The 72,089-nt window shown below is 37.4% G+C and overlaps 3 protein-coding genes across 7 annotated transcripts; 2 read left to right on the top strand and 1 right to left on the bottom strand.

The window, feature by feature from the left end:
- Positions 1-21,713: 21,713 nt before the first annotated feature.
- C2H2orf69 (chromosome 2 C2orf69 homolog) lies at positions 21,714-33,507 on the top strand. Its single transcript, XM_058709984.1, has 2 exons — positions 21,714-22,174; positions 32,575-33,507. The coding sequence occupies exons 1-2, from the start codon at positions 21,836-21,838 to the stop codon at positions 33,400-33,402; spliced, it is 1,167 nt and encodes a 388-aa protein (XP_058565967.1). The 5' UTR covers positions 21,714-21,835; the 3' UTR covers positions 33,403-33,507.
- A 5,073-nt stretch (positions 33,508-38,580) lies between these two features.
- Positions 38,581-59,019, bottom strand: TYW5 (tRNA-yW synthesizing protein 5). Of its 2 annotated transcripts, XM_058709995.1 has the most exons (8): positions 58,844-59,019; positions 53,987-54,141; positions 49,167-49,236; positions 46,269-46,313; positions 45,068-45,205; positions 42,788-42,875; positions 42,289-42,405; positions 38,581-39,971 (listed from the first exon to the last, which is right to left on the bottom strand). In XM_058709995.1, exons 1-8 carry the CDS (start codon positions 58,919-58,921, stop codon positions 39,715-39,717), a joined length of 948 nt encoding a protein of 315 aa, XP_058565978.1. In that variant the 5' UTR covers positions 58,922-59,019; the 3' UTR covers positions 38,581-39,714. The 2 variants fall into 2 exon arrangements, with proteins under 2 accessions (XP_058565978.1, XP_058565988.1); XM_058710005.1 differs by lacking the exon at positions 45,068-45,205.
- Positions 59,020-59,036: 17 nt separating this feature from the next.
- MAIP1 (matrix AAA peptidase interacting protein 1) lies at positions 59,037-68,826 on the top strand. 4 transcript variants are annotated; one of them, XR_009256431.1, is made up of 5 exons: positions 59,037-59,689; positions 64,596-64,667; positions 65,285-65,411; positions 66,709-66,862; positions 68,522-68,826. XR_009256431.1 is itself a non-coding variant. In XM_058710019.1 (5 exons), exons 1-5 carry the CDS (start codon positions 59,249-59,251, stop codon positions 68,598-68,600), a joined length of 867 nt encoding a protein of 288 aa, XP_058566002.1. In that variant the 5' UTR covers positions 59,050-59,248; the 3' UTR covers positions 68,601-68,826. The 4 variants fall into 4 exon arrangements, 1 of the variants encoding a protein (XP_058566002.1); XR_009256430.1 differs by lacking the exon at positions 66,709-66,862 and adding an exon at positions 66,528-66,671 and having other exon boundaries at positions 59,038-59,689; positions 68,522-68,568; XR_009256429.1 differs by lacking the exon at positions 66,709-66,862 and adding an exon at positions 66,570-66,671 and having other exon boundaries at positions 59,040-59,689.
- The last annotated feature ends 3,263 nt before the right edge of the window (positions 68,827-72,089 follow it).

The raw sequence follows: 72,089 nt of genomic DNA, 5'->3' as shown, positions 1-72,089 counted from the left end.
TAATACTATTAAAATAGCATATGGCATTTTCAAATGAACATACTATTTATAACACTGATAGGAAGGGATCACATAAATGGTAAAAATCCTGAAAAAAATTGAATGGGGAAAAAGAAATTATAAAAGCGTAATGAAACATCTATAGCAGAGTAATTCAATTTATTAGTTTGTGCTTGTCCTCTCTCTATTTCCCTGTATTTTTCTCTCCCTCCATTTCAAGCAGACAGCTATGCTTTGGATCCCTTTTATCAGGGAAGTTTTGTAGCTACGGTTCCCTTTGTCAGGTGTGATTTAAAGGAAAAAGTTCCATGTATTCAAACTTCTTCCATCTTTTGTAAAAGCTAAAATTCATCAAAAATATTGTGGTAGGGACCCCATTGGGGAGTGGAGAAAGGGCAGCCAGAAAGAAAGGTATGGACTGTGCCAGTTGAGTTTTGAAATGTTCTAAAGTGCTTCTATGCGTGAAGAGGACCCCAGTACTTAACAACTGTTGTGCTTTTTATAGCAGCCAATTTATTCAAGTTGTAAATGTAAAACTAATTTTTCTTAAGCTTTGAGACACAATTTGGAAATCTAATAAATTCACTTTATTTTATTTTACGGTGAATTTCCAAAATTATGAAGTAGTTCATGCTTACAAAAGAATATATGTATATATAAGTGCAAATACACACACATATAAAATGATACATATAAAATAATATGTATGATTTAAAAAAAAAATAAACATCCATATAGCTACCACCCAGTTTAAGAAAAGGAACATTACCTTGGAAATCCTTCGTCTCTCTGTGATTATCCTTATCACCTTTTCCAGAAGTAACTACCTATCTTATTATTTATAATTCCTTTTCTTTCCAAAATAGCTTTTTCTATAAATGAGTGTGTATAGTCCTAAATCACATTTAGTTTGATATGTCTTTGAACTTATATGATATCATACCTTATGTTTGTCTGTAATTTACTTTTTTACTAACATTATATTTCTGACAATCACCTAAGTTGTTGCCTTTGGTTATAGTTTGCTTATGTTTCAATGTTGTATAATATTCCATAATTTGAATAAACAAGAATTTATATATCCATCCTTCTGTCAGTGGACATTTTGGAGTAGTGGTTATTTTAGTAGTAAACAGAATGAACCAATAACTTAAATCCAGTTTTCTGGAAGGCTCTCTGAAGCTTTTGTACAATTCTGGGATTGCACAATTTTGTATAATTATTAGGAGCCCCACTAATGATTGAGAATGAATTACTCTCCAGGTTTACTATCTGAGGGTCAGAGTTAAATTTAAATTGGCTTTAAAAAACAGTATGGTACTTTCTGCAGACCTGAGTTAGTGGATAAAGATTCACACTGGTCTCAGCTGGAGCTTTAATACTATTTGCTGATCCTTTTACTATTCCCCCTTTCATCCCACCTACCGCCTCAAGCTGCTACTATAAACTTCTACCATTCTCCTCAGGGCCCCGACTCTTACATTCTCAACTGATGGTCTTGTTTCCTTCATGGATTTCCTGTCCATCTGTCTCCTAACATGATCTATGCCCATATGTATCCTTCCCTCCAGGGTCAGAGGAAGAAGTGTTCCTATGTTAGGAGGAGTTAGCTACTCCTCTGAAAGGCTGATTACCCTCCTGCCTCTTGTCTTCTGTAGCTACCTAGACTATCTGTACCGTCAATTTCCCTGATATTCTCACCTATAAAACTGGTGAAATATATATATTTTTAATGTCTATTTATTTTAGAGACAGAGAGAGCACAAGTGGGGGAGGGGCAGAGAGAGGAGACAGAATCTGAAGCAGGCTCCAGGCTCTGAGCTGTCGGCACAGAGCCTGATGCAGGGCTTGAACCCACAAACCATAAGATCATGACTTGAGCCGAAGTTGGACACTTAACCTACTGAGCCACCCAGGCGCCCCAAAACTGGTGAAATCTTTAGCAGTCTTCATACTAATTGTTTGGTCCTAAGTTCCCTTCTAGTCATTCTGCTTTACCTTTTTTTCATTGCCAACTTTCCAAAAATATTTATTCTAAATTATTCCACATCTCTAGTTTAGTCTCCAAGGCACTGTATAATCTGGCTCTGACTCCCATACTTAATGCTAAAATTTCTCTTGCAAAGGTAACAAAGGCCCAGGCCCCAACTTTGGATTCCTTTTGACAGTTTTCAACACTGCTTTTGACACTGTAAACTAAACCTTCCTTAAAGATCTCCCCTCTTCACCTGTCTTAAGGAATTCCTATCTCTCTGACCATTCATTTTCAAGTTCCATCATTGAATTTCTCTTCCTGGAGATAATTCTTACAGATTCTTCAGAGTTTTGATCTTGGCCAACACTGTTTCCACTTATCCAACACTGTTTCCTTGGGCCATCTTATATGCCTCCATATGTCTAAATCCTAATTGGCATATACCTTCTCCTTTGAGATCCAGATCAATATATTCACGTCAAACTCCACAAGAGGCTGAGGTGAGAATAATGAGAGGACAACCACCTACCTTAAACAGTGAAGTCAGGGTAGACTTCTTTAGAGAAGTGTAAGTTGAAACTTGAAAAAATTAAGAGCTTGGCAAAAAAAAAAAAAAAAAAAAAAAAAAAAAAGGCAGAAAAAAGAGTAAACCAGGTAGAGAAAGGCCACAATCAGTAAGGTTCAAAGAGTTGGTTTTTCTAGGAAATTAAAGACCGGTATGGCTGAAACACCAGGGGCAAAAGAGAAAACAGAAATGAGTTTCCTAATGCTGAACCTGCTCACCCAGAACTGTGCAGCACTGGTCCAGACCAGGCCTCTTCCCATCTTTGCCCAGGGAAAAAGCCTGCCTTTAGAGCCTCTTTTTAGGCAGTCTTATCACCAAAGGGACAAAGGAAAAGTTGAGCTGAGCACAGCCAGTATACTCTTCCTAAATTTTCCAATCAGACAAGTTTCTCTACCTCTCCAGGCAGAATGAATAAAGAAGCAAAGATAGGTATTCTCAAAGGAGTCATCATAATAATTGCCCATATAATTTAAGCCAGACACAAAAGGTAAAGGGAAAAGGGGATTGATTGATAATGAAAATGGGTGGGATCAGGGTCCTGGGAATCTCAATTAAATAGACAGATTGTGGCTGGGGGAGTTCTACAGGAAAAGAGTATAAAAGGATAAAAGGATAATGGCCCAAAGCCAGATGTCAACAGCCCAGATTTCAGTGGTACCAAACTTTGGTTCTGATCGATTCAAAAAAATGACTGTGGTAGTATGGCTATGATGTAATGGAGGAATAGTTGTTGGAGGTGAGAAGATCCAAAAACTGAGAAAGCAGGTGGATAATGAATTATCCACACGAATGACACAGTTCTAGGGATGGCAAAGAAGGAGATGAAGAGAAAAACTGAATCAACAGCTGAAGTCTTCAGTGGTTAAGATGGGAGGGAGAACATTAAATATTGGTGATGAGGGGAAGAAGTGGGAATGAGTTTTGAAGAAAGAAAAGAAGGGTGTGAAATGGTTCGAAAGAGGCCATGGATACAAAGCCATCTACTCCACCTCTTGGCCCGAGATGCTTTGGGTGTGCGAGATAAGACAGCTTCCACATGGGCAGGCTGCAATAACAGCAAGGACTTCAGAATTGAGGCAGCTTTCAGTTGTGCAAGGAAGCATTCAAACAAGAAGTTGAGGTTGTAGGACAGTTTGCTGATCACAGAGTAAGACACTCTGGAGGGCATTTTGAAGATCACAGTGAAAGGATTTGGGAGTTAAGGAAGGGACAAGCAGGTCATCATTCATCTTGTACCCTGCGTCCTATTCACATAGAATACAACGTAAATAGTACTCCCTGAGTCCTGCATCATGAGGGCCCTGGGGCTAGTAACTGAAGAAGTATAAGGGTGGGCGTTTGGGGGAAGCTTGGCCCCAATAGAGATAAACAGAGGTAAACAGAGAACTATTTCTTGCAGTCTGTTAAGAAGGGTGGGATTTTGATTCTAACTTTAAGTTATCAATGTCTTTGTTGGTAATGCAGCTTTGGCAAGGGCTCATAATGGCTTTCCCAAAAGGTAATAAATCCTGATACTCTTACTTTCTAAATATTTCTCAAGTTAATCCTCTTTTCCCTCTCCCCACTTGTCACTGCCTTAGCTGAGGATCTTTTTCTTTTCCCTGGGTTTTTGCAGAAACCAGCATCATTATCAGCCCTGCCCCTATGGAGTCCTGTGTTTCCCCACTATGTCAATGCATATGGCATTTTTCTACCCATGCTATGCTTTCTCGTCCCTTTGTATTTGCTCTCTTCTCCTGCATTGTCTTTTCTCTCCTCTATGGTTATTCATATTTTGAGACCCATTTTGAGTACCATTCTTTTAATTTTTTGTAATGTGTATTTATTTTTGAGACAGAGAGAGACAGAGCATGAATGGGGGAGTGTCAGAGAGAGAGGGAGACACAGAATCTGAAGCAGGCTCCAGGCTCTGAGCTGTCAACACCCAGCCTGATGCAGGGCTCGAACTCACAGACTGTGATATCATGACCTGAGCTGAAGTCGGATACTTAACCGACTGAGCCACCCAGGTGCCCCAAGTACCATTTTTTAATGTCTTTCCTGACCACCCCCACTATGATCTCACAGATATTACTATTCCCGATTTGTGACTCTGATACCTTGCAGGACTCATTTCTATTTGTCTCCCCAGTTATGCTGTAAATTCCTTGGGCCAAGAGTTATTTCTTATATCTATTTCTATCCATAGTGCTTCATACATAGTAAGCTGTCACTAAAAGTTTGTTGCATGGATGATATAATTCATCAAATAACCCATCCATCTACTATGTTTTACACCACAGGGTATCTCTCGATATTTTTCCTTTTTCTTCTTTCATTAACATCAAAGGAACGTGGTCCCCCACTTTCCTCTCATGTTCAGTCACAAAGCCCTACTCCCAGCTCTTTTATGCATCCAAAAGATGCTATCAGTTCTTTCATTCCCTCATTTATCTCCTCACTCTTTTTGAACTGGCTTTTTCCCCTCTGCCATCAAGTATATTCAGGTTTTAATTATTCATCCCCAATATCACCACCTTGGCTATGCTACTCCTTGTAGACACTTTATTGTCACATCTTCCCACTAATGTGAGTTGCGAAAGTATCTATTTTTCTGCTTAAACAGCAGCAGCTAAGTGTCAAGATTGCGCGCACGCGGGCGCTCGCACACACACACACACACACACACACACACACACAAAACCCCACAAAAACAAAAAATAAAACCCTTAAGAAAGTAAATATTTTCCTAATATTCCATAATTTAGCAAGACTAAAAAGCGAGGCCAAATTTTAGAAATAACTATTCGTTTTGGCCCATTTAATATTTTAGATAAAGGCTACTTTCTTTTTCAGGCCATGACTTGGTATCTTTGTTGCTCAGAGTCACATAGATAAAGCCCAGAAGGATACACAGTTCTTAATCTTTGAATGATGACACTTTGAGAACCTGATAAAAGGTACATAGATCCCTACCCAAGAAAAATGCACATTGTCATTTTTTGCTTAGTTTCAGAGGTTCACAGATTTTCTGAAGCCCAAGCATGGACCTAGTTTTAAAATTCCAGTTTAAAATAGCAGTTATTAGAGATGGTTTAAAGGTTTCCTTTGTGTTCTTTATGTTCTAATTTTCCCAAAATGAAGATATTTTCTGTTGAGATATGTTTTCTAAAAAAAAAAAAAAAATCCCATACTATCAGTATACTTAAAAAAATCTTGCAAAATAAATTTATTAAGTAATGAACTTGTCCCAGACTGACAGACTTTGAATTAGAAATGGTTGCCATAGGGGTGCCTGGGTGGCTCAGTTGGTTACACTTCTGACTTCATCTCGGGTCATGGTCTCACAGTTTGGGTTCAAGCCCCATGTTGGGCTCTATGCTGACAGCCTGGAGCTTGGAGACTGCTTCGGATTCTGTGTCTCCCTTTCTCTCTGCCCCTCCCTTGCTTGCACTCTGTTTCTCTCTCTCTCTCTCTCAAAAATAAATAAAAACATAAAAAAAAAAAAAGAAAGAAATGGCTGCTATAGGAGGCACTCAGTTTTCCCATCTGTAAAATGGAGTAATTAACATTAATCAATCATTATGTTGTATAGATTAATACTTGCAAAATCCTAATAATTGTGATTTTTCTGTGCTCCCTCTGGGTAGTCTGTTATTTAGGTTGTAGTTTTCTTCTTTAGTCTGAAGCAGATATAATACCACAGCTGTTTCTTCAGCTATTCTGTTTTTTTGTGAAGGAACACCTGCTTAGAATGTACCTAAGGAGTTATTTCTTTGTTTTTTTGATAATTAAAGCACTGCTATGGTGATGGCTGACATCTGGATTCACTTTTAAAGACTTCACTGTGTTTTTCTGGCTCCTGGGAGATTCATGAACTATAATGCATTAGATGGAAATGTGGTGATGTGCTTCATTTTGCAACAGCAATTTTACTCTTGCTTTGTTATTTCCCCACTGCAATGAGTGAGAGCTGCCACTCTGTTACTGCTGCTAAGAGATTAAGGGAACTGAGTTGAGCTCCAGAAATTTAATATGCCATATAATGCCTGATTTATTTTGATTCTGGCTTTGATTCGAATTGATAAACTCACTTGGGACTGCTCTGCAGAATCGACATCCAGGGATTAAATGGGTTTGTTTGTTTGTTTGTTTGTTTAATAAACTGGTTCTGAAATAATTTCTTTGGGGGAGCATGAAAATCTAGGTCTCTTAACTATTTCCAACATAACAGAGAAAGAAAAACTTGGTAGAAGTATTCTAATATTATAATTTCCTCAAAAGCTATTCTTCAATCTCTACTCAATTATAGCTCATTACACTTTTCTAAGATTTGCTTTCTAGAACCATGTACTTTTGTTTAAGGTGGCTATACATTACATCATCACTGCTCTATCTTGACATTCTTCTTGGCCTGTTACTTACAGGTGGAAATACCAGTGAAGACACATAGATTAGTCAGGGCTCCCAGTTGTAAGAAACATAAGCTAATTCTGGCTGACAGAGCAGAAAAGAAGTTTAAGAGGAGAAGGATTTAAAGAATGGCTGGGAGGCTGGAGGGACAGTGTGGAACTGAGCTCCCAAAAACAATGCCCACAACCGCTCCATGGAACTGGCCCAGTGAGGTCACAGCCACTACTAACTACTCCAACAAACACTAAAAGCAACTGCTGCCATTTCTACTGCCCACTAGGGCCACTTCTGCACTAGGAATTTAACCTTGCGAACACTCCCACTCCCAAATGTCTGATGCCTTTGCCAGCAAATTGGTTTCCAAGCAGAATCTTTCCTTCCTCAAGCTACTAACTTCCAGTCAAAGTCTTATGCAGGTGTGCTGGATGTTGAAGCCCAGGTCATATGTCTGTGCTTTAGCTGCGAGAGTCTGGAAATTTCATTTTCAGAGCTTACCTTGGGGAAGCAGCACTTACATTAAGACTAGGAATTCCCTAAGCATAACAAGTAAATATTTAAAACAACCTGGGCACCCAGAGAATATGAAAATGTTTTCTACAGGAAAGAATTAGTATTTTGAGAGTGTATGCTAAGAGCCAAGTGCTTTAAATAGATGACACTATTTAATCTTCAACAAAATAAATGTTTTGACCCTGGTTTTTTTTTTTGTTTTTTTTTTTAATTTTTTTTTTTTTTTAACATTTATTTATTTTTGAGACAGAGAGAGACAGAGCATGAACCGGGGAGGGTCAGAGAGAGAGGGAGACACAGAATCGGAAGCAGGTTCCAGGCTCTGAGCCATCAGCCCAGAGCCCGACGCGGGGCTCGAACTCACGGACCGTGAGATCGTGACCTGAGCCGAAGTCGGACGCTTAGCCAACCAAGCCACCCAGGCGCCCTGACCCTGTTTTAATGATGGGAACATTGATGCTCAGAGAAGTTGTTAGTAGCCCCAGATCATTTTGTGGGTAAAATGGAGAACACAGATTCATGTTTAGGCTTTTTTCCTTCAGAATTTTTGTCTTACAACGTACCTTGAATTTCCATTTCCCAACTTCTAATTCATATATAAGCAGCACTGGACCAAGTAGTGAGGTGGAAGGAAGACTAGAAGCAGCAGCTTTAAGAGCAGGCAACAAGGGCTGCATTGGCTGCAAGAAAATTTAAAGATAATAATCAAGCAGACTAAAAATAGGTCAACTTTATTATCATTAATATCATCATGTGACAGCAATTCCAAAGAATGTCACCAATAAAACATTCCTTCTTGCTGAGGTGAAATGTTCCCTACTCCTAGGTACACCAGTATCTATAAGGAGCCTTCAACTTATTTTTTTTTTAATGTTTTATTTATTTTCTGAGAGAGAGAGAGCATTGAGCAGGGGAGGGGCAGAGAAAGAGGAGGACAGAGGATCCAAAGAGGGTTCCGTGCTGACAGGCTGACAGCAGCAAGCCCGATGTGGGGCTTGAGCTCACGAACCCTGGGATCACGACCTGAGCCAAAGTCAGATGCTCAACTGAGCCACCCGGCACCCCAGATGCCTTCAACTTAATTTTCAAGGTTTTTTAAAAAGAAGGTTGTTTAGCAATTGTCATTGAAGTGCCATGAACAGTTATATGTTCCTGGAATAGACCATAAAGGGGCCATTTAACATGTGATGTACCTGAGTACCTATCTTTTAATATTATTCCTAAGACAAAATGAATTCTAATTTTAATTTTAGAAGTATATTTCTCCCAAGTGTGGCAGTGTGAGCAGAGGCTCCTTTACCTTCTGGTAGCACCAAAGGCTCTGATAAGGCAGAACCTTCTTGGAGAGTCCCTTTGGTAGCAGAAACTGTCTTGGCAAAGTGGTTCTTGGTGATAAGAAAGGAGATGGATCCCAGTAATTTATACAGTGGAAGAGGAAGCAGTTCTTCTTCTTCTTCTTCTTCTTCTTCTTAGTTTTTTTAATGTTTATTTGTTTTTGAGAGAGAGAGAGAAAGCGGGGGAGGGGTAGTGACACAGAATCTGAAGCAGGCTCAGAGCTATTAGCACAGACCCCGACGTGGGGCTCAAACTCACAAACTACCAGATCATGACCTGAGCCAAAGTCAGATGTTTAACCGACTGAGCCACCAAGGTGCCCCGGAAGCAGTACTTCTTTAAGTTGGCATGAGAAAGACACTGTTTAAATGAATCCCCAGGTGTACAGAATATGAGATCTTAAAGAATTCCTTTACCCCATCACCAAGTCTTATAAATTCTATCTCCTAAATATCTCGCAAATAAGTTCTCTCTTCACCTTGGCCTATTCAGATCCTATTTTATCTAGACTACTGTAGCATTCTGCTACCTGCTCTTCCTTCCTGTCATTAGTTTCAGCTAATTCTAATCTTTTATGCACATATCTGTTGGAGTGATCCATCTAAGTATGAGTAAGGTCATGAAATTCCTTGCTTAAAACCTTACAATGACTTTCATGTCCTTCAGGAGATGCCATGCAAATTCCTTTGCAAGACTCAAAAATTTCTTTAAGATGTAGCTGTTCCCTACTTGTATGGTTTCATCCTTAGACATTCTTTAACTCAAACATTTCAGTATAGCTAATCTGAACTACTTGCACTCCAAATGTGATGCTCTCCTAGGCCTCTCTGCTTTTGAATATTCTGTCCATTCAGCAGCCTACCTCCTATTTGTTGACCTCTGATAAGTCTTCTCTTTCCCAGACTCACACTACATTAAGTACTCCATACTCTGTGCTCCATCCTACAGTACTGGAGGTTTACTTTCATATTAGAATGTAAATCACAGAAAAACAATTGTATTCTGGTCTGGCTTCTCCTACTAGACTAGTAGGGTTTTTGTTTGTTTGTTTGTTTTTAAAGTGCTGGCTATGTCTTTTATCTTGGCCATCCCAGCATTCAGTGAAGTTTTTGGTATAGATTTATACTCAATAAAATTTTTTAAAAATGCACGCCAGGCTCTACACAGTATACAAGCTGCAAAGGTGGTGGCTGTCTGGTAGTAAGAGTGAGTCAAATTCATATAACTAAAACATAAGGCATCAAATATGCCACAAGTGAAGTTTAAATAAAAAGCTGTGATGACTTTAAGGAGAGAGTTCCTAGTTCCAATTTTGGGGTGAGGTGGGGGTACAAAATTAAGAAGGGTCAAGGGAGAAGATGGCATTTGAGACGGATTCTGACAAGAGGAATTGTGATATTTGGAGATGCAGCAAGTATAAGGAATATGTTAGGTCACATACTGATATAGTAAAGCAGAAGGTATAATACAAGATCACAGAGTAGTCTCACTGAACACGTAAGAGAATATAGGGAAAAAGCTGGAGAAGTAGTTTCAGCTTCAAATGCTAGCTAAGGAGTCAGTATTTAATTTAGAAGGCAACTATAGTGTAATTAAAGGCAGTAATTAGCAGAAGAAAACTATTAGAGCAATCATAATAGTCTGAGTGAGGAGTTAAAAGGTCATCTTTAACAGGCGGTATAATATAGACAGGCAGACAGACCTGGGTCACTTACTGGCGATATGATCTTGAACATGTTATTTAAATTCACAAACCCCAAATTTCCTCATTTATTTCAAAAGACTGTTGTGATTAAATTTATGTAAAGAGATTAGCACAGTACTTGGCATGTACTAAGTGCTTGAATTAATCAGTGATATTTCAGATGCAACTGATAAAAATTCAACTCAAATCAGCATAAGCAAATAAGGGAAATTATTAAAAGGCTACTGACAAGATCAATGGAACAGAATAGAGAGCTCAGAAATAGAACCACACATAGATAATCAAATGATCTTTGACAAAGGAGCAAAGGCAATACAATGGACCAAAGAGTCTTTTTAACAAATGGTGCTAGAACAAGTGCACATCCATATGCAAAAAAAAAAAAAAAAAAAAAAAAAATCTAGACATAATTTTATACCCTACACAAAAATTAACTCAAAATGTATCGTAGACCTGGGACACCTAGATGACTGAGTCAGTTAAGTGTCTGACTCTTGATTTTTGGCTCAGGTCATGATCTAACAGTTTGTGGCATCAAGTCCCATGTTGGGTTCCACGCTAACAGTGCAGAGCTGCTTGGGATTCTCTCTCTCCCTCTCTCTCTGCCCCTCCCCAACTCTCTCTCAAAATAAATAAATAAACTTAAAAATAATGTAAAATGCAAAACTAAAAAACTCCTAAAGATAACATACAAGAAAATCTAGGTGACCTTGGGCTTGGTGATGACTTTTTAGATACAACACCCAAAACACAATCCATGAAAGAAAAAATTGGTTAGTGGGACTTTATAAATATTAAAAAAATATATAGCTTTGTGAAAAAAACTGAAGAGAATGGAATGACAATCCACAGGCTGGGAGAAAATCTTTCCAAAGCACATATCTGGTAAAGGATTGATATCTGAAATCTATTGAGAACTCTTAAAACTTAGCAATAAGACAACAAACAGTCCAATTTAAAAAGGACAAGAGATTTAAGCAGACATCTCACCAGAAAACATATAGAGATGACAAATAAACTTATGAAGACATACTCAACATTACATGTCAGCAGAAAAGTATAAAATAAAATGAGATACCACTACACATCTGTTAGAATGGCTGAAAGCCAAAACACTGACAACAAATGCTGGTGAGGACATGGAACAAGAACTCGCACTCACTGCTGGTGGGGATGCAGAATGGTGCAGCCACTTTGGAAGACAGTTTGGCAGTTTCTTACCAAACTGAACATACCCTTACCATATGATCCAGCAATCACACTTCTTGGTATTTACCTAAATGACTTGAAAACTTATGTTCACACACACACACATAAAAACGGCACACAAGTGTTTATAGTAGCTTTATTTATTATTGCCAAAATGTGGAAGCAACCAAGATGTCCTTCAATAGGTGAATGGATAAACAAACTGTGGTACGTCCATACAAGTCCATACAATGGAATATTATTCAGCAGTGAAAAGAAATGAGCTACTATACCATGAAAAGACATGAAGGAAACTCAAGAGCATATTGCTAAGTGAAAGAGGTCAATCTGAAAAGCCCACATACTATAGTATTTCAACTATAGGATGTCCTGAAAAGGGCAAAACTTGAGACAGTAAAAAGATCAGAGATTGCCAGGGGTTTGGGGTGGGGAGTGATGAGGGGATGAATATGTTAGAGCACAGGAGACGTTTAGGGCAAGGAATTTGTTCAGTATGATACTGTAATGGTCAGTACATGGCATTATACAGTTGACAAAATCCATAAAATGTAAAACACAAAAAGTGAGCCTTAATGTAAACAAACTATAAACTTTAGTTAATAATTATGTAACAATATTGGCTCATCAATGGTAACAAAGTTACCACACTAATAGAAGATGTTAATACAGGGAAACTAAGGTGGGGAGATAGGGGAGATATGGGAACTCTTTGTACTTTCTATTCAATTTCTCTGTAAACCCGAAACTGTTCTAAAAATAAAGTTATAAACTTAAAATTTTTCTAAGCAGTATATATAAAATTCATGTAATTGAATATAAATGAAAAGGTTGTGCTTTAAAAAAAAAAATGCTACTGAGGTGATTACTAGAAACAAAGACAGCCCAGGGCTTTAGGGGCTAAAACTGAGAATTTTTTTTCCAGGATTTTATTTAAATTCAAGTTAGTTAACATATAATGTAGTACTGGTTTCAGGAGGAGAATTCAGGGATTCATCACTTACATATAACACCCAGTGCTCACCACAAATGCTCTCCTTAATGCCCATTACCCATTTAGCCCATCCCCCCACCTGCCTCCCTAAAACTGAGAATTTGATTTCTGTTTTTTTGTTTGTTTTCTGATAAGTAAGCAGGTTTTCTGAAAACCTGCTTTCTTCATATGTCAGGAATAATGGTATTCCCCACTGCCTCCACCAAGAAAGACCTAGATTGATATCTGAGGCTGGTGACAGTGTAAGGAGTCTGGGATACTAAGTCAACTAGGAAATTATATTGAAGCCTTGAAAAATGATGCCCTATGTTACATGATAGCAAACAACTGGCAAAACTGTTGCCTACAATAAGAAGATGAAAAATGAGTCTAATGAAAGTTTTAAAAACTGAACGTATTTTCAAATTGTAGATTCATGTGTCTTCATTCCTGAATGATATTTTCACCAGGTATAGGATTCTTAGTTGACAGTTCTTTTCTTTCAGCACTTGAAAAACGTTATTTCCTTCTGACCTCCATGTGTCTGATAAGAAATTTCCTGTCATTTCAATTTTTTTTTTTCCTATAGGTAAGGTGTGTTGAAGTAAAATGAACAAACCTCTAGGAATCTCTAAAGGAAAGAAAGTTTTATTCAAGTCCAAGTTAGGACAGCTGAGGGGGTTACACAAACTTCACAAAGAGAGTGCTCCACAGATGAATATTTGGTGTAGGATTATATACATTTTTTTATATAAAAAGTTACAAATTATTAGACAAAGAACATTTCAGAAAGTTGCAGACCTTATCTTAAGTTGCTAATAGGCGTAGGGCTATATGACTTAACTCCTATGGGAATCAGGGAAGTTTCTTCCTTTTCCTTATCTTTTGTTCAGAATGCTCCTTTTTGGTTATTTTAACAAAGCAGATGTACAATATGTTCTTGGGGAAGAAATAGAGCCCATGCTTTGAAATTTTGTCAAGTCACTTTGTCCTTGGCTGGTGTTAAAGTATAGCTTCCCTGGGAGCCCAGTAGCAGAGCCCACAAATGTTAAAAGTTGAAAATTTCCTTTATCAGGTGTCAGCTTTTCCTGGATGCCTTCAAGATTTTTCCTTTGTCTTCAGTTTCCACAAGTTAAACTACAATGTACAGTGGCATATATTTCTTTTGCTTTATCCTGCTTGAGGTTCATTCAGATTCTTGAATCTGTAGGTTATGTCTCGCTAAATTTGGGAAATTTTTAGCCATTATTTCTTTAAGTGCTTTTTCAACCCTACTCTCTTCCTCTTCTCCTCCCAAACTCTAATGACATGAATATTAGACCTTTTGTGATAGTCTCACTACCCTCTACGGCTGTTTATTTTTAATTTTTTTCAGTCTATTTTCTCTTTGTTATTCAGGTTAGGTAATTTCTATTACTCTACCTCAGGTTCACTGATTCTTTCCTCTATTTCCTACACTGCTTTTGAGCCCATCCACAATGGTTCTTATGTAGGTTCTTTTTTTTTTTTTTTTTTTTTAAGTTTTTATGTGTTTGAGAGAGACAGAGACAGCATGAGTGGGGGGAGGGGCAGAGAAAGAATCCCAAGCAGGCTCTGTGCTGTCAGCGCAGAGCCTGATGTGGGGCTCGAACTCATGAAACTGTGAGATCACGACCTGAGCCGAAACCAAGAGTTGGATGCTTAACCAACTGAGCCACTGAGGTGCCTATGTAGGTTCTTTTTTATGTCTTCTATTGCATTGTTGAGACTTTCTCTTTTTCAATTTTGTTTCAAGTGTGTTTGCAATTGTTTGGTGAAACATTTTTATCATTGCTGCTTTAAATTCTTCACCAGAGAATTATAATACCTCTGACACTTCACTGTTGGTATCTATTGTCTTTTTCATTCAGTTTGAGATTTAACTCATTCTTGGTATGACAAGTGGTTTTCAAACAAAACCTGGAATTCTTCATATTATATGATTCTATATCTTATTTAAACCTTTGGTTTTAAACTTTGATACCATTCCAGCAGGGGAGAAGGGCTATTAGTTTGCTACTACCACGTAGTGATAGAAATCCAGATTCCCTGCATGGCTTGCTTTGACAGTGGATGAGAGGGAAGAGCTTCTCATTACTACTGGGTATAGAGAGATATTCCAGTTCTCCACACAGTCTATAATGACACTGTGGTAGGGATGACCTCATTATTGCTGGGCAAAAGTCCTGAATTTCCATATCGTATCCACTGACAATGTGGTGGAAGAAGCCTGTACTGGAGATGGAGATAAAAGTCCAGGCTCTCTACTTGAGCCTCTCTGGCACCACCCTAGCAAGGGTGTCAAGATACCTCGTTCAACATGAGGGTAGAAGTCTAGGCTCTCCATTCAGCCTTTGCCTCTTGGGTGGCGCAGTGTTTCCTGTGACATTTTGCTGGAGTAGAACATTGATTTTCTAAAAGTTGGCTATCTTGCAAGGCTTCCCCTTCCCTCCTGCTGTCCCTACAGACAGCAGCCTTTCCTTGAAACTTTTGCTGTCTGTGCCTAATGGAGTTTCTGAGTTGCTGGGTTCTTTAATTCTATAGTATACAAGGCAAAAAGAAAACCCAGTGTATTTACCATCTTATTATTCTTTGAGTCTCAAGGTCCCTGGCCTGTCTGCTTTCTTTTTTCTACCTTTCAGAGTCATCTTATGTTTGTTTTATAGATAATGGCTTAGCCAAGTCTGCTTCCCTTCTTATTTTACTCCCCTTGTGCTTAAGTTCAAAGATCTCTGAATTCTATACACTAGAGTAGAATCTGGGTGTGGTTGTTTTAAGATATATCCATAAGTTTTGACATTCTTCCCTTCAAGTAGAGCCTAATTCTTCCCTTGAGTGTGGGCTGCACTTAGTGAGTAGTTTTTAACTAGTCTCCCTCCTCCCCAGCTCTATGCAACTACTAATCTACTTCTGTGCTATTTCCAGACACCTCATATAAATGGACTCATACAATATTTGGTCTTTTGTAACTAGTATTTGCCACTTAGCATGATATTTTCAAGGTCAATTGATGTTATAGCATGTATCAGCACTTCACTCTTTTTTATTACTGAATATTTCATTATATGGCTATATCACATGTTATTTATTCATTCATCAGTTAATGGACATTTTATTGTTTCCACTTTTTGGCTGTTTTGAGTAATGCTACTATGAGCATTTACAAACAAGTTGCTACCTGGATATGTTTTCATTTTTCTTGAGTATAGATCTAGGAGTGAAATTTCTGGGCCACAGGGCAAATCTACGTTTAACATTTTGAAAACTGTTAAACTGTTTCCTCAGCAGCTTCCCCATTTCTACCAACAGGCATTTCTACCAATGCCTGACAGTTCCCCAACTTGTCCACATCACGACCAAGACTAGTTATTATCTATATTTTTCTATTATAGCCATCCTGGTGGGTATAAAGTGGGATCTCTTGTGCTTTTGATCTGCATTTCCCTAGTGGTGAGTTGAGTATTTTTCATGTCTTTTTTGTCTATTTACAGATCTTCTCTGAAATATCAGATCCTTTGCCCATTTTAAAAATTGGGTTCTGGGGCGCCTGGGTGGCGCAGTCGGTTAAGCGTCCGACTTCAGCCAGGTCACGATCTCGCAGTCCGTGAGTTCGAGCCCCGCGTCGGGCTCTGGGCTGATGGCTCGGAGCCTGGAGCCTGTTTCCGATTCTGTGTCTCCCTCTCTCTGCACCTCCCCCGTTCATGCTCTGTCTGTCTCTCTCTGTCCCAAAAATAAATAAAAAACGTTGGAAAAAAAAAATTTTTTTTTAAATTGGGTTCTTTTTATTGTTAATTGGTAAGTATTCTTTATATATTTTAGATACAAGTTCCATTTCAAATATTTTCTCACATTCTGTGGGTTGTTTTTTCACTTTTTACTGGTGTTCTTTGAGCCACTGGAAGTTTTTTATTTAGATGAAGTCCAACTTAACTATGTTTTTCTTTTGACTCTTGTGCTTTTGATGTCATGTCTAAAAAGATTTTAGTTAATGCAAGGTCATTATTTACTATTTTTTTTTCCTCAGAGTTTTATAGTCTCAGTGCATCCATTTAGGTCTATGAACCATTTTGAGTTAGTCTTTATGTATGGTATAAGAAAGGGGTAACAGCTTCATTCTTTTGCATATGGCTATTCAGTTGCCCTAGCACCACCTGTTGAAAAGACTTCTTTTGCCATTGAATTTTCTTCGCACCCATGTTGAAAATCAATTCACCATAAATTTAAAGTTTATTTCTGAATTCTCAATTCTATTCCATTGGTCTCTATATCTATCCTTATGCCAGTACAACATTGTTTTGATTATAGTACCTTTGTAGTAAGTTTTGAAATGGGAGAATTAGGAGCCTTCCAACTGTGATCATCTTGTTTCAAGACTATTTTGGCTATTTTGTGTCCCTTGCATTTTCATCTGCATTTTAGGATCAGCATGTACATTTATACAAAGAAGGCAGCTCAGATTTTGATAGGGATTACACTGAATCTGTAAATCAACTTTAAGAGTATTGTCATCTTAGTATTTTCTGATCCACAAACATGAGATGTCTTTCCATTTATTTAAGTCTTTAATTTCCTTCAACAATGTTTTGTAGCTTTCAGTATATAAATTCTTCATCTCTTTCATTAAACTTATGCCTATTTATTCTTTTTGATGATATTGTAAATGAAATTTTCTTAATTTCACTTTTGTATTGTTCAATGCTAGTGTACAGAAATATGATTGATAGTTGTATATTGATCTTGCATCCTACATCTTTGTGGAACTTTTTTATTATTCCTAATAGTTTTCAGTGGATTCCTTAGAATTTTCTGTATACGAGATCATGTCATCTGCATGGTTTTACTTCTTCCTTTCCAATCTGATGGTTTTTATTTCCTTTTCTTGCCTAACTGCCCTGGCTAGAACCTCCAGTACAGTGTTGATTGGAAGTGGCAAGAGTAGACATCTTTATCTTGTGTCTGGTTCTTAGGGAGCCATCAGTCTTTCACCATTAAGAATGATGTTAGCTGTGAGCTTTTCATAGATATCCTTTATTAGGTTGAAAAAAGTCCCTTCTATTTCATAGTTTGTTGAAATTTTTTTTTTTCAGTCATGAAAGGGTGTTGGATTTTTATCAAATGCCTTTTCTGAGTCCATTACGATAATCATGTCACTTTTGTTTTTTCTTCTATTGGTATGGTGTATAATGTTAATTAATTTTCAAATGTGAAACCAACCTTGCATTTCTGGGATAAATCCTACTTTGTGTGTAATTCTTTTTGTGTGTTGCTAAATTTGGCTTGCTAGTATTTTGTTGAAGATTTATTAAGTTTTTAGTTGGTATTTCCTAACTTTTTAATAGTGGATTAAGTATAATGTATGCAAGTACAATTAGTTAAATCATTGCATTTTAGCATTCACTGAATGTTAAAGATAATCCATAAGGTCTTGACACATAGTGATTATATGTTGCTGAAGCAATGGATTTTGCTGAAGTATATATTTAAATCATATGCTACAAGACCAGTGTAAAGAGTGTCACTTAGCTAGTGAGACTAGCCAAAAAGTAAGCTTCCAAATCCCCAGATGCCTTTATTCTCTAATTTAGTTTTGTTAGGCATTTGGGGGCAAAACTATATGCTAGAGTTGCATACCTCATCTGAAGCCCGTTCCTTTCAGTGTCCAATTTTGGTACAGAGGCATATGAAAGCACGCTAAACACCTGTCCAAAATCGAGAAAAACTGAAAAGATTTAAAACATTATTGGAATCTCTCAAAGAATATCAAATGCGATCTGATTCAAGTTCCATAAAAAAAAATTTTAGAAACCTTTTTCCATTTCTTTCACATTCAGTCTCCCATAAGAACCCATATTTGAGGTCTTCTTTTTTCCCCCATTCTCTGCTTTTCTGTATCCATTCATTTTACCTTTTAGTAGAGAAACTGCACATTTGTGACCCGTAGGCCAAATTTGGTCTATGTGTGCATTTAATTTGATAAAACATTTTAAATACAAATTTAATTAGTTTGCAAGATTTATAAATTAGGAAATGACACATAAAAATCTATGTATCTGATTTCTCTTGAAAAATTTGAGTTCGAAAAAAAAAGAAAAATTGGAGTTTGGTAAAATGTTGCCTTCATTTTACTACTGGCTGGCAGTGAATAGTGACTGCCTCCTTCAAATATGATTATTTTCTTCTAGTTTGCTGCGGTCTTTACCATTCCCTATTGTATTACACATGGCCAATTTTACTATTTATGATACAGGCTTAGCCTCTGTAGATATTGGAATTTATGACATTTTAATGCTATCCTTTTTAATATATATTAATTACGCTCTCTCAGATTCCTTCCAATTCTGTAACTTTTTCTATTTATTTTACTGAATAGTATAACAAAAGTTCTGAAAGCCCCACAGGATCCCCTGAGCAATGTCTAGAGTCCAGAGATAAGCTATGGCCTTTTGGGCCCTATAAACATATTAAAATTCCTGTGGAGACCGCTATCTGATGAAAACAAAGGGGAAATCCAAACAACTGGTTACACTAACTTTGTATATGCAAGACCTCTTTCAGGGAAGAAAAGCCCATCTCCAAGAGAGAATCAAGGGGGAAAGTGGTGGGCAGTCTGTGCCTACTGCTGTTAGCTAAGTAGAGATTTACAAAATTGGGTCTTCCTGGAAAAAGGAAGAGGAGATAGGGAAAGAAAAGAGATATTACAGTAACATCAATAGGACCAATGAAAAGGAATTATAATGTCAATGACTTAACATAAATGACATACATACCTCAACTAATGAATTAAGAGCTGTTATTTTCTCTGGAAGTGGTTCCTGTAGGGTTATGTAAATCCTTAACTGTGGGGGAAAAAAACACCTTGTGCTTATTTCAGTCTGTTTCTTTACTTGACCCTTTAAATCTTTATTTGTATTTCTTAAAGACCTCAATTATCTTAGAACAACTGGGACAACTTATAGTATTTAATGTTTACTACAATTAATCTTTCTAAAGCACAAGAACTCCTCACCCTCTTGGTTTTTTTAAGGGAAAGGGCAGAGAGAAAGAGAGAGAGAGAGGGAGAGAGAAAATCTTAAGCAGGTTCCATGCTGCGCAGAGCCCAACTCAGGGCTAAATCTCATGACCGTGAGATCATGACCTCAGCTGAAATCAAGAATCAGATGCTTAACCAACTGAGCCACCCACCAGGCACCGTCTCCATCCTCTTCAGTAGTGACCAATTCAGTTAAAAGGTCAACCTAAAAACAAGACTACATAAATCAAAAACTGCATTTGGAGTACATGTACATGTTTGGGTTACTGGATTACACTTCAGTAATCCTCTACCTAACAAGAGAAAGTAGCAATATGTATGTGATTCACAAAATAGAGTGAAGGCTGGTTTCCTAAACACGATTCTATATTCATAATTATATAATTGGCCTCAGTTTCTTTTTAACCAGTACTCTGTAAAAAAAAAAAAAACAAAAAAACAGACCTACTTAATAATAATAATTAATTCTTGATTGGTTACACTATTATGATGTCAGATAGAACCCAATAATTTGAACCAAAGTAGGTTAGCATAGTACACTTCAATGAAGTCACAATAGTATATAGAAGAAAATTATATTTTATCATTTATTCATTTGTGTTCTTACTTCACGACTATTTGTTAATATTTGAAATGTGGAGAAAAGAAAACAGTATGTATAAACACAATCATATACAGACTCAGAACAGTTAATAATATGAAGTTCTTAGTTTGTCAAAATGAGCAATCTTTTAGAATTTCTAAAAGAAAGAAAGTTTTATTTCATCCCAAGTTAGGACAGCTTCCCAGGATGCACAATCATCATAGAGAGTGCTCCAGGGAAGGAATATTTTGTGTAGGGTCTACATAAAAAGTTACAAATCATTAGATAAAAGACATTTCAGAAAATTACCTAATCTTAAGCTTTTGGTACATGCAGGGCTGTATGACCTTAATCTTATGGGAACCAGGGAGGTTTTTGTTTTGCTTTTTTAAACTCTTTATGATTGAAATGCTCTTTTTTAGGTTGTTTGTAAACAAGGCAGATGTACAATGTGTACTCAAGGCAGAAACAGAGCCCATGCTTTGAGATTTTGCTGACTCTGGTAAATGTATGGCTTCCCTGAGAGCCCGTGAGCAGGACACAAACACTGAAAGTTGAGAATTCCCTTTATTGTATCAACTCCTGACCTACAGTAAAGCCCCAGTAAATGTTGGCTGTAATTTTTACAATCATCACTAATATTGTCTTCTATAGGGCTCTTTACAGTGCCTTGCCTCACAGGCACCTGAAGTTTAGAATACTGGACCCTTCCCCTTCCCCTCCCTGCCTTTAGCATACATTTGGCCAAATCTTCCTCTTACACAACTGGACACAGATGGTTGTTGGACACCTATCATTTTCCTACTGTCCGAACTGGTTTTTGAAAACCCTAAAATAGCAAATCTTGTTGGCTGCAAACCCCAGGGACAACAATTGTGTAACAGCTAATGCCTTGCCCCATTTTTCATGTTCCAACTCATGTGCCCTGTTCCCCAGTACCAGTCAAAAGTGCATTAGATTTCGTATCTAACCACAAATTCTCATCAACCTAGAAATCTTAGTTTATCTACAAAGAAAACGAGCTGGTGAGAAAAGGGAGATTCCCTTCATTTAACATTCAAAGAACTACAAAACAAACAAACAAACAACACCTCACCTGCAAGGTGAGCCTACTGAAACGGGAGTATAGCATACTCAAAATTCTACCCAGTTACTGGACAACGACCTTCGAGCCACTCCTGCTGCTGCGAGTACGCTACAACTGCTGCCCTTCTTTCAGAGTCCTTACTACATTCCCTCTTCCTTTGCTCTCCCAACTCTTTCCCAGACTTCCGTTCGAACTTCCCGGGCAAAGCAGAACCCACCAATCACAAACGTCTTTCCTAGGGCCACGCCCCCATCGCCCCCTCTGGGAGCCGAGTCGGATTTCGTGCACACCCCTCCTTCCCTTACGCACGCTGCGCGCGGACGTCGGCCTCTGACGCCGTCGTCGCCCCCGCGCCGAGTCCCGCCCGGGCCGCTCCCGCCGACCGTTGGGCGGCCTGCCGATGTCCCTCCCTCAGGACCTCCCCCCACCCCTGAACTGCTCTCGCGGCAGCGACCCATGTGGGAGTTCAGGCTCCTGCGGTCGCCACCGCTGCTGCTCCTCCTGCCGCAGCTCAGCCTCGGAATCGCCGCGTCCCGCTCGCAGGCCGAAACCATGAACCTGGGCGGCGGCAGCGGTGCGCCGTTCTCCCCGTCGGCGGAGGGGCGCCGGCCGCAGTGCCTGCAGCTGTCCACGGTGCCGGGAGCTGACCCGCAGCGCAGCAACGAGTTGCTCCTGCTGGCGGCGGAGACAGCCGGGGAGGGACCGGAACGGCGGGCCCTCCCTGGGGACCGGGCGAAGGAGGAGCCGCAGCCAGCGCCCCAGCATCACGTTCTCTATTTCCCGGGGGATGTGCAGGTAACCTGGGGCCTGCCTGGACACCTGTTCCTTCCTCGTGTGCATATGCGAATGCCCCCATTTCCCCCTCCTATTAGTGCGCGGTTCCTTGCCTGTCCTGAACACACCCACACATGCGCTCACGGCGTGGCTCTTCCGTTACTCCACGAAATCCAAAACCGCCCCTGCCACACCCCTGACCCTGTGCTTCTGGAGCCCCAGAGGGAAGGTGTCCTTGGAGGGTTACGACCTCGAAAGAGCCAGCTGTTTAGGCTTCGATGGGGTGGAATTTGAGACAGAAGGAATGAGACACATAATGTATATCCATTCTATAACTTGGTTTTTTGGAAGTGTATGTGTGTGTGTGTGTTAGGAGACAGGAATGACTTGTAAATTAACTTAGCACAGTGTTCTGAAAACGCTGACAGTAATTAAAACGCAAGTAAAAAAAAAAAAAATACAAGGGTATGACACTTTCAGTTACCCTAGAAAGAGAGGGTGGGTGGAAGAAAAGGGACAGTAATTAAGCATGTCAATATTTTGATGATCACCTAAATTCTTTACTTTTGTTTTTGTATGTGATTTTATCTTAATTATTATTTTTATAGCTTCAGGCAAATATCTGTGGCTATTTTGTCCTGGAATGCCGGGTCTTAATCAGGATCTTAACTCAGAACCGCGTCGTCTAATACGCTAGCCATTAGGTATATGTGGCTGTTTAAATTAAATAAAAAATCCAGGTTCTCAGTCACACTAGCTACATTTCAAGTGCTCGGTAGCACCTAAGGTTTGTGTGTTTCCTAATGGACAGCACAAATACAAAGCATTTCCACTGAACGTTTCCATCATCATAGAAAGTTCTGTTCGGTAGTGCTGATGTAGACAGCATGGCTTGTCTAGGCAACATGGCTAGATAGGTTTCTTATACCATGAAACAATATTACTTGTTTTTGAAATTGATGCTTTAAATGATATAGGTACAAACTTTGTGCCTTGTGTCGAGTAATGGTTAAGATATATGTAGTTTTTTCTCTCGTTCTTAAAACAATTGACTAGTCTAATTGACTTCTAATAAAAACTCTGAAAAAACTAGTATTTAGATTTAAGACAAGATACTGAATTTACTCAATTGATGCTCTGTTGCTCAGTTTGGGAAAATAGCATGGCAATGCTGACAGCAGCGACTTCCAGAGATTTGAGGACCAGCTACTGTGTGCATCATAATGATGATGATGATGGTGATGATAGTAATGGATAGTAGATAGTAAAGGATAGTAACTAACCTTTCTTGAGTACCTATTAAATGTTTATAAAGTGTACCAGCCAGAATACAGTATCTTCAGATGAGGTCTAAAAAGTGCTAAATACACTTAAAGTAATACCTCCTTTCGTTTTGACATTATTCACTTCCTAATGTAGCCCGAGATTCCATTAGCTTTTTGGACAGTGATATAGTGTTGATTTATGCAGAATATGAAGTGCTTTAAAAACTCAGGTCCTTTAGAGAAGAATAGGATAATGCATCAAAAGACTTTGAGGCTAGATTGCCTAGGTTTGAACCCTGATTCTGCACTTTTTAGCTATGAAATCTCTGGCCCATTGCAGCTACCTCAACTATAAAATAGGAGTAATAATTTAGAAGGTATCAGTGAGGACTAACTATATGAATACCTAATGACTAACAGTTTCTTCTCATCTTTCTGATGACCTTTTTTATTATTGGGCTACCCTTGGGCTCAGTTTGTGAACTTTTCTACTCTACCTTTATTCCTTTAGTAATCTTTCAGTCTTGTGGTTTTACATACTATCTGTACTCTGATGACCTTCAACACTTTTGTATGTAGCCTAGATTCCTGGAACTTTGGACTTACCTGTCACCTGCACAATATTGCCTTTTGGATATTTAATAGATATCTCAAACATATCTCAAAGCAAACATGAATCTTTGCTTTTAAATCTGTTCTTCTTGCAGTCTTCCTCATCTCAGTTAATAGAATTTCTTTTTTTAGTTGCTCAAGTTAGAAACCTTGAAGTTATTTTTTAGTAACCTCTCTTTCACACTTCATATCTCACTCAATCAACAAAGTTGCTTCTCCTCCTAAATGTATCTGGAAGTGATCAGAATTATCAATTTGAAATGTAAGTCAAATCATGCCATACCACTGCTCAAAACTCTCCAATAGTTTTCCATGTCACTCAGAGTAAAAGCCAGAGAACTCTTGATGGTTTGTATGGCTCTTCACTATCTTTACATTTTCCCATTCTGTTGCTTTCCTGTCTCCTTTTTCTGTTTTACTCTGCCATAGCCACACCAGCATTCTAAATGTCATTCATGGTAGCCATACTTCACCCCAAAAGCTTTGCACATACTGCCTGCAACAGTATTCTTCCAGATACCTGTAGGATTCATTACGTCACCTGTCTCAAGGCTGCTCAAAAGTTGCCTTCACAATGAGGTGTTTTCTGACCAACCTATTTAGTAATCATATATATGCACAGGATTCCTGTCAGTTTTTCTCTTTTATTTTTATCCATTTCATTTACTGTATTAGTTAGTCATTTTGTTTTTTACCTGTCTTCAAACACTACAATGTAAGCTTCATGTCTGTTTTCTTCACTAATATGTTTATGATGCTTACTGACTGGCATGTTGTAAATATTCAGTAGATAATTTTTTGAATGAAATAAATGAATGAATATATGTAAGTTGCTTTGAGCAATGCATGATGAAGTGCTTGATAAATCTTGGCTATTATATGAAATGCTTTTGGGCTAGATTTCCTCATCTGTATCTTTGTACTTGATTCTTCTGAGCCTAATGTTTATGAAATTTACGCTGTTAAATACAGCTCAGCTTTTTTTATTGATCCTTTTATAGAACCATTATTTTGCTTTGTATCATACATAGATTAAATAAGCATTCTTTCTGTATCTTTATTCTTAATTTGGATAAGTACTGAACAGAATAGGGCCAACAGAACTTTGTAGGGTACCATTAAGAGCTTACCTTATGTTAACACAGATTTGGTATCATTTGGATCTGATGGTCCATGTAATTTAAAATTTTAATTATCATTACTTTGTTGATGTTCCTTTTGCAATCACTTTGTCCTTTTTTATTCTATACTTTTTATTTTCTCATATGAATTAACAGATGAGCTGAGAACATAGTAATTCATATTTCTTTAGGTGCTCTGATTTTGGAGGGGGAATCTATTTTTTTTTAAGTAGACACTTTCCAATTTTCTTGAGTTCTCTTGCTTTGTGAAGCCTCAGGGTGTAAAATTATACTTATCTGTCTCTTTTAAGTATAAGCTTACAATTTGATGAATTTTGACAAATGTTACAATTATGTAACCAACATCACAATCATGTTATACAACATTCCATCACCCTAAAAAGTATCCTTGTGTCCTACTTCTGTCAGTCTCTTTTCTCAGCCCCAGGCAACTAGTGATCTGCTTTCTTTCACTATAGTTTTGCCTTTTCTAGATTTTCAATAATTTGGAAGCATAGTATGTAGTCTTGTATCTGGCTTCTTTCAGTTAATATATAATGCTTTTGAAATTCATTATTATTGTTGCCTGTATCATTAGTATGTTCCTTTTTATTACCAAGTCGTTTTCTGTGTATAGATATACAGTTTGTTTACTCATTCAGCACTTGGTGAACATTTGGTCATTTCCAACTGTTAAAGAAATTTTGTTTTCCTAAAGGCTAGGATACATAGTATGCCCTACGTATGTCCTGGTGAGTAGAAGACTCACTCCTTTACTATTTACACTACTACCACACTCACAGTACTTCTGAAACCTGATATGTGGGGTTTTTCCCCATACCAGGTGATCCTCTCTGACACTAGCTGGATATCCTACAGTTCAATTCTGACAGTATCTACCTGGAGTTATTGTCACATTTCATAAGTTAAGGACTGAGTCCCACAAGACTGCTCCCTCCACTTCAGATGCCCATCCAAGTCCCAGGTTGTCACCTGTACTGCTGACCGACTGGCTATAAATTGGGCTTCCCATGACCCCCTCCGTGGGTTCAGTTAATCTGCAGGAGCAGCTCACAGAATTTATGGAAACGGCTTACTTACTGTTTACCCACTTATTATGAAAGGATGCGATAAAGGATACAGATGAATATCTAGATGGAAGAGATGCATAAGATAAGGTATGTGGAAAGGGGTATGGAGCTTCCATTCCCTCTCTCAGTGCACCATTACCCTAGGACCTCCATGTGTTCACCAGCCTAGAAGCTACCCAAACCCATATTTGGGGATTTAAAAAAAATTTTTTTTAACGTTTATTTCTGAGAGACAGATAGACAAAGCGTGAGCAGGGGAGGGGCAGAGAGAGGAGAACAGAATCTGAAACAGGCTCCAGGCTCTGAGCTGTCAGCACAGAGCCCAGTGTGGGGTTTGAACTCATGGACCGCAAGATCCTGAGCTGAGCCGAAGTCGGATGCTTAACCAACTGAGCTACCCAGGAGCCCCATATTTGGGAATTTTTTTTTTTTTTTTTTTTATGGAGGCTTCATTGCATGGTCATAATCAATCATTAACTCCAGGGGCGCCTGGGTGGTGCAGTCGGTTAAGCGTCCGACTTCACCCAGGTCACGATCTCGCGGTCCGTGAGTTCGAGCCCCGCGTCAGGCTCTGGGCTGATGGCTCGGAGCCTGGAGCCTGTTTCCGATTCTGTGTCTCCCTCTCTCTCTGCCCCTCCCCCGTTCATGCTCTGTCTCTCTCTGTCCCAAAAATAAATTAAAAAAAAAAAAAAAGTTGAAAAAAAAAATCATTAACTCCATTTTCCAGTCTCTCTATTGAGAATGGAGAGTGGGACTGAAAGTTTCAAACTTCTAATCATGCCTTGGTCTTTCTGGTTGACCACTTCCTATCCAGGAGTCCACCAAGAGTCATCTCATTAGAGCAAAGATGTTCCTGTCACCCAGGAAATTCCAAGGGTTTTAGGAGCTCTGTGCAAGGAGCCAGGGACAGGTGTGTGTGTGTGTGTGTGTGGGTGTGTGTGTGGGTGTGTGTGTGTGTGTGTATTCTGTTATTTTGCACTTGATCATATACTCTGGGGTTTCCTGTGCTTCTTGTTGGGCAGCCTTCTTAGGCTATTATGGTCCTTCTAGCTTGCTTACTTGGGATGTCCACTTTATGCTCAATAAAGATGTCCCCTTCCCCCATTTTTGATGGAAGTACAGCTCGTATCCCATATAGTTATCCTTGCTCTGGTGTAAGAATAGTTCGCCTAGCTTAAAACTTTATCTTGAATGTCTCCAAACTATTGGAGACACATGCATGTCAAGCTTTCCTAAAAATCTTTTGTACTTTTACTTCAATAGCAGTATGGGGTGGGCCTGTAAGTTTTTGCAGGTCAATCTACCTGTGAAATAACCACCTCTTAATTGCTCCAAGACATTCTTTTGCCACTTGTCTCACTGGTGTTGAAGAGAAGCATGCCCCACTAGAAGCATTCCCCCTTAAAAGGTAAATAAGTGCATTGCCTTCCCAACTGGGATGAAAATTCTCAAAAGAAAATGCTCTCTCCCTGCAGTCTTTAGCCTTTTCTGTAGATTGGCCTTGTTTTAATAGCCTGAGTTGCAGAACCAGCTTTGGCTACCTTTAGCAAGTCCTATTGGGATGTCTCTTTTTAGAATATGGGAGTACTTATCCATTGTTTTGAGAGCTGCAAAGGTTTTGACACAACAGTAACCATCCTGTTTTTATGTTTTATGTTTTAGTTTTATGCTTAAAAGCATTTTCCCCCTCTGATCATGTAACCTGGGACTAATCAAAGAAAATACCAAGTTTTTAGATTTACCACCTCCTATGTGGTAAATTGTGAGAATTGTAAAATCTTGAGTTCATTTTGGCTCATTAACTAAATAACTATATAATATAATAACTGTAGTTTCTAGGATCTCCATTTCCTTAGCTATATAAAGGATTTAGATAAGCCCTTTCAGATCTAAGCTCCTATTTTAATTATATGTCACAAATCAATATGCAGAGTACAGTAGTAGAATCCATAAAAAATTAAATGATAGCCTTCTGGGAATTAAAAGTTTTTACATGTATGACAAAATTGTCAACATTAATGAGATTACAAACTGTTAAGAAGGACTTGAGCATCTGGGAAAATTATCAAAGGACATGAAACTGAGAACAGAAGAAGAGAAAGAAAATTGCCAATAAACATAGAAAAAAATTCAACCTGATTAGGAATCAAAACATGCAAGTTAAAAGTAAGCTATTTTGGGGTGCTTGGGTAGCTCAGTTGGTTAAGCATCTGACTTTGGCTCAAGTCATGATCTCACAGTTTGTGAGTTCGAGCCCATGTCAGGCTCTGTGCTGACAGCGCAGAGCCTGGAGCCCACTTCAGATTCTGTCTCCCTCTCTCTCTGCCCCTTTCCTGCTCATGCTCTCTCTCTCTCAAAAATAAACAAACGTTTAAAAAAAAAAAAAATATATATATATATATATAATAAAAGATAAAGGTAAGATATTTTATCATAGAAATTTTTTAAAAATTGATGCTAATAGCCACTGTGGGTAAGGATGTGGGTAAATTCTTATATACTTCCAGTGGAATGTAAATTGATATTAATCTTTTTATGGAAAGTCTAATAATTATGATGCAAATCTATATCTATGATATGGAACCATGCCTGTAATATATTTTTAAGTGAAAACTATATGCATAAGCTTGTTGAGGGAGAAATAAAGAATGCTCTTTTTTTTAAATGTTTATTTTGAGAGAGAGAGAGAGTGTGCATGTGTGCAAGCGTGCGAGGGAGGGAGGGGCAGAGAGAGAGGGAGAGAGAATCCCAAGCAGGCTCCGTGCTGTCAGTGTAGAGCCTGACTTGCCACTCAGTCTCAACAATTGCAATCATGACTTGAGCCGAAATCAAGAGTTGGACGCTTAACTAACTACCTAGGTGCCCCAAGAATGCTCTCTTCTATATGTATTTGTATATGTGTATGTATACTAAAGAAAACTGGAATGCTAGACTCCAAAGGTTTAATAATGATTACTTCTAAATGATAATTTTATGGAGGATTTTTCTATCTTCCTTATGCCTTTGCATATAGATAATTTTTATAGTGAGTATTTTATTAGTTTTAGTTTTTTAATAGAAAACATATGCATATTGTTAAAAATTCAGTTTCTTTAAGGTTATACATTGGTAAGTAAATCTCCTTTTCATCCCAGTCTCTCCAATCTCCCATTTCTCTTCACCAAGGCTACCATTGTTACTGATTTTTATGTCCTTCCAGAGACATTTTATGCTGATGCAAACTTTTTTAAAAAAGCACAAATGGTAGCATAGCGTACAGTGGATTTTTAGCTCTTATTTTACAACCTGTGTTAGTACTCACACGTCTATTCTTTTGAAACAAATAACCTTATACATACTTAATTATTCATGCATATATGCAAGTATGCCACTGAGATAAATTCCTAAAAGTGGAGTTACTAGGTCAAAAGAGAAGTTCATTTAAAATTGTTCCACATAGGGGTGCCTGGGTGGCTCAGTCAGTTAAGCATCCAACTTTGGCTCGGGTCATGAGCTCATGGCTCGTGAATTCGAGCCCCTCATGGGGTTCTGTGCTGCCAGCTCAGAGCCTGGAGCCTGCTTTGGATTCTGTCTCCCTCTCTGCCCCTCCCCCACGCATGCTCTGTCTCCCAAAAATGAATAAACGTTAAAAAAATGTTTTTAATTCTAAAATTGTTCAACATATATAGTTTATGGCTGTTAGAAAACAAAGGCAAATCACAACTCTGTTTCTCTTTTTCTCACATCGTGTATCCAGTCAGTCAGCAAATGCTATTGACTCTACTTTCGAAATACATTCAGAGTCTGACCACTTTTTACTGCCTTCATTTCTACTACCACTTTTATTCAAACTACCTTCTTTTCTCAGGATTATCCTTCAGTAGCCCCCTACTGGTCTCCCTGCTTCAACTCCCGACCCTTCAACATAGGAGCCAGAGTAATCATTTCAAGACATAAATTATTTCAGCCCTCTGTTCCAAACCCTACCAAGCAAAAGCCAGAGCCCTCATACCTCCCCTCCTCCCCAACAATCTCTCTGACTTTGACTTTTCTATTTGTTTCTGATACGGAGCTACGCTAGCCTCATTACTGTATCTTGGCTCTACCAAACATGCTTCCACTTCAGGGCCTTTTGTGGTTGCAGTTCCTTATGCCTGAATTGTCATGATTCACTCCCTTGGTTCCGTCTGTTGCTTCTCAAGTAGCCGCCTTATTGGAGACCACCCTGTGTTTTAAATAAGAATCTTCCACCCTCTCCAAAGCCTTGTATTCTTTTTGCCCTGCTTTTTAAAAATTTTATTCCATTGCACTTAACTACCATCTAATGTTTTGTGCCGACTACTAGCCGCTTATGGCTATTGACCACTTGAAATGTTAGTCTAATCAAGGAATGAAATTTTTAATTATATTTAACTTTAAATTGAAATCTAAAAACTGATACTCAGTTCAGTTCCTAGAAAACTTTTAAGTATATTTGAACAACTTGGATAAATGAGTCTACTTTTTTGACTGTAAATTTTACGAAATCTAAATTCAGATCTAGTATTTCCAATGAAAATTCAGCATCCAAATTGAGATGTGCTATAAGTGTAAAATACACACTGGATTTCATAGACTTTGTAAGAAAAAGAAATGTAGTAATCTCTCAGTAGTTTTTAATAATGGTTACATGTTGAAATTATAATATTTTACACATCTTGGGCTCAAAATACGTTATTAAAGATAGTTTCACCTGTTAACTTTTTACTTTTTAAAATGTAGCTACTAGAAATGTGTGGCTCATGTTATATTTCTGTTGGACAGTGTTGCTCTGTTTACTTACACAGTAGTTTATTGTGTATCTCTGTACTAGAATGTGAGCTCCATGTGGGCAGGGGTTTAGTCTGTTTTGATCCATAGCCAATCAGTAGGTATCCAATAAATTTCATAAAATAAATGAATAAATCTGAATTTCCTCTTTTTTAAAAAAAGCTACTATGAATACAAATTAAAAGGAAAACAAAATTTATGTGCATATCCTAGAACCTGAGCAAAAAGTTACTACTATATATAGAATGCTTATAAATAAATAAGATCCAAATAAAAAAGGGCCACAGTTATGAACAAACACAAGTAGAAATCCAGGTCATTAATAAATATATAAACAAAGTTTCAACTTCATTCAAATTTTCAACAAATCCAAATTAGAATAAGCTATCCTTTGCCTAAGAAATTGCACAAAGATAGAAGAAAAATTATACATAATCTCTCTGGAAGATAGTATTGTAGTCTGTATAACTAATCTTAAATTATGGATTTTTTTTACCCTGTTTTTCCATATCCAGGAATTTATTTTTAAAGAGATAATCACAGATATATAAAAAGATGTTTCTATTAACATCCATTGCAGCTTTGTACAGATGAAACCTTGAACAATGCAGGGGTTAGGGGCACTGACCCCCCATAGTTGAAAATCTACATATAACTTTTGATTCCCCCCAAATTTAACTACTAATAGCCTACTGATTAGAATCAGAAGCCTTACTGATAATGTAAATAGTCAATTAATGAATATTTTGTATATGTATTATATGCTGTATTCTTACAATAAAGTGACATTTTTCTTAAGGAAATGTTATTAAGGTGGCATCTGGCTACTCAGTAGGTGGAACATGCAACTCTTGATCTTGGGGTTGTGGTTCGAGCCCCACATTGGGTGTAGACATTACTTAAAAATAAAATCTTTTTTTAAAAAAGAAAATGTTATTTAAAAAATCATAAGAGAAAATACATTTACAGTATACTGTATGTATAGGAAAAAACTTGCTTATAAGTGGACCTTCACAGATTGAATGCATGTTGTTGAAGGGTCAACTGTATGTAATACAAAAATAAAATCAAATTTAGCATTCAGTTCATTCCAGTAGTCCACAGAGGGGTGGGGTTCAGGGTAACAGCTTTAAAGGGAAAATATTTTTAAAGTTCTGTCTTGGTCAAAAAGTCTGCTTAATAAACCAGTTTTTATTTTCAGTTAATATGTTAGGAGTAGGAGATTGTATGTATACTAAATAACATTTAAAATTATTTATAATCCTTTTAAGGTAAGTTTTATTTTTAAATTTCTACTATGCTATTTAGCTGTATCTCATAACCCTGTCTTTTGATGGTTTTGGGGTTTAAACTGATTAAATGATTTGTTTAAAATTCTATCAGAAAGTAATGACATAATTATAGTTTTCATTTCTGGTATGTTAACCATGGGTCGGTCATATAACATCCCAATTTTCTCCACAATAAAAATGGGAAACTATTTTGTGGAAATAATTTTATGTAAATGTGTATTTAATGCTTGTTTCATCTTTCTTACCTTTCAGAATTACCATGAAATTATGACTCGTCATCCTGAGAATTATCAGTGGGAAAACTGGAGTCTAGAAAATGTGGCCAACATTTTAGCCCACCGGTTCCCCAATAGTTACATTTGGGTGATAAAGTGTTCTCGAATGCATTTGCACAAATTCAGCTGCTATGATAATTTTGTGAAAAGTAATATGTTTGGTGCTCCAGAACACAATACTGACTTTGGAGCTTTTAAGCACCTTTATATGTTATTAGTTAATGCTTTTAACTTAAGTCAGAACAGTTTGTTATCAAAGAAGAATGTGAAAGATTTGAATCAGGACTCCAAAGCATCTAATTGTAGATCCAGTTCTTCTCACACTACTAATGGTTGCCAGGGAGAAAAAGAGAGGACCTGTGAAAAGTTTGATGAGTCCGCCATGAGTTTTTATCCACCATCACTAAATGGTGCTTCTTTTACTTTGATCGGATTCAGTAAAGGTTGTGTTGTTTTGAATCAATTGCTTTTTGAATTAAAAGAAGCCAAGAAAGACAAGAACATAGATGCTTTTATCAAAAGCATAAGAACAATGTACTGGCTGGATGGTGGTCATTCCGGAGGAAGCAATACTTGGGTTACTTATCCAGAAGTCTTGAAAGAATTTGCACAAACAGGAATTATTGTTCATACCCATGTAACACCTTACCAAGTATGTGATCCAATGAGATCTTGGATTGGAAAGGAGCACAAGAAATTTGTTCAAATACTTGGAGATTTTGGTATGCAGGTGACTAGCCAAATTCATTTTGCAAAGGAAGCTCCTTCCATAGAGAATCACTTCAGGGTTCATGAAGTATTTTGAGACTACAAGAACATTAATGTCCTTGTTCAGTGGAAGAGCAGAAGCACTTTGAGTGTTATAAATTCAGGTAGTGAGATCTAATTCATAGATGCACTGTCAGTTTTTCGGGGGGGGGGGGACAGGGGGAGGAAGCACACATTCCTAAAGAGTGTAATGTGCAATAGTATTCCTTGCTCGTGAATGTGAACAGTTTTTAATTTGGATTGGGTTAGAATTAGTTCATTTGAAAAGTAAAAGGTGATTTGTGATAACCTTACAAGGAGATACAAGACCCTTAGGAATGAAAGTTATGATATAGTCCTTCTAAAAGGTAATGAAAATTGTTATTGTTGGAAATAGTTTATTTTCTGAGTACTAATGTTTGGAACTAATTTTGGTGACACTAACGGTAATTAGCTATTTTGGCACTCAAAACTCCATTTTTCTTCAAATAAAGCAAAGGCACACTGATGTTTTCCATAATTCTGGAATAACTATATCCTGCCTCTTCTGTTTTATAAACTCATAGTCATCCTTTAATGTGCCACCAAGTGTTTTTTTTCTTGAAAGTCAAAATGTATTTGTTTCCACATTTCCAAAAACATGTAGTAATGTACAGTTGGTTTTTAAAAACATTACACTTAAGCACTGTGGCTTTTAGATAAGACATTTTGGACTTGACTCTTGGCCAAAAACCAGCTCTTTGGCAAAATTGTTTTAATTAGAACATAATTAGGTATACTGCATAAAAATAGACTACAAATTTAAAATCTTTTCATCATATCAGTCTTTTGAAAGAGATCAACTTAGGTGAAATAAATATATAACACTCGATTTGTTACTGCTCTATTGAAAAGGAGGCAGATTCTATACATCTAAGTCAGTGTTTCTCCAGAAGCTTGATTTTGTCTGCCAAAAGAAAGCAGCTCTCTTTGGCCAAAATGCAAAATTATATTGCTATAAGAAAAGTTACAAGGGAAAGTTTGAAGACACAAATGATTTAGTTTTGGCTCAAAAACTGAATTTGCTTAACACTGCTACATAATTTGGGTGAGCTTTCCTTCTGCCTGTTTTTCTTGACCTAGATAAATACATTTTGAGAAACCAAGATCTAATGAGTGTCAACTAACACTGACAGCTGTATGATCACAATAAAAGGTGAGCAGTCACTTTTTTATTGCTTATTAATAATTAGCTTTTGCAGGTCATTAAATAATTAAGCAGGCATTGCCGCTTTCAAATTGATAAAAAAAAGATACTGAAGCTTAATATCTTAATAACCCAGAGGACCTAAATTTATAAAATACAGAATTAAAATGTTAATCTCTTGGTTTCTTCCCAGACTTATATTTTAATGACTCTATAATACATTCCAAATATTCAAACTTATAAGAATTCTTGCTCACCAAATGCTTAGAAATGACATCCCTTAATTGTATAAAGTACAGAATAGTATCTCAACTTTTTTTAAGGACAAGTTAGTTTATGTTGGTTCAATTTCTTTACCAGCTTTTAAGACCAAAAATTCCCAGTAAGGAAACCAGCAACCTGATTCTAGCATTTTATTACCTAATCTTAAAGTATCACGATTGATCGGATGGCTTCTTTCAATGTTTAATAATCCTTGGTTAAATTCATGTGTATCTAATGTTAAGTAGCTAAGTTACTGAATGCACTACTGAGGGGGAAGGAAAAGCACTTATTTCACAGGATTAGGTAAAATGGAAAAAAGACTTTTGTAGAAGGATTTATTTTAAAAATCTGAGATATTTAAAAATCTGGGTTCTTTAGATATCTAGTCATATGACTGCTTAATTATAATTGTTATGTGTTCAATGGATGTTAAGAATAACTCACTGGACACCTGGAACTGCCATTGCAACAGGATGAGAGTGTTGAAAGTAGAAATATTTTCTTGAATGAAAATATATTCCAGCTGATCCATATTCAAATATTTATGACTTCCAATTTGTTCTTTCTCTACATTTGTTTAAAACTATTGTAAATGTTAGTGTATCCTTTTGGATTGTGCCTTTGTGTTTGTGTCATGAGAATCAACTGAGAAGTCATATAGATAATGTGAAAGTTGTTACCGCCACAGCATGAATGTACAATTGTATTAAATTTAATCCAGAGAAGTCTGTTTGGATGTGCTTTATGTTAATAGATTTGTTAAAATTTCAGATTGTTACTTGGAAGGAAGCTATTTCTATCCACTTTGCTAGTTTAGGTTTGTATATGTCTTCATTAACCTTCCATGTCTTTTCATATGAGCAACTTTGAGTCTTTCCTGTAAAAATACATTTCTTCTCTCCTTTAAGTTGCCCCACAAAAATTTGCTTTATTTCCATTTTTGCTGAATTTCTTGTGGAAGAAAAACTCAAGTAGGTTTTTCCTTTCATGTGCTAATAATTTCAGGTATATGTATTTCTTGTGCTCTCCTTAAGAGTCTTAGTTAAAATATGGTGTGATCTGCTTTTCATTTCACCCATGTAATGACATATATAAGCACCCACCCAGGCAAGAAAGATCTAGGCTCGGACAAACCAGTCTCAAGCATTTGAGTATGGAAATGTGTAATAGACTAAGGCTTCAAAGTGAAAATATGAAACAAAAGGTAGTATTTTTAAAAGAGCTATTCTGTTATACTTCATTTAAGGGCCTCAGAGGATACAATCGACACATAGGTAGACCTCATCTGTAAGTTGAGGTTGGTCTAGTAGCTCTTAGTGGTAGAGACAGGCAGTTGCTTAGGGTGGTCATTTTAGGATCCCATTTAATGGAGCTTTAAAAATAGAATACAACTTAGGCGTACTTAAAACACCAAACACTCAGCATGTGTGCTTGCAACAAGACTGAGGTAACAGCAGGGATGTGTGAGTGACTGCCGGTCGACTGGCTCCTCACCACGTCTGGTCTCAGCCCTGGAGGAAGGAGTCCCAGCAGCACAGCTCTGACCCCACGCATACCTGCACTCCAGCTTCCTGCATTTTGCTTTCCTTCAACTTCTCAGGTTCAGCTTAGATGTCTGTTGGCAACTTCAGATAGGTGAGAGAAAAGCCTCCTTACCAAGATTCTTTCCAAATGTTCCCATAGCCGCTCTTCAAAAGGGTGGAAAGATACAAAATAAGCCTTGTTGAATTTATTTCCCTTTTTAAAACTGTAAGTGACAAGTTTTAAATCAATTACTGAATAAGTAGAATTCCAATGTAATTATGTGCCAAGGCAAATACTGTTAGTGTTCATGAAAAACTAATACAGTCTAACACATGTATTTAAAAAAGTTGTTTTGAAAGAATGATAGAGGGGCCAGAAAAAAAAAAGTCAAAATATACAACTGCAGATTCCAGTCTGCCCACCTAAATTGTCTAACTTCTTCCCAAAGACAATCACTATCACTGGTTTCTTGTATATTCTAGCAGAGATAATTCTGTACATATACAAATATAAATGTTTACTTACAGCAAACCTTTGTTTTACACAAACGGCAGTATACTATATCCATAGTTTCCAACCTTTTTCTCATTGAATTACTCATTTAATTACCTTGAAAACTTTCTTGCCAGTACTACAATACCTCTGTCTCATTGTTTGACTGCATAGTATTCCATTTTCTCTTACACTCTGTTGTTTACTTGTTAGTCTTACTTTGTATCCCTTGTCTATGTGGTACAGTGAGTGGTACAGTGACAAGTTTTGCTGACAGAGAAGAAAAATTCCTTTGTGTATCAGGTCAAGCCCCCAAACTGTAGTCCAAGAATAACAAGAGATGTGCTGCACCTAAGGGAGAAAGCGTGGAGAATTACTGACCTGGTCACCACAGGTGTAATTCCAGTTTCTGTCACAAGCCTGGACAATCACTTAGGCGATGTGGATTGATAAAATGATTTCTAAGATCCCTTTCAGCAATAAAGTTCTAAGATTTGGAATTCCTGAGACGTTGCAGCTAACACATACTGTTTAATATGTTATATGTTAAAAATATCTCATTTGGTCTCAATCAGGTCAGCAAAAAAGATAAATGCAAAATTAAGACTCTAACATTAAAAAATATGACCAAGGAAATCATTTTAAAGTTTCCCTAAGGGTTCACTTCTAGTTTTGTAGGCATTATAATTTAATACTGCCACAAGAGCCACCCCAAATCTCAAAGCTAGCACCAGCCATCACTGTCCCTGCCCTGGAATTATCTCTGTAATTTTGTAGCAACCCTATAAAGTACAAGTTTAAAGATGAGGAAAATAAGCTTCAGAAAGATTAAATTATTTAACTTGCCTAAGGTCATGCAGTGTGCTTCCCAAATAAACTGAATTAAAATGAATATTCATTGGGAAGATTATAATCTATTTTACTTCCAAGTTTTCTACATGATTCTGGATATATACTTTGCACTGATTCTCTTTGTGTTGTTTTTTTTCAAAGAGGCAAAACCCAGGAGGTTTATTAAAGAGCTGAGCATAAATACTGTTCAAACTAACAGAGGTTTTTTTTTTTTCTTCCCAAAGGAAAAGGAATCATTAAAGAATTTCTTTGCTTAATCTAAGAACTAAAGATAATTAAAAAAAAAAAACAACTAGTAATTAAATCAGGCTAATGTGACAATTGCTTTTCTAACAGACCGTCTTTTTACTTTTGTTGACCTGAGTAACTTCAATATCTCTTCCCAAAGGCACCTAGGGAGTTCAGAATGATTTTTTATATACTTTTCTGTTATTTATCATAATGTTTTTTATACCTGAAATTAATCAAACTCCAAACACAGGATATGAACAGATGAATTACTTTAACAGAAAATTTTGTCCATAATTAAAACACACCAACTTGATGCACTCAGATTGCTTTAGATGAACACATTTGTGTTCTGTAAATATATCTGGTCTTTCTTCAATGAAATTGCAATATAATTACAAAGAATGGCACAGATCCACATACAATGGCTCATTGTCTTCAATGATGACAACATTATTGGGATCTCTCCTGTATTCTTAAAAAAAGAATTTTTCTCTTTAAAAAGAGGTGGAAAAGCATTTAGTGGGGAAAACTAATTGGGCTGAGATTTAGCTGTAAGTATAAATTAAAACAGATTTGAACATTTTCTGACGTTGAATAACTGAAAAAAGGGGCAGATCTGACTTACATTGAGTGCCAAAAAACCCCAGGATCAGATTAAACTTTTTGGACAAATCACAAAACCAATAATCCAAATTACTATCATTTAATCCAGTTGTTCTCAATCCTGATTATACATCAAAACAACCTATGAGGTCTACCAGATACAGATACTATACCAAACCCTAAACATACCGAATAAAGTCTACAAAGTTGGTGCCTAGACAACTGTATGTTTTAAAAAGCTCAAAGGAAAAATGTAGTAGACATCATTGGTTGCTCATCTTCTTTTCCTAACCTGAATCCTAATTTTAAAAATTATCCATGCTGTCCGCATGTATACCTCATGTACCTCAGAGGAAGAGGATTCTACTAATAAGCTCCAGGAGACCCAGTTGTTCTAAGGGTTATTCCATACCGTTTCCCAGTGACTGGCTCAGCAGTAGACAGGTCTAAGCCACTTTAGATCAATGAGACCCTGGGAAAGCTTTTGCATATTAAGAGAAGGCCCTTGGAATCCAGCCTGACTTCTCCTCTGCATGTAAATGAAGAAGCACATGGCTCCAACTGCTATTGGCAATCATCCCGTGACCACGAGGGTAGCCAGCCTTAGGATGATGCCAATGCTGCATTTGAAAATGGGGGAAACAAACCTAGGTTCTTGGTGACACTACTGAATCACTGGATCAGAAATACTGAAGCCCGTTTATCAGTTGACTTCATGTATAATGATTCAGTATATTTTATTAAGTCATTTTATTTTTTTTAAGTTTGAGAGGGAGACAGCACACAAACAGGGGAGAAGAACAGAGAGAGCACAAGCGGGGGAGAAGAACAGAGAGGGACAGAGCATTCCAAGCAGGCTCACCACTGTCAGCATGGAGCCCGATATGGGGCTCAATCCCACAAACAGATCATGACCTGAGCCACTTAACCGATTGAGCCAACCAATCTATTTTATTAAGTCATTTTAAGTTGGATTTTTAATTATTTGTATCTGAAAGCTAGAGTGGTCCCACCTAGTACAACATTCTTTCAACCTACTGTATTAAGTAGAAACCATATAAATACAAATTCATATTTAATCTATAAGTCTGAGATTGATTTATCTTTCCTATTTTAACAAAGAATCAATCTTTAAAAAATATTTTATATGTTATACTTTTCTAATATTTGAGTTGAACTGTATTGCAAAGTTTATATTCATTGCATTCACTTCATTATTTACTCAAAGTTTTTACTATAGGCTTTATCTTGAATGTGTAAGACCATTCTCCGTGCATAGAAGTCCCTGTATTCCTCTGGTAATTCAGACAGTGTTTTTAAAGCTCTGTCCAGAATTTGTGCAGCTCTTGATGCTGCCGTAGGGTCTTTGTTTCCATAGGTATCCGTTTTATCATAGCATTCAGATGGAAGGTGCTTCCAAAAAACATTCACTCCCACTCCAAACTCTTCAGAGATTACGTTATGGAACCATAAAGCTAGAGAAAGTTAAAAAAAAAAAAAAAAAAAAAACCAAGTTAAAAATAAAACCTAGAGTAAAAAAAAAAAAAAAAAAAACACCAAAATGTCAGTGAAATATCACAAATTGCATATAGCCAATGTAAGAAATTCTTGTAACTAGATGCCTTCGTTAGCACACTCCCAGCTTTTAACAGAATCATTTTAACTTTTATGAACTGCCAACCAATTTAAAGTGTCAATAACACAACCCTACGTTTAAAACCTTTGGAAGTAGCAATTTTCCCTTTTAACTTGAAAGACATAATAAAGTTGTATTTGTTTTGTAGTTCTGTAATTTGGGGCTATGTTTTGTGTTACTTGTTTACACTTCCTGAGTCCTACAACCACATCAAAAGTGTTTATTTTTTGTACACAGAACATTTCAATTATTTGAGGAGTATCTTTGACCTTTTCTGCCTCAGCACAGTACTTTTGTTCTCAAAGACTTCCTATTCAAGCTGCATATTTGGTTTTCTAACTTGCTTAAATTTGCATTCATTGTAGCCTCCTTAGTTTCATATTTCTAATTAAATTAATTATAATTTTCTTATATTTCTTTCAGCTCCTTTACAATATATAAAACTAAAGCACATATCTGGTGGTGGAGATGATGAGGAAACTTTGTCAAATGATATAGCTAATTAATTTTTCACTTCCTCTAGAACATTTCTTTGTTTTCCATTGAGTCTAAACATTTTCAAACTTACAGGTGCTATAGGAATATGAAAGCAACATCACAATATAATAAAGATGAAATACTAGTCACATCAAAAAATGTTTAATCTTGTGAATGGGAGAAAGTAAGATTTACAAGATGCTAAATTTTACAAACAAACTCATTCTAAGAGTGCTCTAGGAAAAACAAAGCTTAAAATATTTTGATTTGCAAAACTAGTTTCAAACATGGATTTAATCTTAATTATTCTTTCTTTAAGAATCTTTTTGCCTTATTCAGTATAACAGGAAAAAAAAGCTAACCATTCTGTTAAATTTGAATGCAAAGATGGGGGTTTTGCTTTTATTTCAAAATATATGCAAATGTTCAGTATTTCTGGCTTTTTTTTTTTTTAACTTGTATATAGAATAAGGGAAAACTGCATAGCTCCTAACCATTGTCTAAAGATATAAAACCCCAAGATTTAAATAATGGCAATAGATTTAAAGACTAGTATGCTGGTTGTTTACAGAGAACATAAGAATAAATAAGTCAATGTATCAAATCAGTATTATGTTAAGGACATGGTAACAGGCCCCTTGGAGAATACAAAAATTACCAAAACATGGTTACTTATCCTCAAGCAGTGTATAATGTAGCCCCAAATGAAATCATCATATTAAAAAAAAATTTTTTTAATGTTTATTTTTGAGAGCGAGAGCGAGAGAGAGAGAGAGAGAGAGGACAGAATATGAGTGGGGGGTGGGCAGAGAGAGAGAGACAGAATCTGAAGCAGGCTCCAGGCTCTGAACTGTCAGCACAGAGCTGGATGTGGGGCTCAAACTCAGGAACTGTGAGATCATGGCCTGAGCTGAAGTTGGACGCTTAACCGACTGAGCCACCCAGACACCCCTCATCATATTTTTACTAATACTTTTTTACTTAATTCTGTCCCTGAAAAAGAGGTATTAATGATTAAAAATATATTAAATATGGGAAATAGGACTATATAAACAGAATTTGTTAATGGACTCCTTTAATCTTAATTATGATTTTTTTATCTTCAGGTATTCACTTCTGAATAATTACAGATATTAATTACATCACTAACTACAACAACTAATGCCTATTTATTGTACAAAGAAATTAAGCGGCACTAATTCAGACCTTAGAATATAATGCACAAAAAAGACATCATAGGTGTTAAGATTATAATAATTTGATACTTAATAAAATTTCTAATCTCCTTTGGCTTTGAAATATATTTACCATTTCTTTGTAAATGCTTAAGTGACATAATTCTAAAATATATAAATATTTTAGAAATGAAGTGATTAAAAAGAACAAACTAATCTTTTCCCAGATATAAATCTATTGCTTGATGTCATTAAATAATTAAGAGTATTATATTAATTAATAATATATTTATAGGTTGCCTTTGAAAAACAAGATTCTTAATTTTATAAGAATTTGCTTAAGCATACTTTAAACACACATACACAGTTGTATATAAAAATCAACTTGTATAGGACAGAACATATAATAAATATACTTTTGTACTAAAAAAAATATCATATAATGGATGAGTGACAGAGTACAGAGTTTATAAACAGCAAATTAATGAGGTCTAGAAATCTTACCAGGAATGAATAATACATCTCCAGCTTTAAGGGAACATTCATACCTTCTAGCCTTGCAAAACAGTGGATATTTAGCTAAGTCTGGATTATCTATATTCAGTACTTCTGATTTAGTACCTGAAAAGTTGCAAAAAAGGATAATAAAGATTAAGCAAAGTTAGCATTTCTTAAAAGGTAATCGCAAGTATAAACTTGAAAGTGTATTCTTTTCTGTACAATTATTTATTTTATCCACACTGTGAGAACAATTACTATTCTGAAACCTAAGCCAGTTTTCAGTGACCCACCCTTTATGACCATGGACATCCATGTAATATAATTAAGAAAATTTGAAAATTTCATTATTCACACAGCCTATTACCTATATACACATGCACAGTGAACACAAATACATCATAATTAGGAAGAAGCCCTAAGATATTTTTCTATGAAAATAGAATTCTTAAAAAGAGAAACTGAATAGACCAGACCTTAGAAATATAAACTTAAAAAAAAGTACCTGATAAATATAGATACTGGGCATCTCGAGGACTGAATAGTACAACACGTTTTTTTCCTGTCACTTGTATCAAGAAGTTATCCATTACCTGAAGGCCAATAAGAACTTATGGATAAGCAATATCTAAAATTCAAATAAATAGAACCAGTGGTATTCCAAACAGTTAAATGTAAACCCTATCCTTTAGTAAGACTTGCCTCACATTATCTAAAACTTTTAAAGTAATATTCTAATCTAACAAAGAAAACATTTGTATTCTAAATACAACTGTGCCTTTATTAGAGGTATTCCAGCAGCATTGCCTTAAAATGGTAAGGACTGGCAAGCCATTAGGAAATCTGAGGACTATTTGCCCTTGCCCCAGTATTCTGACAGAGAAGGTAGTTACATCTATTTGAGGCTCCCCTTGGTTAGTACTTATTTTACTTATCTGTCAAGGGATGCTATGCAATGAACATTGGACAACAGATTGAAAGCACTTAGAAAAATTAGGTGCTGGAAAAACACAAAGTATTGCTGTAATCAACCACTACTAAACTCTTATATAGCCAACCATAATTTAGTTACAGACATCCTGATTTCCAAATTATTTCTACCGGACTATAACTTGGCAAATGTTCTTTATGTACTTACTAATGGAGTAATCTTGATTTCTGCATATGCAAGGATATACTTTGTTGGTACACATTGTGGAAAATGTTAAAAGGTGGAGATACATAATTCTTAGCCAAGGAATTAAAATATATACTAAGCAAGATATATTCATAATTATTTACATTTTGCTTCTACCTAAGCATTTCTCCTTTCACTAACCCTTTTCTTATGTAAACCTTAACTATATAACAAGCACTCCTTTGACTTACTTTTAATTTAGAAAAGATTTATCAAATTTCATTATAAATCCAGATAAAAGTGATACTAGTTAAAATTTAAAATAGTCACATAATACAATTAAAAATATATTTCAGGGGCGCCTGGGTGGCTCAGTCGGTAAAAGCGGCCGACTTCGGCTCAGGTCATGATCTCTCGGTCCGTGAGTTCAAGCCCCGTGTTGGGCTCTGTGCTGACAGCTCAGAGCCTGGAGCCTGTTTCAGATTCTGTGTCTCCCTCTCTCTGACCCTCCCCCGTTCATGCTCTGTCTCTCTCTGTCTCAAAAATAAATAAACGTTAAAAAAAAATTAAAAAAAAAAATATATATATATATTTCAGTTACTATATCATTTTCTTACCATATCATTTATGTAAAACATTTAAAAACTAAGCTAAGAATTTGTCTACCTCATTTAATTAGAGTTATTATGTTACAATCCCCCCAAGAGATCCTCAGCTGAATTATAAAACATTTATAAAACAATATAGCTTGATTTAGAACTTAAAAAAAATTATTTTATCCTTATTTATTTTTAAAGTTTATTTATTCTGAGAGAGAGAGAGAAAGTGGACACATGAGTGAGAGCAGAGGGAGGGACAGAGAGAGAGGAGAGAGAATTCCAAGTAGGCTCCGCAGTGCCAGCGCAGAGCCCGACATGGGGCCAGAACCCACGAACCATGAGATCATGACCTGAGCCAAAACCAAGAGTCAGACGCTTAACCAACTGAGCCACCCAGGCACCCCCAAAATTATTTTATGTTTAGAAACTTATTAGGTATTGCTTTAGCTTCCTAAATTTCTCCACACAACAACAAACCATACACAATCCTACACTTTTAATGTGTAGGATTAATGTGTTTAAAATATTTATATGCATATATTTAAGCAAGTAAAATTATAATACCATGATATGATCAGGGACAATATTCTATGTATCTTGCTGCTCAACCAATACAGTTGACATTTCACATTCTCAAGGGATATATAATCTAAGATCTTCAGATATCCCCAAATTCTTACAACTGGAGATGGCTCTCCACAAACTTCTGCCTTTCTCTTGAAAAACAGTTCCACCTAGTCACATGTGTCATCTTCACATCCTCATATCATAACCTTATGACTTTTGCCATTTGTGCAACTTTCCCCCCTCATCTGGTGGCCATTTTTCACACACACAAAAAAAAACTGCACAAAACTTACATACACACAATATAACAAGACCACAGAGAAATGCAAATATGAGAAACTAGGCACCAACTTGCAGAGCACCTGTTTTCAAAGCTCATGTTTCAGCAAATTATATCTCCAAGATCTTTAGGGTAGTCTACAGAATGTTAAAACTGTAAATGTTATATCTATAAATGCGAAAGATTGACTATAGCTTCAGATTTCTCATTTACGTAGCATACATCATAGTGGGTCCAAAGTTGTAATCCTGGTGAGCTAATTCGAAAAACACTGGAAAAGAACTGCTCTTCTTTGAAATATTTTGGAAACTTAATATCTCCTTCCAGTAAAGGAAACTGCTTTCTGATATCTGCAACATCCTGCATTGAGACAAACATGGTAAAAATTTTAATGATAAATGCAATATTGGTGTAATGCTTGTTTTACTTCAGTCTGCCATCAGAGCCCAAGATATCAAGAAGGAATGGGGCAAAAGTCTGTTCATTGCTTTAAAATACTAGTAGGTGACCACAGCCAACACATGCTCTTTCAAATGAAGTAATAACAGACTATGTAACAAGACTGCAGATTCAACAATATCAGTACTGTTAAGCTTTATATGCTTAATTAATAGAGAGGTTCTTCCTATTTATAAACAACAATCATACAATTGCCATCTACTCCAATATTAAGTATTTAAAATCTATGAGTCAACAATTTGAACATTATCAACTATGTAAAACCTGTGGGTTTTACTAAGGGAGGAAACTAAAAGAAAGTAAAGAATTAAATGGGAAATAAAAGGAAAAACCAGAATCTTATTTGATCGTTTTATTTTTTAACTTTTTTAATGTTTATTTTTGAGAGAGAGTGAGCGAGAGCGAGCATAAGCAGGGGAAGGACAGAGAGAGAGGAAGACACAGGATCTGAAGCAGGCTCCAGGCTTCTGAGCTGTCAGCACAGAGCCCGATGTGGGGCTCCAACCCATGAACTATGAGATCATGACTTGAGCTTAAGTTGGATGCTTAACCGATTGAGCCACCCAAGCACCCCTTACTTGATCATTTTAGGCAGCCATATTAATTTGACTCTGAATACATGTCAAAACTTATATAATGAATTATTCAGAATGTTTATAATTATTTTAGATTATATTTTATTAGTTGAATGGCCATCTGTAAAATATATTGTTGAAAGGATTTCTTAATTATATAGAGATTAGAGTAGATGACTTTAAACACTAAGATACTATGGTCCTGCTTAAGAACTAAGTAACCAACTTTTAATAATTTTATCTTATTCAAGGGCACAAATCATTGAGAAAATAATGGAAAAAGATGAAACAAGTCATGTGTCAGGCACTAAGTATAAAACTACAGTGCCAATTAAAATATATATATCCATTTAGGTTTTAAGCATTTGTTTTACATTCAGAATTCTTACCTTTCTAGGGTCTTCCCCAAGTGACCGTAAGTAGTACTTCTCATCCTTAAATATTGCAAAGAAAAATAACATAAATATTCACTTAAAAATATTAGAAAGTAAAGACAGAAGGAAATGAGTCTTAAAATCTAACCCAGTTAAGTTGTTTTCGAAACAGTTCTGTTTTCGTACCCTTTCTACTAATGCTCTCTGGTGGCCATATGAAGAAATAGCTTTATAGGCCGCTTATTAGGACTAGATCCACAAAATGTTATATGAAATAAATTTGAAAGGCAACACATACCTACTATGTCTAAAACACAATGCTTAATTTATTTTTTAATGTTTATTTATTTTTGAGAGAGAGAGAGCAGGAGCAGGAAAGGGGCAGAGAGAGAGGGAGACACAGAATCCAAAGCAGGCTCCAGGCTCTGAGTGCTCAGCGCAGAGACCCACACAGGGCTCAAACTCACAGACCACAAGATCATGACCTGAGCCGAAACTGGAAGCTTAACTGACTGAGCCACCCAGGCGTCCCTACAATGCTTAGTTTAGATTTTATGCTCTAAATTACTTAGACTCTTAACAGTTTACAAGACTGAAAAGAATTCTCATTTGTATAACACACATGATCTCAAGGTATTGTGGAAACTAACAACAAACTTTTTCATGTAATGCAAATGTAGAATAGGAGATAAATATAACAATTTATATTTTCAGTAATAAATATTTTAAAAATCTGGAACACTGCATTTTATCAAGGTAAGCCTTATAACTGATCATATAAATTCTCAAGCCAAATCCTTTAGAGTCAGCTCATGTATGAATTAGAAATATGTCACATCAGAGTAGTAAATTTATGTTGATACTTTAAAAAACTGTCAACTACCCTTCACTGAGTAGCTAGAGTAGAGAAGTGTTTGAATTATAAAACACTACTGTTGCTTGCATTTCCTCTAAAAATTAAAGAACTGAGATACTGGGTCAAGTACAGGGGCAATCCAACTCAGGAATTCTGCCTCTTTTATACCTACACCTTACCATCATAACACAAAATTCAAAATCTACATCATTTATCTTAACAACATATTACAAATCTAGGACCAAAAATTTAACTCAGCTCTCAGATCCAGTGTTTTCAATTTTTTTTTTAACATTAATTTTTGAAAGATAGAGAGAGACAGGGTATGAATGGGGGAGGAGCAGAGAGAGAGGGAGACACAGAATCCAAAGCAGGCTCCAGGCTTCAAGCTGTCAGTACGGAGCCCGCCGCGGGGCCCAAACTCGCGGACCGTGAGATCATAACCTGAGCCAAAGTCGGCCACCCAACTGACTGAGCCACCCAGGCGCCCCTCAGATCCAGTGTTTTTATGTTTTTAACTAGCCTCATATAATTTCTATAAATTTCTTACTGGGTAAATAGGTTTCAAAGTATGGTTTTCGGAATTCTAAGTTTTCTGTCCGTTCTAATATTTCAGGATTGAAAAAAAATAAATTCAGCCTTTCAAGGTCACGCTCTTGTTGGGGTAGCCCCAACCACTGACTGAGCAAGATGGAAAAGGACTAGACACTGTCACCCACCCACACAGGACTCCTCTAACAGGCAGTCTTTGCTGAGGAGTTCCACCTTGAGCTGGCAGAGATGCTGTCTTCCCTCACCTAACCCTCCCCTTTCTTTTCAGAGGTATTACTCCCCAATAAACCTTTTTGCACTCCTAAGCCCATTTGTGCACCTGCTTCCTGGAGGACTGAGTTGATAGTCTATATTCATCTTACACCTAAAAATTATGGATTTATGTCTAAAAATTATGGAAAGTTGTAAATAAGATGAATATATACTGTTAGTTCAGGTAAAGCTAATGGATTCAGTTTTAGTAGACAATCTAATCATATCATAGAATCACAGCCCTGCAGAGTGTGGAGGGATCCTGGTGATAATCTAGTGTAATCACTACCTGCTGAAACAACTGTGAACAGGCAGCACCCATCACAACAAAACTGGCCACCAGCCCAGCTGGCTCAAATGCAGACAACAGCTTTATTCAAAACTTAACAAGCAGTTTATTTTTAAAATGTGCTTTTGAGATAACAGTGAATTTGTTAAAAATGTATTTCTATATAAGCCGTAATGTCTTATCTCAAGATATTTAAATTGAATTATTTAAAACTGGATTATAATGTAAATAAGTAGAATTCTTCTGCATTTAATCCTGAACAAATGTTACAGCAAATACAACAGCAATCACATTGATAATAACTAACAATAATAAAATACAGAAACAGTCTAACAGTCAATAAGATACGAAAATAAAGTTCTCTTTTAGCATTTGAACTTTGCATATCAGACCAAAGCATTTTCTTAAAGCATTTTTTTTTTTTTTTTTTTTAGTTCGTTTATTTTGAGAGAGAGAGCATGAGTGGGTGAGGGGCAGAGACGGGGAGAGAGATTCCAAGCAGGCTCCACACTGTCAGCATGGAGCCTGATGTGGGGCTTGAACTCACAAACCGTGAGATCATAACCTGAGCTGAAGTCAGACACTCAACTGACTGAGCCACATAGGTGCCCACACACCAAAGCATTTTCTAAGAAAGTATTATTAATAGCTAACATTTAGTGAGTAGTTTCGACATGTCAGGCATTGATTTTATTTAGTTAACTGTATCAAAAACTTTATCAAATAGGTACTATTATTGTTCCTGTTTTATAGATGAGTATATCAAGGCACAGAAAAATAACATGGCCAAGGTTTGAGATCTAATAAATAGCAAAACTAGATCTATGGCATATATAACCAAACCTTAAAAACAGCTATCAGAGAAGGCTACAACTCTGGTATATCTAATGTTCTTGTACAAGAAAATCCACCTAGTATACAGATATTAATGCTTTCTAAAGAAAATAATGTTCAAAGCAGTTACCTCTGAAATAAAGAATTCTTCATGCTTTTCTTCAGCTGCCCTTTGAACCAACTTATCAAAAGGTAAGGTTCTGAAATAAACACAAAAGAAGCCTTAGACTTAATAAATCAAAAGGTAAAGTTCTGAAATAAACCAAAAAGTAGCCTTAGACTTAATAATAAATCAACCAGTAATATTCTATAGGTATATATATAGGTTTGTTGGAGTTGTATGATCTTCTGTTTTACAGTATCCATAATTTTTATTATATCTATTATGTGCAATTTTTCAAAATTCATTTAACAGTTTGCTTATTTGACCTAGATTGTCTAAAATTTTGATTTCAAACATTAAAGATTTTTAAATCTATGGTGCAAATGAATCATTCTAATGTCAGTATCCTCCTATTCCAAGTTACTGTTAGAAAAATGTTTCTGTGGTATCTGGTTATCTCTCCATATACACAAACTTTCAAACTTGCTACTTATTTTCAAGTGTCATGGCAAAACAAGTCTTGTGACTGACAAATGGAACAAACTACTAGTGCTACTTTGGAAGAGATAGTAAGCGAATGGTCCAGTGAAGATCAAGTCCTTCCCTCTCTCACTGATCTTCCTGCCTTTAGGCACTACCACAGAAAACAGAGGCCCTTAACACTGCTCTCAGTCTCCTTCACTACTATGTCATTTAAAAAAAAAACATTTTTTTTAGTGTTTATTTATTTTTGAAAGGGAGAGAGAGACAGAGCATGAATGGTGGAGGGGCAGAGAGAGAGAGAGAGACAGAGAGAGAGAGGGAGACAGAGAGACAGGGAGAGAGAGAGAATCTGAAGCAGGCTCCAGGCTCTGAGCTATCAGTACAGAGCCCAACACGGGGCTTGAACCCGTGATCCATGAGATCACGACCTAAGCCAAAGTCAGATGCTCAACTGACTGAGCCACCCAGGCGCCCCACCACCACTCTGTCATTTTAAAGATCCTGAGGTGGGGCACCTGGATGGCTCAGTCAGTTGAGCATCTGACTTCAGCTTAGGTCATGATTTCACAGCTTGTGAGTTCGAGCCCCATGTTGGGCTCTGTGCTGACAGCTCAGAGCCTGCAGCCTGATTCAGATTCTGTGCCTCCCTCTCTCTCTGCCTCAGCCCATTTGCATTCTGTGTCTGTCTCTCTCAAAAATAAACAAACATTAAAAAAATTTTTTTAAGATCCTGAGGAATACCTCAAGAAGAATTCAGTGAAGTGACCAAATTTTATTCTTCTTCAATATTTCTGTTTAAATGGCTATCTCCTTCCACCCTTATAAACAGAGATGAACATCACAGAAGCAGTTTGTTTCCTTTTGTCTTACTCTTGAGCCTGGAAGGCTACCATTTCTCTGGGTCCCATCCTATCTAGTCAACATTCTAGAATCAAAAGTACTGACCCCCACATGAAGATGACAACAGTAACATCAAGACAATGAAGTCTTCAAAAGCATCTGGGTCAAAAGCCTCTCCTCCACCCCTCCACTGCACTCCAACCTCCAAAAGTCCAATTAAGAGTTGTAATCTTTTCATTCTTCCTACCTAATATCTTCCCACTTAAATGTGTACTGAGGAGGTGGGGAGAAAGGGTTAGCAAAAACCCTTTCTCCTTCTCTATAAGAAGATGACCTTGGGCCTACCTTCTCCTAGCAATGTTTTCATAAAAACTTACTGATTTAAGATAAATGTGGAATGTTAGCTGTGAAATCAGGTAACATTGTTTATTGTAAAAATGACCCTTGATTGATAAACTATGTCTGAACTAAAAGGCTGATGAGTGGACTGTAAATATTTGTTAAGAAGCAAAAGATTTGGCTTCCCTGTGTGCAGTGTAACTCTTGTAACTGAGTTTGTCCCTTGGTGGAACCTAGAAGCTAAATTCACGGGGCCATTTCATGTCACTGGTTTCTGTGGATTCTGTGGCTTGACTAAACTAAGGTGTTTCTGTACCCACCTATATAGTCTTGTTCCCTTACAACTAAGCTGTCACTTGGTGAGCCAAAAAATGGCTACTGTTTTGGAATAAAGACTCCCACTGATCCTATATTGCTAGAATGTGGTTTCCCGCCTTGTATCCTTTTGTAAAGCTAAGTGAATCTGATGCCAGATTACGAACTAGTGAGTCCTGTGGCTATGAATGTCAGTCTGAACTTGAGGACATTGCTGATAATTATGTACAAGAGTGAGCACTGCCAAGAGAGAAGAAAGGAGTCTGCCATTTGCTCAGACCAATTTCCTACTACAGTTTCTGGCTAATTATATCAACAAATTTACTTGGAATCCCCCTATGCAATGTTTTCCTCTCTGACCTCATCACATACCCTTATTCCTACTAAAGCATCTTTGAAGAGTTTGGAGAAAATGTAGAAGCTTCTCTGGTCCAGAGCTACCCCTGTAATTGGCACAGTAGCCCAGGCTTAGCTTTTTACTAGGAAAACTCAGAAGGGTTTTAAGACCTGCACGAGAACAGGGCAATGAAGAAAAGCAGAACTTGGGTGCTATTAGCAATCTTTTCCCTCATGTAGTGGTGCCTGTCAGAGCTTCTATGTAAGCAAAGCTGAGAGAGGGGGGAATGAGGTATGAATTAGGAAGTTCCTTGGTCTAGAGGTTTTATCTATCCTATGCATGTTTCAAAAAAAAGGACACCTGCTATTTAAATTCCATTTGTCTGGACTGGTAGACCGACCAGTAAGGGAGACAGTATCAAAGAGGGGTTAGTCTCATGGGCTCTGTGGAGTCAGGCAAATTTGGGTATAGATTTGGTTCATTATTTCAAGGTATATGATCTTGGGTAAGTTACTTAATGTTTTTAAGCCTGTTTTCTCAACTGTATAATCATAAACAACAACAACAAACAACAAAAACTACCTCACAGATAGTTTCCAAATTAAATGACTAACATAATCTAGGATGCTTGGCACAGCACCTGATATATAGTAAGTGCTCAGGAAAGGACAGATGGTAGGGTGAACAACAATGATAATGTACCCATTAGCACCATGAAAGTAGTTACCAACATTTTAAAAAAGAAAAAGAAATCTTCACTGTCCTGGTCCCCATTTGCAAAGGCTGCTTTGCAAAATCAAGATCAGGATTAATAAAAGTATAAGTAAGAGCAGGATGATGACAGGAATTAGATGACGTGATAGACAGAAGCAGTTAAATAAAGCTTATGTAAGAGTCAGACTTATTTATTTTTTTAAACGCCCAGAAAAATACCAACAATATTCTTTCACCACACAAGACTCTCCTCATACTACCCTGATTCTAGAGGAACAATGAGAGGCACCAAGAAGGAAGAAGTAAAAGCTAACCTTGGGAATGTATTGCTTTTCAAATATTTAGTAAGCAGAAACGCAACCTTAAACTGAAGTGGTAACAATGACACATGTGTGTAGGATTTCTTACTTTCTAGACTCCTTTTGACCTAGATGCCTCCCTTCTTTCCTACTCCCTGGTTGGTAACTGCCAAAAATGACTGCATCTATTTTTTTCTTGCACTAAGAAAATAATCTTGCAACTCTTTAGTAGCTCTAGTGAAAGGCTTGGAGAAAGCTGGGATAAGAACTATTACATAATGTATGTGCTTCAAAACAAGTTTTGAAAAGTTTATGGAACATGACAAAACATCAAAGCAATTCAAGATGAAGTTTCAATGCCCATTTGTTATGGTTTTGGACTCTCTGGAAAATAAACATCATTAATTGCTGGCTTAAAAATGTTCATCATTCCAGCACTTTCTTCCACTTTTCTGGTTTAATAAAAAATGAAAAGTTCTTGCACTTATTAAAACTTATGGCAATTAAATTCAATTCATGGCCTACTAAACACCAAAACTATAATGGTGAATATTCAAAGGCTCAAAAACTAAGAAATACTTTGGCAAGCTGCTATATGAGCTTGGATATTTCTAATGAGAAAGGAATGGCTCTGGACATTAGAAGCTCTGTTTAACTCATCTCTAAACTCTGGAAGGAACAGTGAGAACCACCTTTCTTTAAAAATCAGTCTTTTGTGAACTACATGGTTTTTCAACTGAATTTGCTGGAAACTGCATGTGCACAGAATATAAAAATTTGTTTTTTTTAAACATTTTTAATGAAACTTATAGGAATAAATAGCATATTAAATATGTAAGATAATAGCATTTAAAACATTGAAGTTTGGGCATTCAGCAGCTTTTAACTATCTTATTTACTTTTAAGACATCTCAAGCATAAAATGATAAACACAAGGAAAATTAAAAGTATCTAAGGTTATTGTGTCAAAAAAGAAAATTATGATTTTTTAAGTTATCCAAGTTGATGAAAACCTATAGCAAACATAGCAACTACCTGACCTATATTTCTGGAGGGAGCAGAAAAAAGAAAACATGGGCTTATGCTTTTCTAACAATGAAGAATTAGAAAATCTTTTAAAAATAAGGGCATTAAAAATCAAGCTAGGTTATGAAGGGAAACTTTAGAATTCATTACTCTAGATAACAATTACTAATGAGGTAGGATCAATTAATTAATGAAGCACTGAATGACTACAGCAGACCCAATTTGGGGGTTAATCTAACTCAAGTTATAGAAATCTGGTTCCTTCCAGAGTTCCAGAAGGTAGCAGGCATATACCCTATTTTAAAAATGGTCTTTGAAAATGTCTTTATATAATTATGCAAATTTAGAATTTAAAAATTAGTAAGCTATTCCATGACTGTATCAAACTAGCCAAAAGATGAAATGCAGTATGGTCTTTATATAATAATACAAAACTATTTTATAAAGGTTTAAAAGCTATTTGTAATCCCAGAGTAAGCCTCAGAAGAAAATACCTATATACAAAGTTCTTACTAATGAAGTCCATCTGGGCAACTGCAGCAACATGAATCTTTACTTCTTTTTTCCCTCCAACTTGGCTCAGGTAATCCACTGTCCATTTGCTTGTACATGCCCCCAAATCGATTCCTTCCAACACTAGAGGTTTTCTCTGTAAGTGGCAAAAACATACAACAAAAAATCAGGGAAAATGAATAATATATGAGGAGTTATATTTGGCAATACAGGGACAAAAACAGTAAGAAATGATTCTTGATCCTAAGATGCTCAGACTCAGACCTTTTGACAATTCATGCTGTAACTGAAACAGGAAGAGCAACAATGTAATATACTTAGAACAAAATTTAACATTAGGAAAACAAACCAAACAAAACAGCAGTGCCATCACTAGCTAGGAACAACAAATCTGAACATTACTTACAGCATTTTCACAAGTGCTATTTATAACAAAAATATAAATAATTAAAATGTGTACTTTACAGTCAATATTGTTTGTAACTTTTTATTTTGATACTATTCCAACTTGTGAAAAAGTTGCAAGAACATTACAAAGAACTCCCATATACTCTTTACTCTGATTCACCAACTGTTAATATAACATTTTGCCCCATTTATTTCACCATTTGCTCTCATGTTCACTATGTGTATAGAGAGGAACATATTATTAAAAATAAATTAACTTCAAGGTAAGTTGCTGACATCACACTTCTTTATCTCCAAAAACTTGAGTATAGTTTCTGAGAACAAAGATGTTTTCTTACATAGCCACAGAATAATTATCGAAATTAGATTTAACACTGATAAAAATACTACTACTTTACAATCCATATCCAATTTGCTAATTGTCCAATTATCTCTTATAGCTTTCTTTTTTTTTTTTTTTTTTTTTTTTTGTCTATTTCTGAAATCCCACATTGCATTTAGTTGCCATGTCTCTTTTAATCTGGAACAGTTCCTCAGCCTTTTTCTTCCATTACCTTGACATTTTTGAAAAGTACAGGCCAATTATTTTGTAGGATGCCCTTCTATTTCAGTTTATCTCATGTTTCTCCGTGATTAGATTCAGGTCATACATTTTTGGAAGAAATGTACCACAGAAGCAATGCTGTGTCCTCCTCAGTGCAACACATCAGGTAGCACATATTTTGCTCTATTATTTGTGATGTTAATTTTGAGCAACTGGTAATTCCTGCCTGAATCAAGTATTACTATGATGAATGCAAAAATCATGATTTTAAAAAAATTTCATCATCTTCTACATTAGGTAGCATTCTAATGTCAAAATGAGCTCTAACATCCCCATTTATTTATTTTACTCACTTGGTTTAATCTACTGATTTAATTTGATGCTCGAAATATCTCATATTTGGCCAGTAGGATCCAATCAAGCTGGCTCTTGTGAATTTTTACCTGAACACTTCCTTTCTTTATAGCAAAAAACCACAATCCAGAATCCTTTTATACTTTTTCTGTCCCAGCCCTACAATCATTTCATATTTAGAAACCATGATCTTGGTATTAGGTGTGTTCATTGCTATTGGGCTGTCATTACTTCTAGGCCTTCTCAGTGGACAGAGCTAAGAAATGTGTGAAAGTCTGTGTATATTCATTTCTCCTTTTCCCAAAGACACACACATAATCACACATAGCCCACATATGTATATACCTATACCTATTTCTCTCTCTCTCCAAGCATACATATACACTATATACACATATGCACTTAATAGATGTATGTATGAACGAACCAAAATACCACCAACACTGAAACCCCAATACCGATCTTACACCACAAGGTTCATTTTAAATTTCATTGTTTATATATTTGTAACTCTCTTCTGTTAACAGTGAGAAACCTTGTTGCTATCATCTTCAATGTTTAATCAATTGCATAATCCCAGAATTCACAATAAATACTTTCACGATTGCTAAGTCATATCACTGTAAAAAGCAAGTCTATTAACTAGAGTTCAGTATTTGTTTACAGTTCTTTTTGTCTTTAGACTGAAGACATACCAAGTACTGTGCTCAAAAGTGATTTGGGTTACTTATCTCCCTCCCCCTTACTTAAGTTCACTTGTTATTTTTTTAAATTCTACATTAGAGTTTTGGTTTTTTTAATCACTACTCATCATTAATTTTATTATCAGTATTACTTTAGAATGTAAAACATTAATGTGATCCCCAGAGTCAAAACTATGCGAAGAGGTCATCCCATCCATATTCTTCCACTTCCTGCTCACTCATCCCTTATAGATAACCAGTCTCATTTTTGGCTTATCGTTCCTGGTTTTGTTTGTTTGTTTGGCAGAGAACAGAAACACATATACTTCCTTATTTCCCCTTCTTTTTTACAAAAAAAAAAAAAAGTGGCATATTTTGTGGGGTTTTTTCTGGTAATTTGATTTTTTTTTTTAATTTAAAAATATATCCTGGAAATCACTGCTATCAGTTCAGATTATCTCCCTCATTCTTTTTTACTGCTTTGTACACCATAATGTAAATGAACAATTTAACCAATCACTCTCCTGTGCATAGTATTTTTAGATTATTTGCAATAATCCCCAAAGTAAACTCCTCAAAGAGGGATTGCTGGGTTATAAAGTAAACACACATAGTTTTGTTAGATATGCCAAATTCCTCTCCACAAGGGTTGTACCACTTGGCATAAAGTGTGAGAGTTCCAGTTTCTTCACAGCCTCACCAAGAGTATTATTAAAGCCATAGATAAGAAATGGTATATCAGTGTAGCTTTAAGTTCTCTTATAAGTAAAGTTGAACATCTTTTCATGTGTAGAGGCTATTTTTTATCTTTTTTTTTTTTTTTTTGGTCAACTGCTCACATTTTATCAGATTTTTGGCCTTTCACACCCCACCCCTTTAATTTTTAGAAGTTCTTCATATACATGGCCTTTTCTGCCCTTTTATGAAACATGTTGCAAATACTTTCTTCCCCAGCTTGTATTTTATGTATTCAAATTTTAATCTGTTACCACACCTGAATTTTCAGTCACAGTTAGACTGTCCACTGACCTAGATTATGGAGGAATTTATCCATGTTTTCTTCTAACACCCATGTAGTTTAATTTTTCTACATTTATGTCTCTGATCCATTTAGAGATTTGGTTATTCTTGTGTATGATGTCAGATATAAATCTAATTTTATCATTTTTTAAAATGACTATCTAGTTGCCCCCGCATCATTTATTTAAAAGTTCCTTTGCCCCAGTGATTTTTTTTAAATATTTTTTTAAACGTTTTATTTATTTTTGAGACAAGGAGAGACAGAGCATGAACAGGGCAGGGTCAGAGAGAGGGAGACACAGAATCTGAAACAGGCTCCAGGCTCTGAGCTGTCAGCACAGAGCCCAACACGGGGCTCGAACTCACGGAAGGCGAGATCATGACCTGAGCCGAAGTCGGCCACTTAACCGACTGAGCCACCCAGGCGCCCCTGCCCCAGTGATTTTTAACACATCATGGTCATCACATACTAAATGCCCATATGAATGGAAATTTATTTCTAGATGTACACCTCCAGACTTTCTATTCTGTTTCTCTGGTCTATCTATTCATGCATCATTCATCACACTGTTAATTATTAAAACATGTTAAAAATCTGAGGACTATGCCCCCTCATCGATTTTCTTTAGTGTTTCCAAGTAGAAAGGTCTTGTTTCACAGTTTTATTAGTTTCTACTTTATTACATCGTGGCCAGAGTGTTGTTTGCAATACTCCACTTTAGGAAACTTAAGTATGTCCACTTTGTGACATATTATATGTATCTTGTCTGTAAAGATTACGTTACAAAATACTCTTTGCCATGCATCTTAGGAAAGCATTTTCACATGCATTGTTTCTCCACAATCGTGCCCTGCAAGCATCTTATACGATCACACCCTGAGGTGGGAGTAGGGAGGGCAACAACAACCCATCCAGCACTAGACCCACAAATAAATGAAGGCTTAGATCTTCGCTCTAGATTGCTAACTCCTAAAAACAAACAAACAAACAATCAAAAAACTTCGTTCCTGACTTTTTTCATACTGAGAACTGTAGCCCTGTGACCACCCTTCTAAATATCAAGTAAAATTGCTGAGGGAGAGTTCTACCATAAGCATACTTAACTGTAAGCTTGTGGATTATATTTTTCTTTTAAGTACCTGCTGGACTTTTTAGTCTGTTCTGAAGCCTGGATTCCCTTACAAAGCACCGCGAGTCAAAATACTTCCCTTTAATATTGTCCTCTTGAGTATTCTCTTAAGGAACTGAGGTTCGAATTACACATATAAGAGGTTCCAACGTCTGAACTGGAATTCAGGTTAGTTAGAACCGAAGACCAGGGGAAGTCAGTTTCCCGAGGGATTCCCATTGCTTTCCCTTTTGGCTCGATGCAGTGAAAAATTGCTCTTCTGAACCCAGTCAGTGGAGTAGACTAACACGCGCCTTTCACGCAACCAGTGGGGCGACGAAACCTCCAAACTTTAAGAAACCCAACGCAACTCCCTTCGTTGCCATGGTAACGGAGGAAGACAAAATAATAAGAGTCCGTCCAGAGCCACGCTTCGCAGCGAGCAGCGCTTATTAGGCAAGCTATTTCTCGCACTCCTGGCTCCGCTATCACCCTGCTCCCCGAAAACGTGGCGCTGTTCTCCCTGGAAAACTTGACAGATGATCCATTCGACATCCCCCATGTGCTCTCTCCCCTGGCCACAGAGCCAACAAGCCATCTTCAGCCGCCTGCCGCCTCCTCCCCATACCCTGGGTCTCCAGAAACCAGTTCGGAGCCGCCCGAGTGGCAGGGACAGGTATTCCCTGGCTCCCTGCGGTTCGGCCTGCCCGAGGGCCTCACCTGCGGGTAGAGCTGCTGCGTGAACTGTTCCTGCGAAACGCCCTCCAGCCGGGCTACCGGGATGCTCTGCCAGGCCATGGTCGCTCACGCCCGTCCCGCTCAAGTCCCAGGAACCCCGGCCCGACACGTCCGTCAGCGCGCCATCCGCCCGGAAACGCGACCCGGAGAGAAAAGGTCCGCGGGGCCGCTCGACTCGCTAGAGCGGCTGGTCGGAGATCCGGGCCCGGGGCCACAGGGCCTCCGTGTGAGCTGCGTGCCGGAGAGCCGGAGTGAGGCCGACTCACCAGAGGTGGCAGCAACAGGCCAGATTCACTCTCTAGTCTCCTCCGGATGCGGCCAAGCTGGTTTCCCACCGACTTTCATTCGACACGGCACAGACAGGGACTGGGGTGAAAAGCCATAAAGATGGCGCTGGCTGTTCGTCTTTTGCCCCGCTTGCTGCTCGCTCCGCCGCTGCCCGGCGGGGCCGGCCGACCCCGGACTCCCCGTGGAGCTGAGGTGAGACCGCCGTTGGCTGAACTCTGCCGCTTCTGCCGCCGCCGCCTCGGGTCCGGACCGGTCCCGCTTCCTCGAGTCACTTGGGCCTCGGCGCTGCCCGCTCGGGGCCCGCAGCGTCCCCTGCTCAGCCCTCCGGGACTACCCGCAGCCCTCTCCGCTTTCCCTGCCTACCCCCGGCGCAGCTACAGCGCCGAGGAGCAGCCCCAGCCGCGCCAGAAAACCAAGATGATCATTCTGGGATTCTCCAACCCCATCAACTGGGTTCGGACTCGAATTTACGCCTTCCTGATCTGGGCCTATTTCGACCAAGAGTTCAGCATCGCAGAATTCTCTGAGGGAGCGAAGCAGGTTTGTTCATTTGCTTGGGGGTGACCTGTTCGCCTCTCCTGCATTCAGCGGTTCCATGCAAAAAGTGTTTAGCGATGAGGTTTCCTCACTGGGTCCCAAGGTATCCAAAGTGGGTAGTGACCCAGACACAGCCCTCCGCTACTTCTTGACTAAAATTCAGCTGCTTCTTACGTTTGCACGGTCGCCGAGGAGGAAGAGGGGTTCGATTGAGACACCAGTTCCACCAGCTGAAGTCCTCCAATTCCTTTTTCTGCTCTACAGGTTTTGAATCCGATAGAAATGAATTCGATTCAAAGCCCATTTCTGCCACCTAAAAGCTACATGGTTTTATCTTTCTGAACATCACTTTCTGCAAAATTAAGAAGACCATGCCTGGCACATAGCAGGCCCTCCACAGATATTAGTTGAATAAATGAATGAGTAGATGCGATCGTTTTGAAGAGTAAATAAGGTAGCATTTTCAAATGCAATAATGTAATTTTAGGTAGAAAAACAAAACTTCCTGCTAGCCATTTGGCAGAGCTCCCCAGCCCATCTCCCTAACCCCGAATTCTCCCCCATCATACTCTTTAAAGACTAACTTAGAGATAAGGAGTTTTACCCTTTCAAAGAATTTGCTGAGCAACCTGGTCGCTAATAAGTGCATAACATCCTACACACTGAGAAATAGCCTTTGGTGATTCATAACCCTGACCCCTTCCCTTTTCTTTCTCTTTCTTTCTGAGTGGCTGATAATACCTTGCCTTACCCTTGTCCCATAACAGTCACTTTGGGTCCTGAGATTATTTATGGATTTCTTTGTGTACATGCATTTTTCTGGGATGAAAGTCCATCTATAAATGTCTTTCGAATCCCTCGGAGAGTTTGTCATTCCCGAACATTTCAGAACTGTTGATAAATAGAAGTCATAGTTTATTTCCCAGTTCATACTGCCATATACCTTAAACTTATGCTATAACTGTAATTATTTCGCAGTACTGATTGTATAAATAAATGTTTCCAACTTCATATAATCAGTGTCAATATTAACTCCTGCCTCCTGCTTCCCTGAGTCAACTCTTGACTGATTTATGTGTTTATAAAAAAGTTAAAAAGCAAAAGCTTTTAATTAATAGCGTTATAAGTGGTAAACCTCTGCTCATATCAGTTCTCAAAATCTTTTGTCATGTAGAGGTAAATTGGTGTGATTCTACTATCCTCCACAATGCCCACTGAGGACACATGAACTTGTGTGCCTCATAACATATTAAATGACTGGACCAGCTCATTTATGTGTCAGTGAGGAATGGAAACCCTCTCCCCTTCTTGGGCAGGAATCAGGTTTTACACCCCATTTCCTCTGAACACAGAGGAGCATGGGACACTTTTTAGCCACTCTCTGATCCAGACCACTCTCTGGTCTCCAGCTATTAGCTATTTTTGCCCTCATCCTTGCTATTAAGTAGTATCTCCATCCTTTCATCAGCCAGTCTGTATACACGTTTTGCCTCATCTAAGTCGGTTTTTGTGCATTTAACCATTGTGATTTCCAAAAGGAATGTTGGGTCATCCATGGCAAATATTTATCAATTCCTTTAAACCAATGCTTATAACATACCTTTTGTATCAAGCAAATCAGTTATTTCACACCTAAGATTTAAGAGGACATGGCCAAAAAACCTCCACCCTACTAGATCTCTTTATGCAATAATGCAACTGTGTCTTCTTTGCATGGGTTTAAAAGTCTAGGGCTTAGGAATAATCTGGTGCAAAAGCCTTAGCTAGTTCATCTACTCTCATGGGCTCCACTTGCCCTTTCTCCTTAATCTAACCTCTCAGCAATAAAATGTTATCTTGGGTTGTGAATATCAAGTTATCATTAGAGCACGTTCATTCAGATTTTTTTTTTTTTATATCAGAGAACATGAAAACAAAAAGGCATCTTCAGGACCATTCTAGTCTAATTCTCCTTTACAGATGATAAAACAGTTGGCTCAAGGATGCATTGTAAGCAATGTCTTGTGACCCTATCTATAAGCAGTCTTGGTCTCCAGTCACTAGAAATTGAGAAGGTTAATTATGGTCTGAATAAGCTTTTATTCATCACATGAGCCAGAGACATATGTGGTCCAGTGCTATAGCTTTATTAGCTCCACAGACCCTGCTTTCCATTAATATGTACATATAATATGGAATCTTCCCTCTTACTGCCATCAAACAGCAGTAATCATATACTGTATGTTTTCTTATATATCTTAAGTTTTGTCCTTTTCTATGAAAAAGAAGGCTATCTCTTAGAAGCCTCTCTAGGTTAGATACTCCTTGTCATCAATGCCTCATCAGGGCAGCTTACGACAGTTCTGACACTAACTCCCTGGAGTTAATACAGATCCTACAGGTTAAGGGCTCAGTCCCACATGACTGACTCCACTTCGGATGCTAATTACAAGTCTAGGCCTCCATTTAACTGGCCAGTTATAAATAGAGGGTTCCCACATTCTCCTTCCTCAAGTTCCATGATTTGCCAAAACAGCTCATAGAACTAAGGAGTGCACTTTACTTGCTATTTTCAGTTTTTTAGAAAGAATACAATTCAGGAGCAGCCAGATGGAAGAGATGCATAGGGCAAGGCATGTGGGAAGGGTATGGAGCTCCCGTGCTTTCTGGGTGCACCACTTTCCCAGCATCTCCACATGTTCACCAACCTGGAAGCTCTTCTAATTCCTTCGTTAGGGTTTTTAATGGAGGTTCCATTATTTAGCCACGAATGATTAAATCATTGGCAATTGGTGATTAATTCAATCCCCAGCCCCTCTTCCCTTCCTGAGTCTAGGGGTGGAGCTGAAAGTTTCAACCCTCCGATCACGTGATTGGTTCTTCTGACAAGAGTCACCTCATTAGCCTGAACTCCGGTATGGTTGAAAGGGGCTTGTTTTAGGAACTCTGTGCCGGGAGGTGGAACAGAACAAGTGTATATTTTCTTCTTACATCACAATGTCACACTATTGATATGTGCATATGATCCATCTTCCCTATTACTGCCATCAAACCACATTAATCATATAGTGTTTATTTTCCTGTATCTTCCTGTATCTTCTTGCATGTTGTATAGGCTATTTCCTAGCCTCTTTAGGTTAGACACTCCTGTATCATCTAAGCCTTCTCAGAGCAGCTTCCTGATCGATATTATCTGATCAGATAATTTGCTCAGGTGTGATCTTCTTAGGCCACACAAACATCACACCTTGGCCATACAAACTAGAATGTAGTGGTTGGTTTCACCATGATTGTTATGGTCTTTTTTCTTCTTACCTAAATACCACCCGTCTTCCTCACATGAAGGCTTATTAATACAGATAGTGTCTTTGAACCCTGAGGGCCTCTCACATGTTTGCAAGGGGTCCTGGAATCCATTTGGATATATGCATTTTCTGAAAATTCAACAACTCTTATTATGTCTCTTTGCCAGGGCTGCCATAACAAAATACCACAGTCTGGGGCACAGAACTTTATTTCCTCACAGTTCTAGAGGATAGAAGTCCAAGATCCAGGTATTGATAGGTTTGGTTTCTTCTGAAGTCTCTCTCCTTTGCTTGCAGATGGCTGTCTTCTGTGTCCTCACTCTTGTTCCCCCCCCCCCCCCCCACCTCTGTGTGCATGTGCCCCTGGTGCTTTGTGTGTCAGTATTTCCTCTTATAAGGACACTAGTCAGGTTGGGCTAAGGCCCCCCCCTCATCTTACTTAATCACTTCTTTAAAGACCCTGTCTCCAAATTCAGTCCTGAGGTACTGGGAGTTAGGGTTTCAACATATGAATTCGGGGGAAACAGTTCATCCCATAACATTCCATCCCAAACAATTATTGTCTGTCTGACATGCCTTTGCATCTGCTTTGTCTTGCCAGTTCTTTGCATTTCATCTGAGATGTTCCTTCCTTTAAGAGGCCCTCTCTGGTCCTCCCAGATTGACTTAAGTGGTGCTTCTGCTCAAGTCATCCTGTTCTTGCCCCTGTCATAATTCTTGAACTTGTCCGTTTACTTGCCTCCCTTCTCAAGTAGACTGAAAGCTACTTGAAAACAGGTAGGTCTTATACACAGTTTCATTTCTCACGGCTAAAAATATGGAGGATTGTAGTCGGTTCCTCCCTACTTTAAAATGGGATATCGGGGCACCTGGGTAGTTCATTTGGTTAAACATCCAACTCTTGGTTTTGGCTCAGGTCATGATCTCGCAGTTCATGAGTTCAAGCCCTGCATTGGTCTCTGCACTGATAGAGTGGAGCCTCCTTGGGATTCTCTGTGTCTCTCTCTGCCCCTTCTCTGCTCATAATATCTCTCTCTCTCTCTCTCTCTCTCTCTCTCAAAAATAAATAAAATATTTTTTTAAATGGGATCTCATACATCTCACTGTATTAGACTGTGTAAACTCATTATATTTTCTCCCACTTTCCCAAACCTGCCTTCCCTATCTTAATGAGGTTCAGATTGCAGCCCAGATCTCCAGACTCCCATTACAATCTCGAATGTACTACTTACAAAATTCTTTGGGTTCTTGGGGAAGGGGGAGGGGTCATATAATAGTCATTACAGTGATAACAGTGATTACTTCATTATTATTTTAAAAGGAATTCTGTAGGAGGATTCTTATGTGAAGAGTTATGCTTGTACATATACCATCTTTTCCCAGGTCCTAAGAGTGGTTACCTAATTGGCAATCAGCTCACTACTGTATATGTGGGAAGGCCATATGAGAAGAGACAAGCCAAGCAACTTTGAAGCATATCATAGTATTTGACATTGCTTATCCTTTATCATAAAATAGTCTTTGTGATATCAAGCTAATTAAGTATGAGCATTGTATGTTGTATGGTATTTTGCATGATGTTTTGAAATAATGATTACCACTCCTCACCTTTTTTTTTTTTAAAGGCTTTTGCTCATGTGTCCAAGTTGCTGTCACAATGTAAATTTGATCTATTGGAAGAACTTGTGGCCAAAGAGGTAAAGTATACTTTTAATTTTCCTTTAAAAATAAGTGTATTACTCTCTTGCAATAGAATGATATGCATTACCCTTATTTATGCTTAAAAGTAGTATGTGTGCCATCAGCCAAAGTAGAGTCCTTGTATCTTTACTTTTGGGTACTTTGGGTCATATAAAAGCATAGAATGCTTGCTACTTAAGGTATAGCTAAGTAAATACGATGTCTTACACTTGTTTTTGTACTGAATGTTCTGTAGGAATTACCTGTTGAACAATTAGATGCCTTTCAGGATTGCTTTTGAATATGAGTAAATGTAGTAAATTTAAAAATAGGTTTAGGGGTGCTGGGGTGGCTCAGTTAAGCATCCGACATCAGCTCAGGTCATGATCTTGCGGTTCGTGGGTTTGAGCCTCACGTTGGGCTCTGTGCTGACAGCTCAGAGCCTGGAGCCTGCTTTGGATTCTGTGTCTCCCTCTCTCTTTGCTCCTTTCCTCCTCATGCTCTCTCTCTAAAATAAATAAACATTAAAAAAAGTAGGTTTAGAAAAATTCATTCCATAAAGAATTCATCTGCTTACTGAAAGGCTTTTGAAAATTCAGTAGGTGAACTATGGTTTGCTTTTTTCCATACTTAGGTGCTACATATATTGAAGGAAAAGGTTACTTCATTACCTGATAACCATAAAAATGCCCTTGCTGCTGACATAGATGAAATTGTATACACATCAACAGGAGACATCTCCATTTACTATGATGAGAAAGGTACTGCTGGAACATAGTCAACTTTAAATGATAAATAATTGCCCAGATAGGCTAAACTAGTGGATAATCATGAAATAGTGGGGTTTTGTCGGTACAGTGGATATGTTTAGAAATTCAAGAAAAATAATACGTTCATTCTTTAAGGACCTACCTACGAAAGAGTTAAGATATGGTAATAGTTATTTAAGCCCTTCTATCTAAGCACCTTCCTCTACTATTATTTCATTCACAAGAGAAGATATTGTCACTTAAGTTGATGACGATTGTCTAAGGCTGCTATCATGTCTCAAATAGAGAATATATGTTTCAGATTTCCTAATTTGAAGGAAACAGTTGAACATTTTAAATGTCTAGCTGTAGATTAAATAAGAGTGAGGAGTAAAAAGTAAAAAATATCAGTTAAAGACTGTTTTGAAAGTAAGATTAACTGTTTAACTCCCAAATTGGATTTATTTGGAGATAATGAAAAAGACTGAAAGGAACTTTACTGGTTATCTCATTTTTCTCCTTGTCCAATGCAAACATTTTTCCCTATAATATTCCCCAAAATTTATTGACTCATTTGTTCCTTTTACAAATATTTGCAAATGTATTATGTGCCAGGCACACAGGAAATCTAGCCTTTGCTTACATACTTTCCAAGGCAGTTCTGATATAGGACTCTTTAATAGTTAAACATTTTTCATACGCATGTTAACTTGAAACATTTCTATAGGTACTTTTAGTGATAAATATTTTCTTCTGCCTAACATTTCAAATTAAATCTCAGCACCATGGTCACTACTTGATTTTAACCCAGGACCTTGTTAGAATCACTAGGCACATAGCAGAGTGAATGAAGGTAAATAGTACATGTTCAATAAATCATAACTATTATTTCTGAGATACAGAGAAGGTAAATATATCATAAACCCTAGGAGAATTTTCTAAAAATAAGAAGAAATCAATGTAAGTATCTTACTTTGTTATTCTAGTTAGACTAGAATACGTACAAAATAGGATAGATACAAACTCGTGTAGCTACTGCCACTTTCTAATTTCATTTTGAATATATGGATGATAGATTATTGTGATTTGTATTTGTATGTGTGTGTGTGTGTTTTTTCTCTAAGGAAGGAAGTTTGTTAACATCCTGATGTGCTTTTGGTATCTAACCAGTGCCAACATCCCCAGTGAAACTTTAAGTGGAGCCAGTGTATTCCAGGTTAAATTGGGGGATCAGAACGTGGAAACTAAACAACTTCTTAGTGCAAGCTATGAGTAAGTCTAATCCCATCTCATTGTTTCCTTTCTCTAGAAAATGGAAGGTAGTATGAAGGAAGTATGAAGGTATGAAAGCTAAAGGGAGCTTTAGGAAGAAAAGCATTGAAATTTGACAAGTTATTTAAGAAGAGAGAAAGTCATAAAGGCATACTGGATATGAAACAGAAGTGTTGAGAAATTAGAAAGAGGTAATGCTGCTGAATGTAATTAAAAGGTGTTTCAGCTGTCTATCGATGTGTCATAAACCACTCCCAAACTCAGTAACTAAGCAGCCATTTATTTTGTCTGCTGCTTTACTGCTCAGGAATTTGGGAAAGGCACAGCCATGAGGTTTTCGTTGCTTCACCTGCCATCAACCAGGGTGGCAAGGGCTGCAGAAATCATTTCCACGATGGCTTCTTCACTCACACGTGCCCCACTTGGTGCTCCTTGGCTTCCGCACATAATGTCTCATTCCCCAGGGGCTCTCTTCATGGCTTGGGCCTGTGGCAGTCTCCAGCTGTTCACATGTTTTACCAGGTGGTCAGCTAGGCTGGTAAAGGGCTATCCCAGGATCGGAACATCGTTTCCACCTTAGTCTACCTGTCAAAGCAGTCATAGGACCTACACAGTTGAAAGGACATGGAGAGATTCCACCTTTTATCGGGCAATAGCAGGGTCCCATTGCAGAAGAGCATGTGGGATGGGGCGTATGGTTATAACCTCACTCGGGAAATAAAATCTGCCACAGGTGGCACATGGGTGATTCACTCACTAGACATTTACTGATCATTCCCTATTTATCAAGTACCCTGTTAGGGTTTCAGATACAAAAATGAAGAGTTCCTGCCTGTAAAGAGGTACTATCTAGTAGGTTAGCAATGTATTTAAAAGAGACACTATCGTGTATTTTTTGCTAATAAAATTTGGAACAGTGAATCAGTCAAGCAGGTTACTGGAGACATAATTTAATATTTAAAAGAGAATACTATTATGTTGCTGAAAGTATATAAACCTAATTTAAAATAAATCCCAAAAATGACCTAAGAAAATCTATTCTGTTTCAGTAAGGTAAAAGGGAATTGTATCCTTATTTTTTCACTTTATTTGAAATGTGCTTTTTTTCTTTTTTTAAATTTTGCTTTATTTGTAATTATATAAAATATATATTTAAATACTTCAATCTACAGAATCATCTCCTTTTAAAGATATCACTTGTAATTAAAGAACAATATAATCAATACTCACCTTTGATCCCTCTGATATTCCCTACTAAGGCCATGGGCAGCTCATAAACACTGTTATTTTCAAGATTGATCTAATGTATATAAACCAAATTCCACTAAAATACCCTTTTCATCACCATAGCCCAATTTATTTTTTCTCATATTAGGCATATGTTCTAGCTAGTATTTAACAACAGAATAATACCCAAGTTTCTCTCAAGGACTGGTAGATGTTGGAGTATATATCAGTTCATTAAAAATACTCATTTTAGGGGCACCTAGGTAGGTCGGGTGGTTAAACGTCTGACTCTTGATTTCAGCTCGGGTTATGATCTCACCATCATGAGTCTGAGCCCCACATTGGGCTCTACTGGGCATGCAGCCTGCTTGAGATTCTCTCTCCTTCTCCCTCTGCCCCTCCTCTGTGCATGCTCTCATTTTAGTGGAAAATGTTCTAATTTTGTGACGATACTTTTGCTGATTGAATTGGTAAATTAAACTTTTTTGTTTTGATTTTTATTTATGATTTACCATTAGCTTGTTGCTAAAAATTGCCTCTAATGTACATTTGGAAATGATATAGTTATCCAAGAAGTATTTGGACTAATGTAAGATTCATATTATTTGTAATTTTTCCCCTAGATTTCAGAGGGAGTTTACACAAGGAGTAAAGCCTGACTGGACCATCGCACGGATTGAACACTCAAAGTTATTAGAATGATCTTTCTTGAAAAATCAGCTTGTTGGACTTTTGGCAATTACTATGAAAAATTAAGGAAAAAACCATTTTGGATCAGTTGATCTTCACATAGTCAAGTCTGTGGATCACTTTTGTATTATTTTGAAATATTCCTTGTAGTATATTGGCATGGTACAGTAAAGCCTTTTCCACAGATTATTATCACCTTCTATAAAAGAGATCAAAGTAAAAAAACTACAACAGCTCATTGTTGGTGTCATATTCAGTATCATTTCTTTTTTTGTTTTAAATTTAAAAAAAAATTTTTTTTATGTTTATTCATTTTTGAGAGACAGAGGGAGACAGAGTGTGATTGACGGAGGGAGACAGAGAATCTGAAGCAGGCTTCATGCTCGGAGCTGTCAGCACAGAGCCCGACCTGGGGCTCAAATTCACATGCCGCGAGATCATGACTTGAGCCGAAGTCAGATGCCCAACCGACTGAGACACCCAGGCACCCCTTCAGTATCTTTTCTTTTCTTTTCTTTTCTTTTCTTTTCTTTTCTTTTCTTTTCTTTTCTTTTCTTTTCTTCTGTTTTCTTTTCTTTTCTTTTCTTTCCTTTCCTTTCCTTTCCTTTTCTTTTGTTTTCTTTGTTATATTTGTGTGTCTTTTATTTTTATTTCATATTTACTTTTTTTTTTAATTTACATCCAAATTAGCATATAGTGCAACAATGATTTCAGGAGTAGATTCCTTAGTGCCCCTTACCCATTTAGCCCATCCCCCCTGCTACAACCCTTCCAGCAACCCTCAGTTTGTTCTCCATATTTATGAGTCTCTTCTGTTTTGTCCCCCTCCCTGTTTTTATGTTATTTTTGTTTCCCTTCCTTTATGTTCATCTGTTTTGTCTCTTAAAGTCTTCATATGAGTGAGGTCATATAATTTTTGTCTTTCTCTGAATTTCACTTAAGGATAATACCCTCCAGTTCCTTCCACATAGTTGCAAATGACAAGATTTCATTCTTTTTGATTGACAAGTAATACTCCATTGTATATCTATAACACATCTTTTTTATCCATTTATCCATCGATGGACATTTGGGCTCTTTCCATACTATGGCTATTGTTGATAGTGCTTTTATAAACATGGGGGTGCATGTGTCCCTTCGAAACAGCACATCTGTATCCCTTGAATAAATGCCTAGTAGCGCAATTGCTGGGTCGTAGGGTAGTTCTATTTTTAGTTCTTTGAGGAACCTCCATACTGTTTTCCAGAGTGGCTGCACCAGCTTGCATTCCCACCAGCAGTACAAAAGAGATCCTCTTTCTCTGCATCCTCGCCAACATCTGTTGTTGCCTGAGATGTACATGTTAGCCATTCTGACAGGTATGAGGTGGAATCTCATTGTGGTTTTGATTTGTATTTCCCTGATGAATGATGTTGAGCATTTTTTCATGTGTTGGTTGGCCATCTGGATGTCTTCTTTGGAGAAGTGCCTATTCATGTCTTTTACCCATTTATTCACGGGATTATTTGCTTTTGGGGTGTTGAGTTTGATAAGTTCTTTGTAGATTTTGGATACTAACCCTTCAGATGATATGTTGTTTGCAAATATCTTCTCCCATTCTGTCGGTTGCCTTTTAGTTTTGCTGATTGTTTCCTTCACTGTGCAGAAGCTTTTTATTTTTTTTTTATTTTTTATTTTTTTTAAATTTTTTTTTTTTTTTTCAACGTTTTTTTTTTTTTTTATTTATTTTTGGGACAGAGAGAGACAGAGCATGAACGGGGGAGGGGCAGAGAGAGAGGGAGACACAGAATCGGAAACAGGCTCCAGGCTCCGAGCCATCAGCCCAGAGCCTGACGCGGGGCTCGAACTCACGGACCGCGAGATCGTGACCTGGCTGAAGTCGGACGCTTAACCGACTGCGCCACCCAGGCGCCCCCAGAAGCTTTTTATTTTGATGAGGTTGCTGTAGTTCACATTTTTGCTTTTGTTTCCCTTGCTTCCAGAGATGTGTTGAGTAAGAAGTTGCTGCGGGCAAGATCAAAGAGGTTTTTGCCTGCTTTCTTCTCGAGGATTTTGATGGCTTCCTGTCTTACATTGAGGTCTTTCATCCACTTTGAGTTTATTTTTGTGTATGGTGTAAGAAAGTGATCCAGGTTCATTCTTCTGCATGTCGCTGTCCAGTTTTCCCAACACCACTTGCTGAAGGGAATGTTTTATTCCATTGGATATTCTTTCCTGCTTTGTCAAAGATTAGTTGGTCATATGTTTGTGGGTCCATTTCTGGGTTCTCTATTCTGTTCCATTGATCTGAGTGTCTGTTCTTGTGCCAGTACCATACTGTCTTGATGATTATAGCTTTGTAGAATATAGCTTGAAGTCCGGGGTTGTGATGCCTCCTGCTTTGGTTTTCTTTTTCAAGATTGCTTTGGCTAGTCGGGGTCTTTTCTTGTTCCATACAAATTTTAGGATTATTTGTTCTAGCTCTGTGAAGAATGCTGATGTTATTTTGGTAAGGATTGCATTGAATATGAAGATTGCTTTGGGTAGTATTGACATTTTACAATGTTTATTCTTCCTATCCAGGAGCATGGAATCTTTTTCCATTTTTTTGTGTCTTCTTCAATTTCTTTCATAAGCTTTCTATAGTTTTCAGTGTATAGATTTTTCACCTCTTTGGTTAGATTTATTCCTAGGTATTTTATGGGTTTTGGTGCAACTGTAAATGGGATCTATTCCTTGATTTCTCTTTCTGTTGCTACATTGTTGGTGAATAGGAATGCAACAGATTTCTGTGCATTGATTTTATATCCTGCAACTTTGCTGAATTTGTGAATCAGTTCTAGCAGCTTTTGGTGGAGTCTTTTGGGTTTTCCATATAGAGTATCATGTCATCTGTGAAGAGGGAAAGTTTGACCTCCTCCTGGCCGATGTGGATGCCTTTTATTTCTTTGTGTTGTCTGATTACAGAGTCTAAGACATCCAATACTGTGTTGAATAACAGTGGTGAGAGTGAACATCCCTGTCTTGTTCCTGACCTTAGGGGGAAAGCTGTCAGTTTTTCCCCATTGAGGATGATATTAGCATTGGGTCACTTGTATATGGCTTTTATGATCTTGAGGTATGCTTGTTCTATCCCTACTTTCTTGAGGGTTTTTATCAAGAAAGGATGCTGTATTTTGTCAAATGCTTTCTCTGCATCTATTGAGAGGATCAGACGGTTCTTGTCCTTTCTTTTATTGATGCGATGGATCATGTTATTTGTTTTGTGGATATTGAACCAGCCCTGCATCCCAGGTATAAATCCCACTTGGTCGTGGTGAATAATTTTTTTAATGTATTGTTGGGGCCAGTTGGCTAATATCTTGTTGAGGATTTTTGCATCCATGTTCATCAGGGAAATTGGTCTATAGTTCTTTTTAGTGGGGTCTCTGTCTGGTTTTGGAATCAAGGTAATACTGGCTTCATAGAAAGAGTTTGGAAGTTTTCTTTCCATTTCTATTTTTTGGAACAGCTTCAAGAGAA

This window comes from Neofelis nebulosa, chromosome 2 (genome assembly GCF_028018385.1).
Source record: "Neofelis nebulosa isolate mNeoNeb1 chromosome 2, mNeoNeb1.pri, whole genome shotgun sequence".
Classification (NCBI taxonomy): domain Eukaryota; kingdom Metazoa; phylum Chordata; class Mammalia; order Carnivora; family Felidae; genus Neofelis; species Neofelis nebulosa.
This window is presented reverse-complemented; position numbering and strand designations above follow the sequence as displayed.

Coding starts and splice junctions, on each gene's coding strand:
- C2H2orf69 (XM_058709984.1), top strand. CDS start 21,836: ATGTGGGAGTTCAGGCTCCTGCGGTCGCCACCGCTGCTGCTCCTCCTG. Junction 22,175..32,574: donor ATTTCCCGGGGGATGTGCAG/GTAACCTGGGGC, acceptor CTTACCTTTCAG/AATTACCATGAAATTATGAC.
- TYW5 (XM_058709995.1), bottom strand. CDS start 58,921: ATGGCCTGGCAGAGCATCCCGGTAGCCCGGCTGGAGGGCGTTTCGCAG. Junction 49,237..53,986: donor AGTAAGAACTTTGTATATAG/GTATTTTCTTCT, acceptor TGTTTATTTCAG/AACCTTACCTTTTGATAAGT. Junction 42,876..45,067: donor AACTTTGGACCCACTATGAT/GTATGCTACGTA, acceptor ATTGGCCTTCAG/GTAATGGATAACTTCTTGAT.
- MAIP1 (XM_058710019.1), top strand. CDS start 59,249: ATGGCGCTGGCTGTTCGTCTTTTGCCCCGCTTGCTGCTCGCTCCGCCG. Junction 64,668..65,284: donor AAGAACTTGTGGCCAAAGAG/GTAAAGTATACT, acceptor TTCCATACTTAG/GTGCTACATATATTGAAGGA. Junction 65,412..66,523: donor CATTTACTATGATGAGAAAG/GTACTGCTGGAA, acceptor TTTTTCTCTAAG/GAAGGAAGTTTGTTAACATC.